Here is a 72,089-nt window from a genome sequence, read left to right as displayed (position 1 = left end):
GAGATAAAAAAAAACAATGCATGAAAAATTGCAAATTAAATTATTTTGGTTCATTAACAAAAACACATATTCTATCTTTTAGGTAAAGGATGGTTAACAAGCTATCTTAAAAATATCAAGATACAACCTGATGATATTGAAAATTGGTACTATTTATTTTTTATACGATTAAGACTAATTAATCATCTGCGGTAACACTACTCGCACAACAGCCTCAAGAGATGACATATTGACCAACCTCTGTAATAATTATTCTCTACAATTCTGTTATTGACTCTATATTCAAAATTTGCGTTAATATTCTATTTTATACAGTATTAGCATCTTTTAAAAAATAGTTTAATACAACTTTTATAGTTATAGGTTTAATAAATATACAGTTTTACTTTATAATTATAATAGTTGTACAAAAAGATAAAATTATTTTATAAATATTACGATAAAAAAGTCCAAGGTTTTTGTAATAATTTATATTTAACACTCAACTATATTATTTCTAACAATCAGTGAAATAAAACTTTACAATGAAACAAAGAATGTAAGTAGATTGAAATGTGTCAAGCATTTCTGTGAGTGATACTTGAAAATTGTTCGGGAGAGAAATATTTCGAATCTTCTGTGACTCTTCTGTCAGTATTTTTGTATTTGTGAAAGACGAGGGCAATACTAAAAATGCAGAGGGACGTATAAATTATACAAGCTTGATGGATTTATATAACCTTAGTGAAATACATAGTCGTGGTTTATTCGAGCTACTTCCAAACATAAAACATACTTAGGTTCTGTAAGTTTCGAGAGTTGTAACTTATAATGAGGAGCTTCTTGAAGGGATTAATTATGAAAGTTGATGATAATTTTGACTTAGACGGCTCCAAAACGAGTAACGGTGACATTAAAGTAACATATTAGCGAATTCCTAGAGAGAAAAAATTACCTTTTTGTGAAAACCCAATAATAACGGAAATGTGTCCCAATTAAGAAACTGGAACACTTTTAAGCAGTTTTTCAAAACTTTATATAACCCGAATGACACAGTTCTTAAGTTCTGAATTATATCGCATCACTAAACAGTGACAGTAAAACATTTTTTAATACGTTAAAAGAAGGATACGTTGTAACAGAAATGTTTATATAAACGTTAAAAATAATTATCATTCTGATTAATAATCATAAAATATTTTTACATAAACGACTTTCCGAATAAATACACAATTAATTTACAGTTAAAAGCTCTGCGTTTAATACCAATTATTATTTAATATAATAAAAAGTAATAAAATCTTAACACAAACGTATATTAATGGAAATGTATTTTGTAACAATCTTAAAATGTATTTTTTTAAATGTATATTTGTATAAATACGCAAGGTTTGACCTATTTTATTCATCGTTTTCAAACAATGCTAAAAAAATTCGGTTAATGCAATTACTTGAAATTTAAGAGGTATATTAAACTAAAGGCAATTTTCTTAAGGATTATATAATTTTAAACGTTTAGTATACGTGACCGAACTGGTATTCATACAAAAACCAAAACCAAATTAGGGTTAAGCCGACGAACTAATTAACGCTGTAAACTCTAAGTTAATAAGGGTTTAGATCTTGTATAATCTTCTCGTCTACAGGTCCTAAGTTCTCTACAGTTCAATACTGTCATCTGACATTTTCCTTCTTTTATAGACTAAAGCTAGTTTAAATTTGGATTATCTTCGTCTTGTACAACCCAGTCAAAGAAAATTGTAATTATTAGAAATAAATTAAACTGAGACTAACATACAAAACGTGTTTTGTTTACTTAAAACCTTTTATATCTTATCCATCATGTCAAAACTACTTTTGAAAGATTATATATATATATTAAATATTTTTTCAGGCTACGGTCACTGAGTAAATCTGTCAATACTAGTTTTTAGCCAAACGTACTATATATGTAATACATAATTTAATTTTTGACATGCAATATATGTAATTTAAAAATAAAATTGTACTAACCAATAACATAGGCAGTGGGCAATCTCAATAGAAGGGTGACAAATTGTTCCGTTAGGCTATTGTGTTTAGAATGTTGCGGCAGTAAGATAATTTGGCCAATTGTCCTCTGATTCGCAGAGGTGGATTATTGTAATTGTAGCAAGATTGTACTGCAACTAAGAAATAAGGTATAAAGAGGGACTTTAAATTTCAAATACACATTGCAGAAACATATTATTAAAATTTTTCACTACATCCAGAGTACCAAACTCAAGTACCAGAATTAAGACAATGTTGGTGACAAATGAAGTTTCTCTGATGCCGTCTTTATCCACTTTAGAGATATAACTCCAACTTCACTCTGTCGCTTGCAATCTGTCTCCAACACTACAAGCCATTTCCTCGTAATTATTTGTCCTAACTTATAATTTGATGAATTTCAGACGCTCTATTCACGTTCTACGACTTTGTCTCATCACGATTAGAACTCCCAAGGTTAGGCAGCGAGTACGGAAATCTTTGCTATACTCGACAGCCAATCATAGAAATATCAAGCACAAAAAGTATAGATTTAAAGTAAATAATTGCTGTAACAGTCTTAGACTCCTAAACTATATTCCCTGGGATTTACTACAGAAAATTCTATTAACAATTATTTGAACGTCTTAATATGCATTTGATATGGTATTGTGACCAAAAACTAGTTAATTTTATATTTATATTTATATTTTTGCAGGATACAAAAACTATAAGCCATAAATACTGGTACAATCAGGTGACAGTGGCAGTAGCCCACTATACAGTCAGGGATCTGTTGTCCAAATTAACCATCTGTACAGTACAGTACGTCCCCAAGAGATGACATGTCAACCTCCCTGTTTAATTACTGTCCACAGTTCTGTTATTATCTGACATATGTATTTCATTTACATTACATTCTCATTTGTTTTACATACTCGATTTTAAGTCATGTACTTTATTAATTTATTATTATTTAATGCAAAAAACTCAGTATTAATTTTCAATTATATCTTCATACAATAATTAAAATTACTTTCATACTACGTATTACTCACACAAGTCCAAGACAACTCAAGAAGGTTACAGATTAATGAAAATAATTATTTATTTTTCCAAATATAAGAAGTACATGTTACTAAGCTATTAACTAGATGAAATTGTTGTTCCGAGATATAAACAGCAACCACAATAAGTTAACTAGAGATATAAAATTTCGAAGAGAAAGCAAAGAAGGTTGAGAAGTGTCAAGTATTTCGCTGAGTGGCACTCGAACATCGTTCGGCAGAGAAATATTTGAAATCTTCTGTAACTCTTCTGTCAGTCTTCTTGTCTTTGAGAGCGACAAGGGAAATAGGTATATTTGTTTTATATTAGATACAGAACTTCATGTATTTACGTCACGAATTTCAACGATTGAAGAAAGTCAAACTTTATTTTTTCAGGAATTTAGATTAATTTAAGCAACGTCCATGAAATTCAGTCGTGGCTAAATTGATGTATATTGAACTATAAAATAGATTTAAAGTCTTTCAAGTTACCGAAACTGGAACTGATACTTAGAAGCTTCCTGAAGTGATTAATTATGAGTGTTGGAGTGAATTTGGAGTTATACAATAACAAATCGAGTATCGGTGATATAAAGTTAACTTATTGTACAGTTCCTCCCGGGTAAATGAGCTGTTGCGGCCGTCTTTTTATCACCAGAGTCTGGGGTGACTATTACTTGTTCTTGTATTTATAAGTTTCATTAAATAAAGTTAAAATGTAAAGGCTCTATTGAGAAATGTATAGATTTAAATTGCAATCATCTACAGAATTGTCTTTAAGTACATCATTGTTATCACCAGTATTTTTTGCTAAATCAAATTCAACATTTGGACTTCTTTAAACATGAATTTTGGGAGAGACTATATTTTAAGCTCTAAACAATGCATTGCAATGGTTAACACGCCTAAATTGTAATAACTATTGTAATACAGTTTTTAGAAAATGTTTGTTTTGTTCGAAATCAACGGTTTGAACTTAAAATATTTTGGAGACCAAAACTTGCAGACTAAATATAGCCTACTTATTATTTAAAAGTTACAACTGTGTCAAACTTCCTAGAACTATAACTATTCGTGTGATAGTCACAAAGGCCCTTTTATAAAACTGTTGGCTTCATTATTTTCTGAGACTTTCAGTATTTTCTACTACACAATGATGCGGGAGAAAGTAAAGAATTCACAGGATAATAGAGAGAAACGTTCTTTCCTTGAGCCATGTTATAAATTATCTAGTTTTGAATGGAAATATATACAAAGATTTAAGAATATTTTGACCTGATCGCTGTTTTACAAGTGACATAAAAATTTTTGCATTCCAAATTGTATTAATGGAAATATCCGGCGTGTATTTTCTTCACTTATCCAGTTATATGGGTAACCGATGGGATTAGGGACCAACATCATCAATTTATCAATACAATCAGTCCAATGCCCAAGTGGTTACTAGCGCATGTTAAATTGTAGTTTCTAAGTTAGTTTGAATTTTGTGCTATGAATTAATCATCGCTCCGAACTTAATCAAAACGGAACTGCAAAAACATCTTGAACTTCTCACTAAGTAAATGCCTAAGTAAATATCTACACTTTTGAATATGAGAATATAGTTATTCTCAAGTAAGTAGTTACGTGGATTTAATGTAATAAAATCAAAACTCAAAATCAGTCCAACATTGAAAAGTTTAGATTGTTTACTAACATTAATAAACAAGTCTTTATCATTAAACATGTAGAAACAGAAATTCAAGGATCATTACTATCAACTATTAATTTTTCTGTGTAAATCAACCAAATATACAGAGTTTCCAGTAACTCTAGACAAAGGTATATCTTACTATGACTCATATCAAGACAGTTCATGTATTTCTTTAGTAAATTTGCTGGTTTTTAAAATGTTCAAAATTAGAAACTTTTAATGTTAAAATCATCAAAAATAAGATCATAATATTGTTAATAACATGACAATGAGGTACAGAGACGGTTCCAATTTAATGATCTTTATAGGTTTAGTTACAGCTTATTCAACATTTATTTTACGTGTCACAATGTGTCAAAGTAAAAATTTTTATGTCTGAAAACAAATTATAATTTCATATTTTTAACCCATTCCATACTCTCACATTTCAACCTCAACCAAAACAGGCGTGACTGAAGATAGATTTTGTTCTTAAGGGAAATTTCTCTATCGAGGTCAAGATAAACTAGGTTGTATGTTTAAACTATGCAAAGTGGCTCTCGGCTCCTGGACAGCTTTAGTTTTCTTATTTTCCTTCATCACTAGTCAAGTGGTAAGCAAATAAAGATCCTGGAGAATAAGTATTAAAAATACAATTACAAAAGTATTAAACTACGCCGACAAATAAATCTATACGCCATGTACATTTCACCCATCATAATAGCCATAAGACTTGTTATTTTCAATTCGCTAACGAATTTATTGAATTAAAAAATACCAGATGATTATTTATTACTATAACTATCAATATGAGACTTCCCTATATAATAACATAATAAACTATTTGTCTCAGATTAATGCATTTAATATATTTAACTCAATGCGATAATATCAACTAATTTTAATTTAATTGAGGGACAAAAACATTATGATTGTTATTATACGTTTTATAATGTTAGAAATTAAACTCTTGATTAACTTGATTTAGATTATTTCAATGATTCTAAGCAATTTATACGCACTTGTAAACATTGATTTTATGGTCTTAACTACCACAGAATAAGGAATCATCTAATCCCGCTGTATTCGCATATTAATTATATACTGCGTGTGTACTGTATATATATATATATATATATATATATATATATATATATATATATATATATATATATTGATCCATAAAAATAGAATCTCAAAAAGTGCATGCTCCGCCTCGACTCGAATCCGGATTTCTCAATTGGTGAGCAAGTATGCTACTACTACACCGTAGAGTCCCTTACTTATTTAAATATTAATTGATTTTATATATTAAGGAATTCTGTCAACGGGATTTAAATTTGTAGGAAATAATTTAGATAATTTATTTAAAAAGTTATAAAAGCCCTGTGTGACAGTTTAAACTACCATCTGAGATTTTTCGTCAGTCTTTAAAGTGTCAGAGGCAATATTCTTTACGTTTTCAGAATTAGATGTCGCCTTTAATACTGAAGCCTTTGAGATGAAAAGCGTGTTCGAAATTTAGAATTATAATTTTCATGGAATTAATTTTGCAGCAATATTGGTCTAAAATCTATTTTAAATATATGTCATATATAAAAAGAAGAATGTTCTGAAGTAGTAAAATGTGGATATTCGCATTCGAGTTAGTAATAAATAGAAACGTAGTCGCAAATAAAGGATTGTGTATATATTTCGATGGTAGTCACTGTAGTGCTGTCAAGAAAACATTAGCAATTCACTGGTTAAAATAGGATGCTAGTTATCTGAATTTCAAAACAAGTCAATATAATTTTATAAAGTAGCTTTCAACAGAAACAGAGACAGTACCTCAGTCCATAAACAGTTACACTCACAGTTGTACCGATTATTTTATTATACTTTATCAAAAAAGTCTTTTTAGAAGCTTTAAGATTTTCTACTATCAGTAAAGTTACAAAAAATCTTTTTCTGCATGTACAAAAAAAGGTAACTTTCAAATTGTATGTGATATTTTCTGGTTTCAATAAATAGCGTCCCTTAGTGTTACCGGTATTTTTGTAGTTAAATTTGTATGAAATCAAATTAGAAAAATAAAAATTAATCTACATCCTAAGTATAGTTGAAAATTATATCCCATATCACGTAATCAATAATGCAGACACTTGGGTAATACAATTAAAAATACTTTAACAAGTGCCACATATCCAACTAATAATAATAAAGTTGCCACACACACACACACACACACACACACACACCACACACACACACACACACACACACACACACACACACACCACACACACACACACACACACACACACACACACACACACACACACACACACACACACACACACACACACACACACACACACACACAATATATATATATATATATTGAAAAAATTATATCTATATATATATATAATTTCAATAAACATTGAATCACAAAAGGTACTTGCTCCGCCGGGAGTGGAACCCCGATCTCTCACTTGCCGGGTGAATGTGCTACCATTTCACCACAGAGCGCTTACTTTTTCCGATTCAATTATTTTGTATTTAGTATTTTGTATTTTTTGTGATTCAATGTTTATTGAAATTAAATAAGGCTATTGCCATTTATACAATTTAATATATATATATATATATATATATATATATATATATATATATATATATATATATATATATATATATTCAATAAATTTCTTATACGATGGGGTGAAAAGTTATGAATTATTTATTGATATACCTCCGAAAGTAGATGAACTAAATCGAATCACTGACACGGAGAATCGCGTAGAAATAATTGAGTCAAAGAAGGCAAACACCGCTGCCGTGAATCAATTTAACCTTACTGGAGAGAGAAAATAATCGTTCCCGCAGAGCATCTATAAATATAAGCTCTGAACACAATTTAAATAAATAAATCCACATTCAGTATTCGGCATTACCAGAAATTCACAATAGATTACAAGAATAATTGCATTTATATGTCGGAATCTGTAGAAGAGTCTGTATTCCTGTTAATTTAATATATATATATATATATATATATATATATATATATATATACATATATATATATATATATGCTTGGAAATGTTGTTGAGTGACATGTAATAAACTTTCAGGCAGTAAATTTAGATATTTTCAGTTTTTATGTATATTTTGCTAAGTGATTACCTACAGAAACTGGGCCACCGATGACGGTGTTTATCTTTAAATCATTTCCTAATGGATTGGTAAGCATTTGACTCGCTTTCTTAAATGCGGAATTATAAAATGCCTCAAGAAGATGATCAATATGACAGGACAGGGAATAATAATTTTTAGGAAAAGGATAAACATAATTTATAGCACCACTCTTATTTAGTATGAGAATTTAAGACACTTATTAACAAAGAAAAAAAGATAACACTTTATACAATTAGTTGTTCTTAAAATATCATTACTTAAAATACTGTGCCTACAACACATAAAACCACTCAGTAAATAATTGTAAACTAAGAGCATTCCACACACAAGTGTTTTATTGTACGGAAATAAATACAATCTTATCGGAATATATTCGTGCCCAATATACTGCTATGTCGGTTAAATGCACCAAATGAAATGGCCCAATTAAAAATGCTCCCAATCGTACAGTTCCATTAACAGCGACTGCGGGACACAAATATAATGAGTTTTCATTTCCCCTGAATTCGCACATTCAATCCCTTACAGCTCGTTTACTGCCAGTGAAATCGTTCTGGTAATATCCGGTGAGAAGCTCCAGTTTTGTGCTTCTGAATCGAGTAAAACTTGTTCACTCTTTAATATGTTTTTATATTTCAAAAATGTAATCTTGTAGAACGATTCAAAATTTTGATTTTCGGTCTGTCTATTCGTTAATTACGATGAGATAATAAAAAGTATTATTTGATTTTTTGTCAAAAAACGTGTATTATAGATATTTATATTGGCACTGTTTTATTGATAGGAAATTTAACAAAAACTTGAGTATTGTGGTTGGCTGGCCTTAAATTACTAAATGTTCCAAATATATATATATAATACATATATTTTCATTAAAATACGTATATTAGATAGTTGGATTGGACGTATGCCATCGTTACATGTTACAAAATGCATAACACTTTTTTGGAGTGTAATAATCATCAAACGAAAAATAAATTTTTCATAATTGTTAAAAATTACTAGATAACTAACAAATTTGTAGGCTGCTAAAGCTATAGTCTAGTCATTTTTAAGATCTACATTGGTCGCAAGAAGGCCAGTCGTTGCCAATGAATAAGCTTGCTATTATCTCTATCAGAATATTACACCTGCTTTGCCGCAAGTTAATAGATGAAGGCCGCCGGCAAGCCATATGGGGCTTTTACAGCTCTAATTGCGTCAGGAATGGCAAAAAATAGTAGTGTGGCAAATTACCCCATCAAAATACAAGAGTAAACGCAGGAAAATAAAAAAATGATAATGACACAAACACTGCGATTTTATTCAATAGACCAACAAAATAACAATACAATGGCACAGTATAGCGGGTACAGTGTGGTTATCGCAAGATAACCGAATCAAGCCAAGTTGAGCGTGGCTGCTGCTTGAATCGGTGACCGCTAAGCGAACCTAATATTGCATGGACCTGGCCTACCCGGGCGTTGGTGGTGTTTCGAAAGTCATCTTAAGCCTTTGGCTTTCAGGTAAAGTGTTATAGAGGGTTTCTGAGGGCTTTACAAACTTAATTCAACTAATAATGGGTACTTTGATATAATTTTTAAAAGAGCATAATTCAGAATAATTTTGCTCCCTGAAATCCATCTCCTGACCTTAACTTTCATTGGTATATTCACATATAAATAAAATAAATCTTAATATAACGAACAAAAATAACTTAATATCCTATTTTTTTTTTTAATTTTACGTGAACTTACACTTTTTATTTGATTTCTTGTATGGTTTACGAAAAACTCTAATAAACAAATTACGAATGTTATTACATTTTTAATACAGTTTTAGGTTTTATTACTTTGTTAAAACAATGTACTTTTCAGTTATTTATAATTTTTGAGTGAAGTTTTTTGCTATTTAAAATTTAAAAAAGTAAAGATATTTTAATTAACTTTAATTAAAGTCAAAATAATTAGTTATTTGGTTCAAAGTTCCAATAAAATTTACATAACCGTAAACTGAGGATTTCCTTCAATGCGGACCAAACTCTCTGCGTCAAAGGCTAAATCTCACTAGAAAATAGCTCTCTATTGTTTTTTTTCTAGCATTACATCACATTTAACCAACTAGGTTTCCTTTTGGTGAACAAGTTTCAAACCTCTGAACTGATCAAAATTTTACCCAGAATATGGGTATTCTAACTAGGAGTGTTTTGAATTTAAACAGACTGCGTATAATACTCCAGTGGATTATATATTGGATTAAGATTATTGGAATCTTAACGGTCCAATATTAACCTTTAGGCTCCTCCTTTCACGGGACCTAAATCTAGTGTTTTTCATTGTATTTTACCGTATTCTTAATTAATTGCGAAACACAATAATTTGAATTTTATTTCAGTAGTTAAGAAATTTATTACTAAAATAAAAGTTATAAACTTACTAAAAATTAGAGAAAATAATCTAAATTTTCCAGATTCTCATTATACCAGGAACAATACACTGAAAAATTAAAATAAGATTATATTTAAAACAAGACAAATTATATTTACAATACACTGAAAATATTAAAATAAGATTATTTGACGACGATTTATAACTGATGACAATTAGACTTATACCCTAAACCAATTGGGCACTTTTTAATAGATATGCAGACACTTGTCATTCGTACACTGAACCATTTCATAAGTTTGGGCCAAGAGCGAGGAGTGGGAGGGGGTAAATAGGAGTAGGTTATATAGGCCTAGTCAGGCCCCACAGACTAACATAACTTAACAAAGAAACAAGCAGGTTTGTTCCTAGATCGGCCGCGGATGCGACCCAGCCGCCGGCCTGCTGACAGATACAAGGCAAAAGTCGGTGCCTGATTCCAACAAAGACGCCTAGTCGCTAAAATGTTTTCTATATTTACTTTTAGAACTAGTCGAACTAGAACAATATCCACTGTAGAGGCGGTTAAAGTCGCATACTATGCACTTTTTGAAAGTCGTGTACGATATGGAATTTTGGTTTGGGGAGGCACATCAGGAGAGAATCTCCAGGGAATTTTAGTTCAACAAAAGCGTGCTGTAAGGATACTAGATGGGATGAAACCCAGAGAGTCATGCAAGGATGCATTCAGGGATTGGGGAATACCCACAGTACCCTCCTACTATATAATTGAAGTAATTATGTGTGCTGTACAAGAGAATCTACAGAGATTTAACCACATCTATAAAATAATACAAGACATTCCTAACAGTTTACCTTACCTACACATCGCCTAGCACTCTTCCAGAGAAAGCCGTTCTGTGCTGGAGTAAAGTTTTTCAATGCCCTCCAAACAAGTTTTAAGAATAGTCTACCAACAACTCTAAAGAAGAAGCTGAAAGACAAATCTTTTTATTTCATTGATGAAGTTTTGTACAGAAATTATAAACCTCTGTTGATATTTAACATTGAATGTTTTTGTTTAAATATTGTTTTAGGTTAATATGACGCACTTTCAAAACTTGATTTTTATGAGATAAAGAGAGTCTCATTCTGAATTATAAGCTCTTTTATATCTCATACACATGTGTTCACAAGACTTAAAAACATCTGAGGCTAATATGTTCTACTGTGGATACTCTGTGAATAGATGTTCCCCACCACCATTCTCAGAATAAGTACAGGCACAAATGTAACGATCGAGAATTACAACTGGGTTATAGGCAAAAAAATAACGAATATTTAAGAATGCTAAATTTTCAAATGAGCTTTCTTTCAATGTTTAAAACTTATTACTGATGGATAGTTTAAAAGAATAACATGGTCTCGCACGTTCTCCATCACTGTATTAAAAAAATAAAAATAAATGTTTCGAGAATAGGAGTTAGTGTTACAACAGTATGAAAAATATTGTTTACATTTACACATGTTAAAGAACCAAAGGCGTATATTTTTACAGTGCGGTCAACAAACACTGGTTCACAAATGACAATCCTGAGTGTTTGCTTCATATAGACAAACATTGGTTCCAAAGAGATTTTTCATAAAGTTCAGAAACTGGATTAATACTCTGGATGCTTTACCATATGTATTGGTAAATAAACCTGGATACCAATCACAGGGTAGATAATTGGAATAGCCCAGGTAAGAACATTTTTTAAAATATAGTAAATTTTATATTTCAAATTAAAACATAGTTACTTGTTGGGTAAAGTATCTGAAATAAAGGAGAATGTCACCACATTTTTATAATTGTCATAATGATCAGGCAACTCTCTCCCTTTGTGTGAGATAATGGATCATATTTAGCCAATGGTTGCTTTGTCTGTGCAGGATGAGGAGGCCCTTTGTTGACACGCTATTGTATAATCTGTTCATAGAATTTGTTCAGTTATGAGTGAAAAAAAATTCCAGTATAACTATCAGAGTAATTATATTATTAATTAGTAGCTACTAAATATCATTCTTTTATGACTTGATTTTAAATTGATATCTATATTCAGCGATACGTGAAAAATATAATCACCCTTTACTGCACAAACTGATTAATGTTATATTGCTGTATTAAGTGATAGGTAATATTACTTATACGAGTATAATATTCGTAAATATTAAATATTAATTTCATCAAATAGCTGTTTAGACGTTCCAAACATTTAACGTTTTGTTGTTGTATTTTTTTCAAAACTGAGCAATTTGTATTTTATACTACTGTTTAAAAACCTTACAAGATACTGTACAATTTTAGGACAATCGTTTGAATAATTACTATGATATAAATATGTTTAAATTTTCCTCACCGATGCTTAAATAATTTAAACACTTATAGCGATTAGAAAATCCTGAGTAATTTTCGACATAAACACTTCCATTAAATGAAAGTTGATGTTGTAAAACGTATTTATATAGAGATCTAGTTTTTCTCTCCATAGAATCATTAGCATGCAGATTTGTAACAGAAACCACAATCCAGGAAATATTAACAAGTCCAAAATGACTGACTTAAAACTCATTAAGCTATGACTAAATATAGCTACAATATCGAGATTTATTAAGTAAGAACAGCAGTTGCAGCTACGCATAATACTTGTTTTATCCTTAAAAAAGTACAGAAAATTTTCAATAGAAAACGTTTGTCAATTTAGTTGTTTCGACTAACTGAACATTTTTTGTTATATTAATGTCTTTAATAATACTATTAGTTCGTTTAGTTTACTCAATTAGGAAAAAAATCTTAAATATAACTCAGCACCTGTAAAGGATCCTGTGATCACTGATTGAAAAATAATATGCCATTTGAACGTAGCGCTAGCATACTTATCTTTTGATTGTAATCTATTAAGATTACAGATAGTTCCTAATTTTCTTTAATTATATACGATATTCTGGAATTTTTATCATCGAAAGACATTATGTGCATTTGGTATCCATCATATTATATGATAAATGCTCTCACTAGAAAAACTAAGAACTTTTTGGTTTCATCATATTGTTCACATATTGCTGAAATTGTTGTAACTATTCAATTAAATACATCGAATGTTAGATGCAGTGAAATGCAGAGGAGTTTCAGGTGAATACGCAGGAAAGTGATAGTCATAGATATAATATAGTCAGGTGCATAATTTATTGATATGAACTTTGTTCTGAAATAAAACTACAGACCATAAAATATCAGAAAACGTTTTCTAGAGCTTCATAAAAGTATACCTTGAACATATGTAATTTTGCATTGTGAAAGACATGATCGGAAAGGATTTGAAAAACGTTTTAAGAAATACCGATATGAAAGTGATTCCAACAAACAGATATCTATGTTTGGAAAGTTCACGAATACATTACGCTTAGAATAAAATGCCACGAGGGTTTTATACAGACATTTCACAGACCTCAAAGACACTGTCAAACTGAGGCGGGCAAAGATCAAAAGGATATTGAATTTCCTTCTTACATCGGCACTGATTCCTCTCTGCGGTTATTTGACAAATTCTAGGGAATGTTTGAGGTTTCACTCATCTGTATCTTCAAACTTCGCTTTGTGTTCAGATACTGTGTTGTCTGTCAAAGGAATATTGAATTTGAATCCCTTATAGCTTCTTCAGTTATGAATCTATAATACTGAACATCTAAACTCGCTTATCTATGTGTATACATATAAGCCAAATAACACTGACTGGTTCATCATGAACTTTCAAAAATTACTGATCAGAATTACATGAAATCGTGTACACAAAATAATCGTCTTGGAAACATTAGATGCTCGTTAGGAAACAGCTGAAATCCACCTGTCACGGAGACTTTGCACGCAAAAAAGTAAGACTTGGTCATCCCGTTACTTGTAGAGCTGTCATATAGGACAAAAATACCTTGAGAAAATGTTTGGTTTGTAATATTTCTGTAAGTGTGTCAGAATGATGTTTTTGAATGGAATTGTATTTGTTCTTTATCTCCAAAAAGAATGTTTATTAGATTTCTCTTTACATTTTTTCAATAGATTTTGATTTAACTGAAACCATTGTTAATTTAATTTTAAACAGAATTTTCACTTAATAAGAGAGAATATCTATTTACTTTGAGCAGAATTTTCATGAGAAGTTTGAGATGTTTTGTTTAAACTTATGGATTATTTATGGTGCTTTGGACAGAGATTATGTATATTTATTTTCTGTGTGTCACAACAGTGGTTAAAGTCCGACATATTACTATCTACTAACAGTTGTTGTACAGTAAGCTTTTAACTAACTATTCCTATCCAGTTTGATATTTCAGTTAAATGTTTCTCATTAAATCGAAAAGGATTTTTTTTCATTCTCGAGATATCCTGCGTACAGAGAAAGACGCAAATGTTTTACGTATATGATAACCCCCGTCGGAAGAAAACAGACATCTTGTCAACATACTAAGAGTTAGTTTTCAATGACGTTCAGCCAACGGCCATGTGCCATCATAGAACTCAATCTTTCTATGGAGAAATGAAGTTTCATGGAAAATATAAAGTCTATATATGATATTCCTTGAAATATCTTGTAACATCATACATTCAAATATTGTCAACGACTTGTAAATTGACTTTTTACACTATTATATATAATTTTAACGTATGGACAAGCTACATGTGTTAATGTTTCACGTGCTTAAACCTCATATGATTATAATCATCTTTTTTACACGTTTATTTAATCTGCTATTTACACGTTACTATTGTACAAATAAGACCAATGTAAAAATATTTTTAACGCTAAACTAAACGCTATGGAGGGGCATGCACCACCTTCGAACTCCGTGTTGCTTACATTGAAATAAAATGTCATGTAAAATTTCAAGTCCGCTTTCACCCCGTCACCTCGTTTTCAACTTGTGCGGACAGATATACAGACACGACATTCCAGCGAGTAACATGCATCGCTAAAGCTCATGCAATTATAATATTATTATAAATATTCTGATACATGTATTAAACTGTTTTGTTAGAAATGTGTCGATGTCTATAACCGATATCTGAATTCATCAATATATAGTAGTTCTCTATAATTCGATACCAATGTTTTCTTAAAATACAATTGAAAATTACGATATATTGATTGATAGATTTCTTTCTGTAATAAATATATTAAAAATTCATGAATATCCCAGAAAGAAGAACAGCTTTGTCAAAAGAAACCCATATTCAAATCAAGTGCTTTATAACTTATCATTCATGACGCAAATGTTTTAAAAACTAGTAACATTCGTTGTGAATAAATATTTATCTAATCACAAATAAAAACAGAAATTCATTTTATCTAGTTAATCTGATGTTAAGAAAGAGCTAGTAACACAGTAGTTGCAGACGATGTTACATGATGTAAATGTCTACTTCACCGAATTGCAGAAATCGACTGTAAGCATACTAAATTACATTTTCTTTTAAACTGAAAAGCATCAACCTGCAAATATTGCATAAAATCAAAATAAAAAATCAAATTATTCCGTTATCAAATTTAAAATTGCGCAGGCAAAGCTGTGACAGGGGATGCATATACTACTGTCTAGTGCATATCCTCATTCCTTTTTTATAATATCTACTGGGGATGCTGTAATTGAGACTGATAACAGGTCTTATCACAGTGGAATATCTCTTCCCTAACTCTCTCAGACAGATGTTCCTTCCCCTGAGATAGATTGGAGGTGCCAAAGTAAAATTAATTAATCTCATTTCAGTCTTGGCAAGACTTCCTGAGAGGCAAGTTTGTGCCAGATAGGACCCTAACTATAACAGTTAATCTTGTAGAAATATTCAATCTGATTGTTTGTCTGAATTATTGGGATGTGCCAAACGCAACTTCTCATATTTGCGATGTTACATTAAATTTTACTGGTTTACTGAAAGTACTGGAAAGGTAATTTGCTGATCATATTCGAGGGATTAAACCTGATTTTAATATTTAATTTTTAAAAAACTTCGAAAAAAATATAATATAAATATTAATTTAACGTAAACGTATGAGTAAATCTATATAGTTGTGTACCGTTTTACTGGCACATGAGGGCTTAGCTTTTAAATTTAAAATAAACTTTTGTGAAGGTGTTTAAATAAAAGTAAATCTTCTGAAATAAATAAAGTTCAAACTAAAATAAAACTTCTTCTTAAAAGTAACTGGAATAAAAATAAAAATAAAAACTTCATGATGACTTTTAAATTCAAACTTGTAATATATTCTTCACTTTCAAAATGTACAAAGTTCTTACAGCTTGCCTTTTATTCAATTTTCAAAATTCAAACATTCACACTCTAATCTGATCTGGCAATTCTTCACTTTAATTTATCTTCAAAATTCAATTATATTTGTTACTAATTTTCTTTCCTTTACTTTAAAAGTATTCTTCAGTGTTAGAGATTTAATAAATCAAATATTCTTCAGTGTTAGAGATTTAATAAATCAAAACATTCTTCAATGTTAGAGATTTAATAAATCAAAAAATTGCTGAAAGCATCTGCAGGTTCGATGACGATGAGCAAAAAAGATTTACTCTAAGCACTATTTACTCTACTCGTTACAATCACTTCCGATGAACTGAGATGGAGGTACGGTACGTCTACCTCACCCCACCTCTCAATTTCATTATCAAACACTGCCATCTGCGATGCGCGCCTCGCCGATAGAAGCCTCTTTTGTACAGTCCAGTCCTTATCATTCTTCTGGGCCTACGCCTTCCACCGGTAATCCAGTTACCCCAGAATTATTATTTAATACAATCGGTACATCACCCACGCTCAAAACTGGCATTACCGTGGAAGAGTCCTATTAAAAGGAAACATTTCTTGTTCGTTACTTTTAACACATTCAACTACAAACACATTCACACATCACTATTTACACACAATCTTTGTCAATCTTAAAACTAAGGAAGCTCCAGATGATCCTGAGTGGAACCATAGTAGGGCGCCCACACCCCCGAGTGCCCCGCTCGGTACGCTCCTGGGTGCGCCGCTTGGTACGCTCCTGGGTCTATCTCTGAACGCAACAGCTGGCCCTTTGTTCGATTTCCTGGTGGCACAGGAATTCTTCTATATCTAAATATATTTCCAATACCTGTCAAGAATAATTAAACTAGTTAGTTCTAACAACCCAATCCACTATTATCTAACTATCTTCTAACTTTTTTATTTAATCTGTAGATTTTCAATTTTGCATAAAACCTAATTTGTACATAGATAAGAATGACTTCTATGATGGTGCATGTCCAACATTGGACTTTGGCTGAGGGTTTCTTAAGAGCGTTTACTAAATGTTTCTTTCTGGTTTTAAACATAAACTTGAATAGCTCAGACTTAGAATATTAACCCTTTGTGCCTCGATTACTTTATAGAGGAAATGAAATCTTGCATTTACTGTACAATAAAATTGTCATTTGGGTTCCGGAGAGTGAAGTACTCAATTTGGAGTATTATGGGAAATTAACTCATTATTAGTATTCTCATAAACGAAGCAATTAAACAAGTTTGATGTATACGATATGATCTCCTAAGATAAATCCAACAGGATTAATAATGTTTATCGGAGAGGTAAATAACATTGTTGTATTGAAAACGAAGGGTTCTAGTTTGAGTCTTCCGTGAACTTACACTCCCCTCAACCCTGCTCCCTATACAATAAACTTGACTGCGAGTTAATAATAAACTTTGTTCCTTAGCCGAAGTATAAGTTCCTAACGTGATCAACACGGGTAGAATTTAGCTTTATTTTAACATACGGTGAAATACACATCAATAGCATTAATTTTTGTTCTGTTGGGAAGATATTACAGTTTCTATATTTAGCATTTTCTTCCTTACGATTTATTATAGTATTTAATTAATATTTCCAATACACAATACAGAAAATCTTTGTTTACAATTTTGCTTTCACCATAAAAAAGAATGAGTTCTATGATAGTGTATGTCCATCTATTGGATGGAAGTAGACTGACACAATTTCTCTTATGGATGATGGTGGATGTAAAAATATACATCTCACTGCAGGACACTTAAAAAATAAAATGTGCCATAGGATTGAAATTTCGCGTGAAACCCCAGCGAACCCTGTAACTCGCTGTACGGTGTACACTTATCTTGTCATATGACATTAATATGACTGAACTTAAAGATTTTTATATGCAAAGATGGCAGAAAAATACAGGTTAGCGGACTGACCGAAGCATACATGCAATCTTATGAACCTTCTCATCTGCTGTCTTTAAGAATAAGGCATTTAAAATAGGGACACCTGCTGTATTTTAATTATTATTGGAAGGATTATTATTGGCAAAAGGAGTAAACATCTGCTAAGTCCGTGTTGAAAGCAACAGAGTTTAAACTTTACTGTTTTATCAAAAGCGGAAACAAAGTGAAAGCATAGATAATCAGAATACATAGCGAGAGTTGTATTCAATGAACGCCCCACAGTAAGGCTTGTATATTGAATGAGCAATCTTCCACCAAACATTGATTGGCCTTCCTTTGTGGCGTAATGTACTCAGTCTGTCTTACTCTTTGGTTCACAGAGAGAAAGTTCTGAGGAAGTAGCGTTTGTATTACGTTATTTGATCAATAATATTGAATGGCTTTCTACACAAAGTGGTATAAATTATATATATTAGAAATGCGAAAGTGCCTTTTTTTGTTTGTTTTGCTTTCTCGCACTTTCATTCAAACAATAGTACTCCCATTTTATATGGACATTTCTAGGGTTCCTAGGATGAACATAGGCCTATTCTTATTTCGTAGATCCTTCCGGGCTAAGCCTCAATGGTCTTTAAAGCTGCAAAAGATCCCATCTTGGTCTCTAAAGCTGTGTAATTTGAATTCAAAGAGTCAGTTACATGTATTCACCTGTTACGTGTAAACATTATACAGTATGGTAAAAAAGTCCCGGAATGGTTTAATATATTTTTTACCAATATAGATAAAGTAATGAGACTTGGTATATCAATAATAGCCATAAATGTCTAGTTTTTTAAGGTATTTTTTTTAAGGTAAATAGCAGCATAGGTCGAGTTTTATATAAAATTAAAGGTCTTAGTTAGTAGAACACATTGCCGCAAACCGGACCTCAAAAGGTTCCCTCTAACTGAAATGGCGGCGTTTTAAAGTTTTTCGTTATTTATCTAAATAAGTCATTCTCTTACATTAAGATAACATTAATTTAATAATTAGAATTGAAAATTTAGTACTTACAGTTATAGAAAGTGTTAAAAATGTTGTCCAAGTTTCTCTTGGTAATAGCCCAATGTTATGAGTTTCCTCTGTTATGCGGTGAATTAGTTCTTCTGTGTTGGCAGGCTTAGTTAAAAAAACCCTTTGTTTTAAATAACCCCATAAAAAGAAATCAAGAGGATTTAGATCAGGTGATCTAGGTGGCCACTCTATTGCTCCCCTACGTCCTATCCAATGATTGCGAAACTCTCTGTCAAGCAGCGCTCGTACTTGTAAAGCATATGACACGGTTCATGATTTCGCGCTCCTGCTTCACCGCCTTCAGGCTGATCTTCCGGCATTCCTCGATTTCACCAAGGAAATCATCGAGTTTCGGAATTCCATCCTTTATCGCCTTGTTCACGTTCCTCTGAGTAAGGAGAGCCCTGGCCATCTCCTTCAAAAGAGCTTTCATTTTGTTTAGTGACAGGTCCTCCTCTTCACTGGCATCGTCATGCTGCTGCCGAAGCATTTGCAGACCGAATGCCGCACGAAGAGGACTCTTGCAGGGAGGAATTCCTTCTTTCTTAGTTTGAGGTGTTTCCAGGTTGGTCACCTCCATCGCCAGATCGACCTCCTCTTTCCTCTTTCCGGATCCGGACGACGATCCGGTGTCACTATCAGCCTTGAACGGCACCGGCGGAGGGGAGGTTTTAAGTTCCCTCGTCGGCGTCCCAGTCGTCAAGGTCAGAGACCTTTGCATAATTGAGCTGCGCTTGAAAGCGGCTTGCTCCTTCTCCTTTCCATTACTCCTGTATGTGGTTTGACAGTCCATGCTTTTTTGTCACCAGCGCATCGTGCGGCAAGGAGCGGCCCGTTCATTGGCCGAGAGCGGGTGTACCCTTGGAGGTCCTCCTCCCGTAGGAGAGAGGACGCCCCTACCCCAGTTCTCCGGGGCCCGAACCTCCGTTTGCCCAGCACCGATACACACAAGGTGCCGTACGTGCTAGGGGTCGCCCGTGGCAATGCAGAGTCCGATCCCTGCATCCATGCCGCACTTCCTGACCAAGAACCGAAGTAGCTGGCTTCTGACAACACACTGGAGAGGGCCATCGGCAGTGCAAGGCACACATCGGTCCCTGCAACTAGACAGGGACACTCCCAGGACTCCCCAGCATGCACCGTTCGAAAGAAGGTGGAAGGACACCCGTAATGCGGGGTCGAAAATAAGAAGAAGGCGAGCAAAGTTAGCTCAGAAAAGAATAAAGACAGTGAGCTAAGATCTAAAAGATGGGAGGAAAGGCCCTAGCTCTGGAAGGACTGTGAGAAGGTTCTCACAGCTTGGCTGAGGTACCCCGGGGTCGCCAAAACACCCGTACAGTGGAAAGCCAACTGACCCCGAGGCCACTTCACTATGAATTAACTATCATATTAACCTCGTTAATAGCAAAAATATAAAATCATCTATATTTCTTTACTGTATACACTATCAAAAAACCAGGTTATTTGATATAATGAAATAAAATTTAATATAAATATTTGAAATTAATCCAGTCTTAAAGTGTAACTCTTAGCAAATGCTACTCTATGTCAGATGATGCCATAGTGAATTTCATAAGGGATTAGATAATATTCGATATACCTCCACTAACGGCTCATAACAAGGGATACTTATGTCTAGCCGCCGTATGTGTATAATCTAGCGTATACTTAAAAATATACATTTTACTTATATATATATATATATATATATATATATATATATATATATATATATATATATATATATATATATATATAATGATTGACATGGGACAAGAACTTAATAATACCAGTTGAAAATACAACAGAACACGTGCTTCTGATTTTATTATACCGGATATTACGTATGTATGTTCAGTCTTAATTCATATGTTCGGCAAATACTTAATTTTCTCTAATTTTTTTATTTCATTTACTCTAAAATAACTTATGTAACTGTTAAATTGTCTTAAATTTGATAAAAGAAATCTATACACGTGTAACACGTCGATCAGTTAAAATTGACCTCACGTGCGCCTCATATCACTCAAGCAATAGTGACCCCAGATGAGATGGATTTCCATTTCCTGCCGTCACAGTCACATCTCTCCCAATATGCCCACATCAGTAAAAGGAAAATAAATTTTTACCCACCAAAAAATTGCTTCGTTTCACCATGAATATTTTGAAAAACATGAAAAATAATTATTATGATTTTCATATTTGGTCCTACTGGGTTTTACATACTTTTTTTGTTTATATAGTAATCTAGTACAACCGAAAAATGATAAGTTGCCAGTTTTTTCAAAGGGAAAGAATTAAGGGGCAAAAACTTTAAAATTAATTGTATATTATTTTACACAAGAAGTTTGCGGTATTTGAATAAACATTTGCATTACATTGAAAGATTATTGGAATAGTATTTATTTATTATTCTGAAAGCTTACTTGGTTAAAATAATACGTTCAGTGCAATTACTTTAAAATTTATAGAATTATAAATTACAGTTAACTTCCTTGAGTGTCTAAAATTTTTAAATGCTTAGGAAATGTGAATGAATTGAAATTCATACAAAGACCAAAGCCAAATTAGTGTTAAGCCGACAAACTAATTAGCGCCGTTAACTCTAAGTTAATAAGTGTTCAGACCTTGTATAATCTTCTCGTCTAGAGCTCCCAAATACTGCTATTTGACGTCTTACTGATTTTCTATATAACGCTATTTTAAGTTCAAACTACCAGTGAATTATATATCACAATTAAAGGACGTATGGCAGCAATTGAGTAAAACAATTATTAACTGCGAAATGTTCATTTATTCTTAATAAATTAAAGTGATGACTATATAAATAAATAATAATCTTTGTTTAACAATCAAAAAGTTGTTTATGCTTAATCGTATAGCCAAAATTACTTTTGAAGGATTACATAAGTTCCAGGCCACGGTCACTGCGTAAAACCACGAACACTGCTTTTTAATTTAGCCTTAATCAAACGAAATCCTTATTAGTCTTAATCCGTAATTAAAATTCATTTACGGTCAAGTAGTGTCGTCTAAATGATTTCACTAACCCGCAAGAACTTCCCTTATTGAAAGTTATTTAATATCCCAGTGAGATTTTTTATTACCTTTAATATTTGATTAAAATAATGAAATAACACATTTTTAAATAACTGTTTTTTAGTGTTTTATTTATATAACTAAAACTAAATAGTTTAGTTCTTCAAATACATAATTTGATTATTATTTCATTTAAAATCATTTATAGGTACATATATATATATGTATATATATATATATAAAATATCACTGCGACAACTTAAGAAAAATTCCCAATCAAAGTTCTTACGGGTTGTGTCGTTTTCAGGATTTTATTGGCTGTCTTCATATTTACTCTTGTAGTATTCGTATCATGTTTCTTGTTGTGTTCTTTACATAGAAATATTTTGCAGCTACAGCAGTGATTTTGCGTATAAAGATTCTTTTTGGCAGGTCAAAAATCGCACTTTGGTTACGGTACTTATGCTAACCCCAGTTGTTTTTTGAATTGATTCTCTCTGCGCAACAGACAGTGTTGGGATTGAGGCTCTTTTCTCAACGAATGGCTATCAAAAGTTTTTGATAAACACTCTTCTCGGTACTTTCTTAGAGATGTTTAAAGTTGGCCATTATTTGGCAATTTACTGGCTAAGTTAAAAAGCCCTCAAAAAAGTGTGAATGGCCACATTACTCACTCTTGAAACTGAATATTCACTCTTCAGCCAGTCTACAACCTCAATTTCACTTTTGGTTTAAAGTTGACTCGTCAATCGCGTCATCTTTGTGCTTTGTAGATAGCATAATAACGTATTTCTTTGCTTTCTTACTAGAAACTTACGAAAATAAAGTGCATTTGTTTGTGTCTTTACCGTATACTAAGATACTGCTACACCCAGGAAGGTCATGGATTTTTTATTTCTGATAGTAAATGGGGTTTGTTTATTCAAAGAATTCCAACTACAGTTTGGTCTATGATTAGTATATAATTCACTTGCCAATGGTATAGATGTATAGCAACTGACCATTATTGCATTCCTTCCACAATTCAGTACTGGTTGTGCAACTCGATTGACTGCGCTAGAAACGTCATTGTCAACCTGATAAGGCCTATTGGACTGTTCCCTGCATATATCGAAATACTCGTCGTGAAACATTTTTAGCATGTGAAACCGTATGAATATAAAACCATACTTTGCCGGTTGTTTTGATACATATTGTCAAATTTTGCATCGGCCTCGGAAGGGTTCCAGCATTTTGTCTATAGTAGCATATGCATTGTAAAAGATTTTCAGTGACTAATAAAAATATCAAAAATGTTCCTTATCGGTACCAAGTTGTATCTTTTTTTCTTTGAGCCGGTATTTGTCTATCATGAAAACGAATTCCTTCAATGGGAGTATGACAATTTCTCTTTGACATATATTTCTGCGGCCATTCCGTCTGTAATACCACAGTTGTCTGTATGGACATGGTTTTATTTTTAACACACATTAAATACAATAACCCAAAAATTCATTATTACCTCATGTTTAGTAAGAGCGCAATATTGTTGTACCCGGTAATAGTTTTGCTGCATGAATTAATTGTAACTGCTGGCTTGTGAAGTTTACAATTTGTCTGTTATATCATCGGATATGAAAGCTTTCAACAGTGGTCATATCGGGTTTAAGCTCTGTAAGCTGTTTGGATCGACGGTAACTTTTGGACAAAATTTTGAGAATCTGTTTTTGTCATTCATGCCTTATGAACTTACCAAGCTGTCCTATTCACACGTCAGTTTTCTCAGAGTTTGTGTCAAATTTACAATGTTCGCTTTCAGCATTGGAATCCAAAACATTTTTTGTGCCAACAGCAAGCTCAATTCGCTCTTCCTCAAGCAAGCAGCCAGAAATTATTGTCTCATTGTTACACTCTAGAAGTTGTTTTGTTATTTGAATTATTTATAAATTTAAAAAAAGACTCCAATAATATGTCTCGTCATTCATTGTCAAAAACTGAATGAAAATAATATCCACATACTAACAAAAAACCAGTATCCAGCACTGTAAAATCACTATAACTACCGTATGAGACTATAAAAGAAAAGCTGCTAGCAAATTTACTAAAAGGCCACTCACGGCATTACGCGCGTAGTGAGAAAAACCTATCTAGAGCAGTGACTCCCCTCCTGACCACACCTCTCCTCACCACCTGATTGGTTCTGAGACACTTAGATATGCCTCTATACATACCTGGTAAGGAATACATGGTGCGAAGTTGTTTGACATTTATTATTAGCCGAAATAACTATGAAAATATATTTTGGTGAAGTGTTTTCTCACCACAGAAGTTATGGCGGGCTAATTGAATAAAACGTTTTTCATTATAAAATGTATATAATTTAAAAACAAAGTTGTACTAATAAATAAGTTAAACAAAGTGGACAATCCAATGGAAGGCCAACAAAATGTCTCGTCAGGCTTTTGTGCAGGAAGATAATTTGCCCAATTGTTGTCTGATTTGACAGTGGTAGGCTATTTATTGTAACTGTAGCAAGACTGTACTAGTATCTACTGCTACTGAGAAATAAGACATATATAAAAAGGGACTTTCAATTACAAATACGCATTTCAGAAACACGTTACGTTATCACTACCTCCAGGGAAACTCAAGTACTAGAATTAACGGTACGTTAACGTTACTCCGTGTCACAGTGTTGGTGAAAAATGAGTTTCTCTGATGCCGCCTTTATCCACTTTAGAGATGTAACTCCAACTTCACTCTGTCGCTAGTAATCTGTCTTCGACACCACAAGGCATTTACTCGTATTATTTCCAACTTTTATAATTTGGTGAATTTTAGACCCTAGCTCTATGACTGTCTCATCAAGTTTATAAGTGTCCAACTTAGACAGAGAGTGAGGAAATCTGCAATAATCCGCAGTCAACTGCAGTAATTTTCAGACACAAATTGCATTTGAGTATAGTAAGTCTTTTCAGTGATTTACAAATTCTAGATATGTCTCAGATGACAGTTTAAAGGTTTTTAAATAGTATGTAGGTCGCCTTATAAACGCAAATCCATTTATTGAAGTCATATCGAATAAAGATAATTAACATTTCCTATTTTTTATTTATATTGCGACATTATTCTCGGCACTTGCTTTGGTTTAATTAATAAAAGAGCGCTAGTCCGCACCACTAACATTCAACTTTAAGTTGGTTTAATTGCTCTCCTCGATGTGTGCAATTAAAATTTATATTACAATGTATGTTGTTAAATTTGTGCAATACCATTGCATTTTTTAAAGGATATATGACAATACAAAAACAGGACAGGAAAATTCAAGTAAATAAAAATAGTTTTGATTTGTTATCGGTAAAACTTCCAATAAATAAATAAGTATTAAATACTCTTGTTCAAGCAGCTTTGACTGTCGTTCATCACTTGTCTTTGTCATTCAGGTAGTCAGGAAAATTTATCAGGTATATAAATACCTTCATATTATCTTCTCGTAACAACATTAAGTATCTGAAAGCAAGGCTCCTAAAGTGTCAATACCGATACTTCTTAGTTTTCTACGTCAAATTATTGTGAAAATATACATTTAAAATGCATTGGTTAAAATTATTACACTAATTGTTATATTACAGTCTAGTTTTTAAACAACCGATTATAGACAAACTCACCAATCATGGATCTCTTATATAAATAACTAGATAACACTACGTTGTATATGTCAAAAAATAGGAAACAACATAAACAACCACCTCGAGGATTAATAACAATACCGATACAGAAAATTTTATGATAAATATGTTGTACTTTAACTTCTTTCATTACGGGCTTTATGTTTGTTTTAACAAATATTTGAACCCTGAACCTGTTGTTAGTTTCATTACATTTTGTAGAATTAAAAATTACTAAGCTCAAAAATGAATTCGTATAAAAGTTCTATAAGTGAATATTAGTGTTTAGTAATATTGGCGTTTGCATTGTTTGCATTTATGAAAAAATCTGTTACAAGTTTGACATCGGATATCATAAACCAAGTTAGGTGTGAGCGGAAACTGTATGTATTATAATTTGACGTGTAAATCTGATTCCAGATGGGTGGACGAGCGTTGTTTTGCTGAAGAAATGTTTAAGACTTCTACAATCAAGCAAGATAGGTAAAACCTCGGAATAATTATGTACTTTTAGGTTTGTACTTATGGTTATGTACTTGCTGGTTTGAAGGTGCAATTTGTAATAAAAACCTATGTATTGACAGGTTATAGTTTTAAACATCCTAAACATTTCTGAACATTTAGTACAGAACAATTCAATGAAAATAATTTCAATGCGTGTAAGTTAATCAAATAGGATGTTTACAGCCTTTACTATAGATTTCAAATAAACATAATTAAAGCATCGTTTGTATGACCAGTCTAAAATATAAATGTAAGGCTTGGTAAAGTAAGAGTCTGTTTTTATTGAAAGTGGGTGTTTGGCGCAAATATCTTTCCCCAGTCGAATACAACGGACATGAATATACTGAAAGTGAATCATACTGATATGCGAATACATCAAAATTAAAAGGTTTAAAGATTGTCTACACATAGTATATTACTAAGCTTATCAAGGACCCTGATGGATCTAGGAATCAATATTTGTAACTACTAGGAACCATATTCTAATACTTCACAGTCGGGACCTTCCAGGGACCAACTGTTTCTGGTGACTGCCATGACAATTTCTAGAGTGAGAAAGTGATGAAGTACACTAAATCGTACACGCAAGTTATGGAATTTTTATCCACTGTATGACTACTTCTTATTTAAGTTTTATAACTAAAATTCTAACCAAAATAGGAGCTTGTTAATAGAACTTCAACGAATAAAACCACCACATTCCAAAACGATATTAGGGACACTAAACGGTCTGAGGAAGGCTGAATATGCAAGACGAGGGGGGATGAAACTCATTATGTGTTCACCGTTCCGTTCATTGCTGTTAGTTTAACTGAACAATTTGGAAACATTTTAATTGCCTTATTTTGTGTATTTATCTGTGTATATTACGCTGTAAAATTTATATTTTTGTGAGAAAATATTGCTTAGTTTGTATTTCTTATAATAAAGTTTGTCTATTTCTGCAGTGTGGGGACCAAAATATATTTAAAAAGGTAATATAACTCCATAACATGCAAAAAATGAATAACAATCAAACTAGTTGAAAACCTCTAAGCGTGATTTACATAACGCTTCAGGTTCATGGCTCTTTCTGTTTCATTTTTCATTTTAAGCAGAAAACCACTCCTCAAAGGCTTAAAGCTCTTCTTTACTTATAATTGACGTTTACACTTACCCAAACTATACAAACTCTATAGTTAAAATATAAATATAAATTTCCATCAAAAGAATTTTGAAACCTCCAAGATACGACACAGTTGTTACCTGAAACAGGTGTTAGCTCGAAGAACACGATTGTGGAATATTATGATCTGGTTATTAGTCCAAAATATTTACATAGTTAGGCTTACTTAATAACATTAAAAGTTTATCACTTATTGACTATTGTATTTTACTCAGTAAAATCAGTAAGTAAAAGCAGTGAGTAAATACGAGTATATTTTAGAATGGCTATACAACTCTAATTGCAATCAATACTTTCATATTATATATATATATATATATATATATATATATATATATATATATATATATATATATATATATATATATATATAAAACATTTACACGGGATTTCACGCCGTTTACCATTACTATTGATATTAATTACTTTCCCGATTTAAAATAATTAAAATCTGAATTACTAACCAATTTGTACTGGCATGAGATAGCTACCTCACTGTTAATTTTCATGAAAAAAACTTCAAAATGCTTTTAAACTGTTTTGACGAAGATTTACATTTGAAAAAGTTATATTTGGCCAAATATTTGTTGGTATTTTGGGGTCAGGAACAGTTTTGTGATACTAACCAAAAACTGCACTTTTGTACTGTACACATGTATACTGAGTTCGTTTTTTATGGGTGTGTGGTTTTCAAAAAATTATATGCATTCCTTTTATAGATTATGCATATTAAAAATTTTACACATCATATTTTATTCAAAGTAGTTCATTAACATTCCTGTATTCAGATTATTTTTATAGAATTGCTAACTCAATTTCGATTAAAACCCATGAAAACAAGAGCACAATAAACTGTACGGAAAAAGGATACAGACTTACTTTTATGGGTACTTTTAAGGTGACTAAATCTATAACTGGTTAATATTTTTATAATATAATAAAATTATTCATTTTTCGTAAGACATAAAACCCGAACTAAATTTTCTCAGCATTTGGCGCAATATTTACTACAGGAAAGTTTATGAATAAAAGGACTTATAGAGAGCAATGTGAGGAGTGATTTTAAATATATTTGAAAGATTTAATATGCTTTACTTTAGTATTATCATTTTTTATTTATGTATTCATATTTATGGATGTCATATAAACTATAAAGCGTAAATAACGGTACAGTCAAATGCCAGACGTCAGGGAACTGTTGTCCAAATTAACCACCAGTAAAATGTCAACATGTCAACTACCCTAAATAATTATTGTTTACAGTCCTGATATTCTCTTGTATATATTTAATTTGCTTTAAAATTGTACTGCTTTTATAAAGCGGTACACTCAATTACAAATTTCAAATGTATTATTGTTAAATAATGAGAAAAACTATATCGGTGTACCGTAATAATAAAAAATGTTTGCATTTTCCAAACGCAAGTAGCAAAATGTTACTTCATTATATGAAAACATTATCAAGGTTTAAATTTGGTAAATATAAAATTGGAAATATATAAATAGAATTCCAATTGCATTACTTTATTTACTTCAAACCTCATATAAGCCTAACTCTTTACTACGCATTAACAATATAGACCATTAGCTAGATAATATTATTCTTTCCAAATATAAAAAGAGGCCACAACGAGTTAACAGTGTAATGACATTTCGAAGAGAAAGCAAAAATAGTTGAAGTGTGTCAAGCATCTCAGTGAGTAGCACTTGAACATTGTTTGGGGGAGAAATATTTGTAATCTTCTGTAACTCTTATGTCAGTCTTTTTGTCTTTGTGAGCAACGAGGGCAATCTTTATTGTTGTTAAATATTATCTGCAACACTTTATGTATGTAATGTACGTGATTGAAGAAAGTAAAGCTTTGTTTTTTACAGAATGTCAATTAATTTATGCAACGTCAATTAAACGTAGCTAAATTGATTTACTTTCAAACTCTAAAATAGCCTTAGAATCTGACAAGTTGCAGAATCCGCAACTGATATTTAGGAGTGTCCTGAAGAGATTAATTATGAGCGTTACAACGAAGTTGGGCTTAGACAGCTCCAAACTGTGTAACGGTGATATTAAAGGAACTTGTTAAGGAATTCCTTCTACGTAAATTAAATGTTGCAACCGACTTCTTAACAATATCAAAGACTGGGGTGATTATTTTTGGTTTTCTATAAATTTCACCTAATAACGTAAAAATTATAGGCTCAATTGAGAAATTTATACATTTAAATAGTGATAATCTAAAGATTTAAGTTTACCATCCTTGTATAACTAGAATTTGCTTTTAAACGAAATACCAAAGTCTTATCGTCTTTCAACAAGAATTCTGAGGAAGGCTCAATTTTTTTACAATAAATAATGAAACGTTTAAAATGTTATAACCATTTTTAAATCAGTTTGACATAAACACTAAAAACAATTTTTTTTCGCTTAAAGTGTTTCAGACGACAAATAATTAAAGTATAAAAGTTGTCTGAGTATTATTTAAAGTTAAAACTTTTGTAAATTTTCTGAAACTAGATCTAGTTGTGTCTTACACCAGAAAACCTTTTTTAAAAAACGATTCCCTTCATTGTATTTGGACCTCGCAATATTTTCTACTACACAAGAAACATTTTGTCTCTGATGCATTTTATGAGTGATTTATTTTAGAATGCAAATATATACAAAGACTTTCGAGTGGAAACCTGAACACTGTTTTCCAAGTGACATAAAAACTTTTGCAATACAAATTGCATTAATGGAAATATCCGGTGTGTATCAGTTATGGGTAACCGAGGGGATTAAGGGTCAACATCGTCAATTTATCAATCAGTCCAATGCCCAAGTGGTTACTAGCGCATGTTAAATTGTACTTGCTCAGTTAGTTTGGTTTCTGTGCTATGAATAATGATAATTCCGACCTTCATCAAAACTGTACTGTAAAAACAATTACACTTCTTACTTCACTTAATTAAATATGTTTAGTTTTAAATATGTATATTATTATTGAAGCATTTATGTATATTTGAACTCAAATAATTAAAATTAAAAATAAATCCAGCTTTTATATTTTTGGCAAACCTGTATAAACCGTCTCTGTATCTAATTGAATAACGTTGATATGAATATATGTATATATATATATATATATATATATATATATATATATATATATATATATGTCAGAAGGTCAGTTTTAAGTTTTGTTTTTTAAATAAGAAAAATATAATAAGGCAAAATGTAATTTTTTTGATCTTTCGAAACCCTCCTATTTCGACTTTTGAAAAATTTGCGGGTTTGACGATCGAGGTTATTGATTATAGAGTGCAAATTGGAGCACCAATTTGTATAAAAGCCCTATGTGACAGTTTAAACTACCACCATCAGATAAGTCTTATGAAACAGTCTGCAGAGTTTCCGCTAGTCTTCAAAGTGTCAGAGGCAATCTTCTTTGTGTTTTCAGCATTAGATGTAGCTTTTAATGCATAAGACTTACAGATGAGAAGCGTGTTTGGAAATTTAGAATTATAATTTTGATTGAATAAATTTTTTGGCCATATTAGACTAAGCTCTAATCTAAATACGAGTATATATCATAATATAATAAAAGTCGATCTAAACTCTTAAAATGTGTATATTACAATCGACTTAGTTCATAAAAGTCGTAAAAACAATCGGAGTAGTAAATTAAGGGTTGTGTTAAACATTTCGATGTTTTTTACTGTACATGATGTCAAAAAGTACATCGTAAGTCACAGTTAAAAATATAATTAATTATAGTAGTCTGAATTTCAGATGCAGTCCTATATGATTTTATAAAGTAGTTTTAAAAAAAGACAGTGACAGTACATACACAGTCACACTCATAGTTGTACCTTTAATTTTTTTCCAAAAGTCTTTTTAGAGGCTCTAAGATCTTCTACTATCAGTAAGTTTGCAAACATGTTTCCTCTGCATATACAAATACAGGTAATTTGCAAACTGATTCTGACATTTTCTTTATCAGCTTCCCATAGTCGTACCCATATATTGTTGTAACTCAATATGTATGAAATTAAATTCGAAACATATTAATATATTATATCCTAAGTATACATTGGAAACCATAACGCTTATCACTTAATGAATAATGTAGACACATATATAATACAATTACAAATACGTTTAGGAGTGCTACATTTCCTATTAATAATATTAATAAATTGCCGTAAATATCAGTACGTTTCTTATATGTTGAGGTGAAAAGTTAGGAATCAAGTTTAATATGGCATTGATTATGTACTTTAAGAATGAAAAATAATTTATTGCAAATCTAAGGGACTGAGATCCTTCGGGATTTACTTCCAGGAACAACTTAGAACAGCATTATCTCTTCTGTTTTGTTTTACTATTGTTAATTGTTTATTGGAGTGAGGACCCCTAATTGTTTCTTTATTAGCAGAATTAGCTTCCAACTTCAGGGAAAACAAAATATTGAGCCTAATTTGTTTATGATCAAAGTCTATTATGGAATATACATTAACATTTCTTTTGACATTATGTAACTGCAAATTAAAATCAATTCAATAATTGTAGATTTTCATTTCAAACCCCAAAGGTTTTCTTAGGATATTCCAATATACTAATTTTGAAATTCAATATTATGTATAGGTCCTTATTAATTTCTCTAACAACTTCAAAAAATATATTCTTTTCATATTATAGTATAACTGCAAATATTATTATTATCGAATTAAATTCGATTCAATAATTGTGGATTTTATTTCAAATCCCAAAGGTTTTCTTAGGATATTCCAATATGATAATTTTGAAATTCAATATTATGTATAGGTCCGTATTAATTTTTTTAACAACTTCGAAAATACCTATGCCTAAACCTAATATAAGCCCTTAAATCAATTTGAACAAATAAACGAATTCTGTAGTTGTTTAATCTCACTTGTAAGTCGAACTTTGTATGATTGTCTTTATTCTCTGCTAATGTTATGTAAAATTGTTTTTAAATGTTTATGAGTGATATTTTATAGGTATCATTCAATAAATCATGTATTTTCTGCTATTATGTATACCTTCCATTTGATAAGCGTAAGTAAATGTTATACTTAATTATCACACGTATAAATATAAACTACTAAAACAAATAGATTTTTTTATTTATAACTTATTAAAACTCTGTAAATAATATTGAGAATAATTGTATTTATTCATACGATACTCACGTATACATTAAACAATTGTAGCCCTGTCTAATTACTATAGATTATAAAGATTGAAAATCGTGTATAATGTGCTCTAAGTTTCCAACTTATCAACCTAAGGTTATTGTGCACTCAAGGCTCCATTAGTACCTACTGCTGTATATTCAACGATCTCTAAGTTTCTGACTATTACTCACGTTAGAATGATTACCTAGCTGTGAAATTCAACATAGGGTTCTTCTAACCTCAAGCGCCTTACAAACCAAAATAGTGTGTTTAGCAGTCTCTTCAGGATGATTAAATAGTCTTCAGTAGTGAGTCCTGAGGTGTGCAAGTGTTTCATGAACTAAACCTGCCCACTAATAAGGAAAATTGTATGTGTGAAAAGGCCCCTGTTTACTTCTTCAGCCAGTTAGTGAACAGGAGGTTAGTGCCACTAATAAGTTTCCAAGTGATTGCCACCAATGACAGTCCTTATCTCTGAACCATTTCGTAATGGCTTGGTAAGCATTTGACTCACTTACAGCACAAACCAAGTCTTACCTAAGTAAGTGCTTAGTAAATTAAATATAAATGTCAAAAGTTTTCTTTATTGCAAAAAAATTCCCTTTATCAAATATGTGATTAGTTAAATGCTCCAAGGTGTTCAATATGAGAGAAAAGGAAATGTTAATTTGTAAGAGAAAGTTAAACAATATTTATAACCCTCTATAACACAACACTCGTGTAGTGTAGGGTGAGTATATTTACTAAGCATTGATCAACACATGGTATTAGCTAGGTATATACGATGCAACCTAAACCGTTGTTTAATAAATAGAGAAAAATACTTTTCACAATAAATCATCCTGAAGATGTCCTTAATTCTCTCTCTGTCAATGGGAGTCCAGTGAGGACACCTCTTTTTTCCATTACAATCTCAGATCAGGTGGGTCTACGAGGGGAATTAAAGCGTATTACTAAGCGGTGAAAAATAAACTAACAAGTATTCCCTCAGTAGCTGCGAACGAACTGGGAACAGCTCAGCACCGAATTCCGTGCCTACAATACATAAAACCACTCACTAAATAAAGTATAATAAGAGCATACCACACAAGGGTTTTACTGTCCGGAAATAAATAAAATTTTATCGGAATATATTCGTGCCCGATAGCTTGCTACGTCGGTTAAATGCACCAAATTAAATGGCCCAATTAAAAATGCTCCCAATCGCACAGTTCCATTAACAGCGACTGCGGGGCGCAAATATAATGAGTTTTCATTTCCCCTGAACTCGCACATTCAATCCCTTACAGCTCGTTTACCGCCAGTGAAATCGTTCTGGTAATATCCGGTGAGAAGCTCCAGTTTTGTGCTTCTGAATCGAGTAAAACTTCATTTTATTTGTTCACTATTCGTCGGATTATTTTTTTATTTCAAAACTTTCATCTTGGAGTATGATTCAAAATTTGTATTTACTGTCTGTCCGTATGAAATTTATGATCAGATAATGAAACGTACGACTTGTTATGACTTTTATGTAAAAAATTAGGTATTACAAATATTTCTGGACGCCACTTTTTTATTAAAAAAATATTTAACAAAAACTTGAGTATTGTGGTTGATTGGCCTTGAAAACCTTAACTATTCATTTCTCAAATATATAGTACATATATTTTTATTGACATACATATATAGCATAGTAGTATTCCGCTCATTCCCCATCGTTATATATTACAAAAAGTATAACACCACATTTTGAGTGTAATAAACTGTAAACAAAACATATTTTAAAATCGCTGATAAAATGAATAGATTACTAAAATACTCGTAGGGTCATGAAACTACAATTCAGTAATTTTGAAGGTCTATATTTTTCGCAAAAAGGCCAGTGGTTGACATTGAGCATGCTTATTATTATCTCTATCAGAATATCAGTCACATCTGCTTTGCCACAAATTGGCAGATGAAGCCCGCCGGCAGGCCATTTGGGGCTTTGACAGCTCTAATTGCTTTAGGAATGGCCGGATATAGTAATTTGGCAAATCATCCCCCAACAATACAAGACTGGATACAACAGAATTTAAAAATATATAACATTGCAAACTCTTTTTTTTCATTGCATGTACTTTTTTTTCAATGTACCAATAAAATCACAATACTAATGGTGTATTATATGGATAATAATCCACAATACTATGGATAACCGAATCAAGCAACGTTGAGCGAGGCTGCTGCTTGGATGGGTGACCGCTGAGTGATCCAGTCCTTGCAAACAACTTGCCTGCCCGGCCTTTGGTGGTGGTTTAGAAGTCACCTTTAAGCCATTAGACTCCTGTTTAAATGTTAGATACAGCTCCAGAGCCCTAAGGTCAACTGGAATAATAAAATATCCTTTACTTTTTTTACTTTTACCAAAATACAGGTTCTTTTATATTCTGTCCAAACCTTTTATTCAGCGATGGCTTATTTCTATTGAAATCTGAACCCACTCATATAATGTTAATATTTTATGAATTACTATAACTAACAAGTGTTATTACCGTCCTTCAATTTCAAATGTACTTCAAGCTGCTTGGGTAGCAACTTTGGCTATGAGATTTTAGATAGCGATACCCCTTTGCAATCAGGATAAAGGATAAAAAGGTGGTGTACGTTGACACCTGCCCATCCAATGATTCAGATATTACATTTTGTTAGGTTCTTGTAGTTTTACACGAAGTGCATATAACACTATTATTTGTCCACATTAAAACGTTTGTACAGGTTCTCAAAAGTTTAAAAGTGCTGCTTAATCTGTTTGAATTTAATATTGATTTTGTACATATATATTTTGGACATAAGTATAAGTAAAGAAGGTTCATTTGAAATTCTAGTAGTATGTCAAAATAGTGTGCTCCATTGCCTAGCCTATGGTTTTAAGTCCTCGCCCTCAGTCATTACAATGGTGTTCCATTCAGAGTGTGGTATTAAAGTAGAGTACTTACGCTGAGAAATAATAAAAATCCTAACTAAATTTGTTGTCCACAACTAGAGAAGAATTTATCTATGCCCTTAAATAATGCAGTTGTGATTCTTATTATTGCTAAAATAAATCATAATAATATTTCAGCTATTACAAAATGTACATACTTCTGAAAGAGACGGAAGGACTATTTAAAAGCACAATAACCCTTTCCTAATTTTATGTATGATGCTGCACATGTATGTAATAAATAAGTCTGGTACCTGTAATAAGAGCAAATTAAATGAGGAACATAACATACTACAAACGGGTTTAACATTTGTGAAAATAAAATAAGTTGTTTGTTTATAATTTTATTCAATTTCCATAATTACGGAGTACATTACTTCATATAAAATACAATTTATTGGTAGCTTTTGCAGAAAACATTTAGTTTAGTTATTACTAGTTTCTTTTTATGAATATTGCTTAATTAATATGATAATGAGATTTTGTGGGGTTATATCCAAAGAGCGTTTCTGAAACCTTAAGAGATTGAAATATGAATCTTCATTTGCCTCACGGTAGTAAACAATAATAATAATAATAATAATAATAATAAAAACCGAAACTTAGCAAATTTTCAAAAGAGAACTTTTTATTCTAATATGTGCTTGTTAGTCGATGAAGGCAATTCCGTTCTTAACAGATGACAAGATCAAAAAGTTTTAGCTCGATGTGATAAAGTATGGTTAAACGTGTCACTCCTAAACTCAAAATAGTGTTACTGTCTCGGAATCTGTCAAATTACCAAAGTTGGAACTGATACTTAGGAGTCTCATGGTGAGACAAATTACAAGCATCAGAGTGAACTTGGAGTTAGACAGCTCCACATTGAGTGAGAGCAACATTGCAGTAACTTTTTGTCAGAGAATATGGAGTGATAATAAATGTTAATGTGCATCAAAATGTGTACTGATTTTTCATAAATATATCCAAATAATTAATGAATAAACTCGGATTATTCAAAATGAAGAACACATTTTAACTAAATTATGTTTTAATTTATATCAAGGATGTGTTAAACAGGACTACTCTCATTGCTGAAGCTGCTGCAGAATAAATAACTGAGCGAAAAGTGTGTTCTTGAATTGTCTCTTCCTTTCTCAACTATTACATTCTTAATTAGGTTGCCTTTTACAGTTCGTGTTTATGCCCGCTTGGCCTTCTCCTGCAATATATAAAAACTGGCTCTAAACTAGATATCTAAATGTAACCTTCCTCTTTTCATAATTATCTTTTGTTAGGGGTCAGATTTTAATTTAAATAAACTGAAAATAATCCTCCAAGGGATTTCAATCTTAATATTGCAATATTAACATTTATGCTCCTCCCCAGGGATCAAACTCTAATGGTTTTCATTCTAATTACTTAATTATAAGTTCTTGTACATTCTGTAGATATAATTCCACAAAACTTAAGAACATCGTAAGCTCACTCACTACTTCTCTTGCAGAAAATACTCTGTGAATAGCTGTTCCCCAGGTCATTCTCTGCTCCACGTCATTCTAAGCGTAAGTAATCTCACAGAGCGGAACATATTTTAGCGATCCAGGATGACGAATGGGTTAAGCAAAAGAGGCCAATATATGAGACTGTTACATTTTCAAATGAGCTTTAATTCTTTGTTTAAAATTTATTACTCATTATGTATAATTTGAAAGGTTAACAGGGTTTCATACATGTTCCATTTTTGTCTAAAATAAAAAAAAAGAAAAATACGTGTCGAGGATTGGAATGTATTCTATTGTCCAGGGTCAAAACACACATAAAACTTAAAGTTAAACAGTTACAACAAAATTTGTAGTGATGAACTCTCCAAAATCAAAAACCTTTACATACCAGAACAAGATTAATGTAAAAACATCAAATATACAAACCTCAATAGTGGACATTCGAAATCCTTTTCGAAACAAACTGTTCAAAAATAAACCGCGGGAGGTGACGATCCTATTTTCGTAGCTGCTACCACGTACTATACAGAGATTTTTCGTACTTTATGTTCTGTAGACTACAAATTAATGAATAGGCTACTCTTGATAACTGAAATGTATTACAACATTCAATAACCAACAAAAGTATAAACTATTTATTTTAGGAACAGATACCAGCAATTTAAATAAACAACAACAAAAACTTGTGAAATAAACAAAAAGTAGAAATACGTCTACGAAGAGGCATAGCGATACAAGTCTACGTCTCTCTGAAGTAAACATATTAAATTCCTTCTGTGTATGTAACTAATATGGCCCAACTTAAGCGAGTGTATTAAATTGCAAAACGAGTTAGGGAAGGTGGATGGAGGGAAGTTTGAGAAGAAGATTGCTCATTTAAAATACATGTCGCATCCACCCGCACAGGATGTTTCCTCGGATGCATTAAACATGTTAAACTGTCCCACTTGTAATAGTAACTACCTCGATGTTGAATTTTTTATTAAAACTTTCCCACTATGTCGACTCATTTTGAAAGGTTTCCTTCAATGTTTATTTCTTCGGTTATTTAATAAATATATATTTTAAATATATGATTAAATTAGGAGTATGTAAACTCGCCTCATAAAATATAATTCACATGATATTTTTATAAACAAACGAAACATATACACAAATATCTGTGTGTGATTTTGCAGACAGATGTGTTATTTTACGTACTGTACAGTACTTCAAGTACTGACTAAAACATGCTGACTAAACACTTCGCTTACTCTCGTTAGAAATAATTTTATAATTAATTATTGGAGTTTATATAACTGAGGAACCAAAGATAATGATACTCCACAAATTTTATGATATCTCACATTCATTAACGATTCTTGTAATACATTTTTCTCATAAATAATAGCCTTCAGATGATCATTTTCAATGTAAACTGTAATTACGGAGGAGTTATGGGTCGTCTTATTCCATTTTTCCAATATTATGCTGAGCCATATTTGTGAGAAACAGGGTCTTATTTTAGAATTTTAGAAATATTGAACATTTGTTTGAAGATGGAGTACAAACTCTATTTGTTATCAAATACTAATTGTAATCATAAATAAATAGTAATATTTATAATAAATACAAAAGCGGACAGTCCAGTTTACAATCTTTCGTTATTGTTGCTGTTGGGATATGAGTTTTTGTAGAATTATTGGAACTAAAACAACTCGATAAATATCAATTTGGCCATAAAAATATATGACGAGATTATGAAAAATGTTCTGATCTGATTTTATAAGATATGCATTAGGGCGTTTTCAAAAGCTACAAACTTTTATCAGTTTCTTCTAATGGAATTGCTCTTTACAGTCATTTTGTGGTCTAATTAACAGACATTTAAAGTAAAGACTTAAAGCTCCTATCTTAAACTTAAATTAAACAAAGGTGCAGACTGCAGATAAATAAACAAATAGAGCTTAATTACGTTTAAATGCACTATTTTAACAAATCCAGTGTACAACCATAATGATGTCGATTTTATATCCTTTCAGTTATTGTGGGCATGTTAAGGTTAACCAGCTGCTAAATAAAGTTATTAATACAACATTGGGCTTGTTTAAAATCATTAAACAATGTATATACTCGTACATTGGTAAATATAGAAGTGGTCAGGGGGGAAATAAATAAAACTAAATCCAATTTTTAAATAAGTTTATTTAACATCCTACAAAACATTGATAAATTACAGCAAGGAGAGGAAAAATGTACACGTAATCCTGACATTGACTGGGCGAAACAGTTAGACAGTCTGGAGAGTTCACAGCCATAGCGATAGTAGCTGCAGTGCCTGATGTTACCTGATGTTTATTACAGCTGCCATCAGGGCCATCTGTAGTAGGCAAGTGAAGCTTGGGGCTCCACCAACTACAAATAACAAATATCACAAGTATCGTTAGTATAAATTACATTGAATAGTCCAAAATCATAAGGTATGTTAGAGGAATTGAAATATTAAAATAGGATTTCCTTCTATGCTTTGAATTTAGTATTCAGTTATAGATATTCGTCCAGGTTTACATTCTGAACACTATGGTATTGAGTATCATAACACATTACTTTTAATAAGTACTGTAGTATAACAGTATGTCATATAGTACCACCTTTACTTTAAAATTTACTTAAACAACTTTTATATTTTTTAATTTTAGATAAATATTTAATTTTTGTGGGATACAAAATGTTATCTTAATTGGTTAATTGACGGAGTGTAAACACCATAGAAGATTTATAAGGAAATTTTACGTCATTAATATCTATTGCATTGAAAAATTCCATTTATGTTTAATGGAACTACTCAGTTATAATAAAGTTATGTTGAATTTTTTTCGTCTGATACTTTGGTTTCAACAGCTTTCTCCAACGTATTATTCATTCTTAGTATTTTCTCATGGTATTGAAAGGCCTGAAGCTTAGATAAACTACAACAGTCCACACGAGAATAAAAGTAAACTAATGTCAGTTCCAAGCAGACGAGGCGGTCTACTGATTGCTCAGCAGTCCATCAACTCCAAGACTTCACTGTCTGCGTTATATTTCCTTCTTGTAATTGCCCTTAGTCTTAACTGTAGCCTACAGATCATTATACCAGGTCCTTTCAAAACCAGTACGGCAAGTCTACAATATTTTTTTTAATTGGTAGACGATTCGTAAGAACAAACAAGAACGTCACTCACCAAATCTCGTTGACTGTAATGTTTTGTCTTTTGTGATTAATATTGACCAGATTTATCTCATTTTTACTGGTATTGAAAAACATTCCCTTTTAAATATATATAATACAGAGTTCATAAATATTTTCTTCGAAAATCCAAGTCATTTACGATTTTCGTAGTAAAATAAATTCTGATAATTTTTAATGAGTGTGAAAAATGTTTTTTGCATCCAGAGTAACGGCCAGAATTATTGTTTTAAAAAAAACTTATTTTCTACTTTCATGGTTTATTACTTGGATGTTAATACCAAAACGACAGTAAAAATACCCAAATACTGACCGGCAGAGTTTTTGTTTCCAAGCACAGAGGCAAGGCGAGGCCGGTCCTCATCCAGCCATAGTTCCCGGACTGTCCGGGAGATGGAGAACAGATCGGCAACACAGCGCAGGCGCAGCTTGCCGCCCGGAAATCTAACCGCAGACAGTTCCACTGTGAGACTTGCCGTCGTCACCGTGTCACTGGTGTTCCCGTGGTGCTGCAGGGAACTGGCCTCCTCCTAAGAAATTTATTTAAGTAAATTAGTTACCAATTTCTTGAGCAATTTCTCATACATATTTGTATTTATTTATGAGTGTATGGTCGAAATCTGGGAACATTAAATAGAAGTACACTTTTAAAAGTTCATTATTAATTTTACATAAATATTTACAGAGCATTGAAAACTCTTTCTGCCTTTAAATAAGACACACTGTATTATTTTCAATTTCAAAGGTCACAGAAATGGACTTTGTTTTGATATTATCATAGAGACTGAAAATTGTCTCTAGCAAAGTAAAATTTTAAAATTTACTATAGATCCTATGAATACGTTTTTGTACAATAGGTGTCGCTTACAATATAAAAAACGCATTATACGTTTGATTTTACGGGTGCCTCAATCAAATCAATATCCATCACACACAGAATTCATTGTTTTTTTTTACAGTTTTTTTTACAGTTCAATTCAAAGAGGGAACTATAAAAGACTTCATTGTTTTCCGGCACATACTTACGTAGACAGAAACTCGTTTAGCCTGCAAGACTTTCTTTTAAAACGTCAATATGTACAGATGTTGTCGAAATAAAAAAACAATTGTTTTCGTTCTTTATTGTTGTAAAATGCCAAAAATGAATTATATGATACAAAACTTAAACAATTGTTTTTATTTTTTTGTCCTGTATATAGTTTTATTTCAATTATTATATTTAAAAAAATGGACATATAGTTAGTGGCCTACTCAAAAGGTAATATACAAACAGCTACAAATAAAAATAATAATATTTTAATATGAAAAAACTGTCCAAAATTTTTAATATTAACAATGATCTCTACTCAGATATTTTTTACTGAATGCTCTAAAATTATCCACCTATGAGTGATATAGTATTAGCCTGTTTGGACATTTTTTTATAATATAAACATAGCACATTCTAGAGAAGTTTTATGTTATTGACGTGTACTACTATTAATCATAAACAAAGATAGCAGACGTTAAGTCATTAAAAAATTTACTTTATAACTTTAATTGTTTTGTTATATTATTGGATATAAATGATTGCAGTAAATAATTTACATCATGTAGAGTACGAAATATATTTAAAATATTTATTAATTATTGAATTAAAAATTAGAAATGCTGTCTTATTATTATACGGATTTTGATTTAGTTATTAGTAAGGGAAACATTTTCAGATAGTATACAAGCGCACTTTTAAGAATAATAGATTATTTGAAAAACATAAGACAGATGTTGAAGTAGTTTCCTGACAATGTTATAAACATATTGAATCTGTACAGTAGACTACAAACTTGTAACATTACTTTCATGAGTTTTTTACTAAAGAACGAATAGCTTCTTTAACCATTGTCTTTGTTGCTATTCTCTCTAATAATTGAAACTTCGCTAGCGGAAACAAGACTGTATGCCTCTCAAGTCGTATACTACAATGGGTGCGCCACCGCTAGCCTTGTGCCTGACTCATAAGTCTTTCGCTTACATATAAGCGAACGTTGTATGAGCATCATCCACCCCACGTATCTGTTTATACACTTTTCATCATTTAACATCAGCTATTTAGTTTTTTGAGTTTCTATAGCTCAGTGGGTTTCAAAAACTTAAAAATAACATTTATTCAAGGTTGAAGTACGCTGCCACTACGCGTCGCGTAATAGGTTTCACTGAGGTTGCATACGAAACGTCAAATCTACTTTTGAGATGACAAATGAAAGACATTTTTACATACTCCCGGCAGAAAAGAGAGAATATCTACCAGCCTACTGAGTGATAGGTTTCAATTATGCTATTCAAATCCTATGAATTGACATGCTTCATCGTACAACTCATACTTGTCTATTTAGAAATGAAGTTTCATACAAAATGTAAAGTCTATAAACAAAATCTTTTTCAAGATAATAATAATACGAATTGTTATGTGTTACAATGTTACGTGATTTACAAATATATTACACTGTAATTTGTTTGTCATTGTTTAGACTACTTATAACACCAGTGTAAATTTTTCGCTAACGTTCATCTAAATCTTAAAAATTGATATGCATTATAAAACTCGATGTTGGTTATATAGAAATGCAGCTTAATGTAGATGATTAAGTTTACAGGTCAGTTCTCCAGATAACGTGTAGACAGACAAGCTGAAGGTTGGGAATGGAAATGTCAATCCCCTTAAGTAATATACTGCACTAACGATCTGCAAATAAAACAAACCTACTTTAAATATGTCATACATTTGTTGGCTTGTAACTTAGCATTCTTATTCTATATTCAAAATGAGAATAAGCAAAGTATTTATGGAACAGGAACGTTAAAAAAACAAATTGAAAAATACTGTAAATATGTTTCCATTTTATTTCTAATATACAATACCTTATAAAAGACAATACCTTGCAAGTAATTTAGTCCAAGTATCTATCTAGGTAGTTGAATCTGCGCATTCCTATAGGTTGAGTTATACGTTAATTTTCACTTTTTTATTAATTCGAAAAACCTTAAAGCAGTTACAGTGAGGCTATATTTTGAAAAATATATGAAAAATATTGGAAACGTACTAAACAAATTATAATCGTATTAAAAATATTTATGGTTTGTAGTATGACTTACATCAGTGCGATGTGTATTAGAGGGATGGATACAAGTAGAAGTAACATCAATACTCAAAGACAGATGTTACGAACGCTGACTCGCCTTGTGTTAAATCGATCAAACATAATCGTCTTTCCAATTGTCTTGGTTGCATTTTCTCTCTACTACAAGGATATATCAAAACCGAAACAGGATCATAATCTTGTTTCCACTTTGAGATAAGAATTGTGAATATAGAGCTCCTCATAGTGTGAATTATACACCATGAGGGGCTTATAAGCTTATTAAATCGTTTACTACAAAGACCTCCGATACCGTTTACGTTGGGCCTGACTTATGTGAGCAAACGTTGTGCGAGCCCCTGCTTTATCAACTGCTTGGAATGGTTTTTTTGTTTTACTCTTCATTAACCCCATCGATTTGAAACTAAAAGTTTGAATTTAATGAAAAACCACACCTAAAAATTTAAAAATTATGAATTATTGGCTTTTTGAGTAAACTTAAGTGTATATGGAATATGTAAGATTTGTTAATTTTCACTTCATGCTTCGGTTACTAATGTTTTTACAGAGAAATGTGTTTAATTGTATCATAAAATAAGTATTTTTACTTTTTAGTAGCCTACATTTTAAAATATTTTCCATTTAATGTCGATTTTGAACTAAACTCTTTTATAATCATTTAAGTAAATATAATTAAAGGTAAGAATATAAAAATATACCTATAATATAATTTATATATATATATATTAAAATTGTATATTATATATATGTATATATATATAATCTAAATTCAAGAATTCTTAAATTTATTTTTCCTTTACTTCAATCTCAGTTCTTCTGAGATTAAGGATGCATATAATTCTTTGAAATGTTTAATAGTAATTAAAAGTTCTTGTATATTATGTAGTATTTAATATAAATGTTGCAAGTTATTTTAATTAATATGAACCAAATGTTTTCGAAACAGGGAGAGTATTTTTGTGTATATTCTTAAAAAAAGGTAATAACAAACATTATTTTGTGCTACTCTAAAGATAAGAAGATCCTATTCAAACTATATATTTCACAATTTTAAAGACATTAAACCAATATTTTTATATTATTGTACACTTAATGCCCTAATCAAGATCGTTAATTGGCAAAGTAGGCCGTAGCGAAGAAGGGTCGTTACTGGAGTGTTATAAAAATGCATATTTCCGCTTGTGTAGAATATTGTTGACGTCTTTGGTTGGATAAATTAAGTATTTCTTACCTAATGTATCTCAATCTGTGGACCATAATGAATATTCTTTAGACCAATATAATGGGATCTTTAGAAGAATATAATATTTTATATAAAATTGAACTTTGAAGTTAGTTCTAACATTAGGGGTAACTATGATGTAAACTCACAGAATAAACAAACTAATTACAGTCATTACGACATTTTATCACATGATACAGTTATACATTTAATGAAATTACATTGTTTGAATAGTAGGTAAAACTTTCGTTGCGTTATTTTGAGTCATTTGATACTCTATTTTATTGGTTTATTTTTCTAATTACCTATTCTTGATTTTGTTCCATCGTTCCTTTAAATAAAAGCAAATTTTAACCTACTTTTACTTACATCAAGGTATAGATACTGTCGATTTATAAGTGGAAAAATAACCATCAAATGCCATTTTTATTATCTATTTTGGTATACTAGGTATCACTTATAGATATTGAACGATATACGTGCATACAAATATTTCCACATTGATACATCCATATTTCCAGTTCCCTGTATAACATACACACATAATAGAAGTCCCACAGTGCCAGACGAGCAGTCCTGTTACTTTGGCAACACTCACAAGAATCTATACCCACCAGTGCCAGATAAACTACCAGACAAAGGCGGCAAGCTGAACCAGAGCTCTCACACACTTGAAGAACGCCGAGTCGCCCATAACACGTATCGATCGAGACATTTGCTACATTCTGTGCCGAGTTATGCCTCTCCGCTGTCAGATATGTGCGTCACTTCTGTCGTTCTGGCTATCTGGAAATGCCTGTTAGCGTTTTTCCCATGCTATACATCGAACCTTTAAGCCTTCACAGGAGGTTTACAAATTTCATCCTTCAATGAATAGTTATATTTTACACTCTTGAAAAATTATTGTTGGTATTAAAGATCTTTCAGCGTATACCTTGAATTCAAGAAAATTAGTTTATAAAGTATTAATATTTTATGTTATAAATTTTATTATAACAGCTACACACAGAATTAATTGTTTTATAATAAAATGTTTACTTTCAGTCTACGTTACAGATATAAGACTATATTGTACCCAAATTAGTGTTACTATCTGCTAAAAAGCGACAGGATGTAGCTTCAAGGGAAAGGAATATATAAATCATCTCATACTACGTAAAAACACCACCGTTGTTATTACTCTAGTTATACCTTAATTATCTATCACTAATTAAATAAGTATTTTCCAACAATGTTCGATTTCAATAGCTGTTAAATATAATAGTTAGCTGATTACTAATCAGCAGCTAAACAACATTCGAATCAAAACATTTATTGGCACGGTTTTAAAAATACAGTATTTTTTGCACATCACAACACAATTAATCATCATTCTTAAAATAATTATTTCAAATTTTCTAGCCTAACCTAAATGATGCTTGACAGATATTTCAAATAAAGTGGTGTTATTTACTCTTCAAGACTGTAGTAAGCCTTGCCGATCAGATGACTCGCCTTGAAAACTTTAATATTAGGAGATTTCCTAGCATCTGCGGCATTGAGTTAAATATTTTGGGACCGTATAGATATAGTAACTGTTTAAACAAAACCAATCTGTATGTTCTATACTGAGGTCGGATTTGTGCATTTATTCAAAATTGTGTAAATATATTGATAACTTGATTAGTGTATTTTAAGTGAAGATTCACATTTAGTAAAACCGTTAGTATTCCGTTATTCCGTCACAGCAAAATACAATTGGTATTAAAATTTTCATGTAAAAGTAACCCATATTATACTATTCTTATGAATTTTTCATAAAATTCTTTTGGGTATTTATAATAGATTCAATGTGAGTCTCCTATACCTACATTGAAATAAACGTGAAATTTATTCTAAGTATAACATTATAAGATTAACTGCTGTTGTGTCCCCGAATAGTGCGATGTTGAACTATTGAACTAATCTAGTTCCTACACTACAATGAGAGACCTATAATGCTAGCTATAGTTCTGTGTACATTATCACCAGGTACAATGCCTTTGATTAACCAAAGAGATCTGCCACTCCGAAATATATATATATATATATATATATCTGTTCTAATATCAAAACAATTAAAGACGCTGATTTAAAAAATACAGAATGGCCATAAATTACTCTATCATTTATTTGTCAGGTGTCAAATTGAGACTCAATAATTGAGTTATTATTGTTGCTTAACTGCTGATTAATAATCAGCTTATTGTTGTATTTAACAGTTTAAAAAATTAATTTTATGTTTTAAAGTGACATATAGTCGCAATACATTAACATTATATATACGAGTGTAAAATAATTTCGACAATTGTATTAATCTTATACAATCAGTAGTTAAACAGCATGAAGAACTTGATTAGTGCATTCTAAAAACCTTAACTATTCGGTTGTTATTTGCCATAGAAAAATAAGTTTGTTATAAAAATATTCATAGAAAGGTTACCTATATTATGACATTTAATTCTTTTTAAATTATTAGATTTTAATCATTTTCATGGCTGCCATTTTTAAAAATGACATGGTAGTTCTCTGCATTATTTTTAAAAATAGGTCTTAATTGGACTAAACATTTTTTTAAATTTGAATTTTGTACCTTTATTCAAATTTTACCTAAATAACAAACAGACAGCTATGTTGTAAACTAAGCAATTGTTTATATGACATTTCTTACTATTATGAACTTATAAATGAAATGGTGAAGTTCGATAGAGTAATTTATCGACCCCCTGTGTATTGTATTACATTAATGAGTAATAAATAACATTTTAAGTATTTTTTTATTACAGACCTCTTCACCATTGAGATACCATGTGACATTGGCTGGTGGGGAGGAGGGGGGTGAGCTGCAGTTGGCTCTTAGTGTGTCTCCTGCAGAGTAGCTGTTTTTCTCCAACCTAATCACAGGTTCTTCTAGAAGTTCATCTGGAAAATCGAGACATACCTCTGAATACCTCTTTTATAACAGTTTCTTAAGATCCCAGGAAGATGGGTCGTTCACCATACCAATCGCATCCTCTTTCTTTATACAACCAACAAAGAAAGATTATATAAATTACAAACATTATAAATAAACATTGACGTCTTCCATTAAATTTACGAAATATTGAACATTTTTTTAATTTCGTCATGACAATTTTGGAATTTAAAACGTACTAAAGTTAAATGTTATGTTTTAAATCTTTCAACTATTTCCAATAATATGCTTATTTACTAAATGTATCATTAGCTGTAAATAAAACAAATAAAAAGAGAAGATTTCTGAGTAGGAATAGAGCCTAGCTTGGCACTTGCTCAGCTCTTAAGTAGTGTGTGTACTTCATCACGTGGAGCTGCAGTTTACAGCATTTCTGGATTTTCCTGGTATTCTTGGTAAACTCGAGTTTATCGTTGTGGGCACTTCTCTCAACAGTTCAGGTGGTGTTTACTTGTGCAAACCTTTTTTCGTTTACTTTATATGGTATTATTATTCCTCCTATACCTTCTTTATCTCGCACTCGCCGATGACTTGTTCGTATGTTGTTGTATGTTGTAGGTGACTAGAGCAGGCACCAACCATGTCACTGCATATAACATCGTGTCGGCACCCACCATGTTCAATAAAATTTAGTTTATATACAGGGTGTATATTATGTTTGGAAACACCCAAATATATCCTTTAATAATTTAAATATAAATTTGAAACCTCTTACAATCGTGATATAAGATTGGGCATCTACTTTTTGGAACAATGTTTTGTTATGTCACACCAACGGGGGACGTCCTGCCGAGGGTATCGTGAATATTCTTAATGGAAGCCTATACCTTGTGATACATAATTTTAAAGGTAATAGCTTACTGAATTGAATGCCCACAAACCGCATCTCAAAGGAATTTATTCTATCAGAAAATAGAGCATTTTTTAGTATTGAAAATTTACTGATGTTCAACAATGTAATTTTAACATGGTTCTTGCCACAAAATGTGTTACACTAATTTTGTTAGCATTTTTTAAATGTTCAATTAAAATAAAATAAACAATTTATTTTTAAGCTGGTTTCATTAGTACAAATTTGCCAGTTTTTATTACAATGAATAATAAAACTTATGAGTCACTTTCTCTGATTACTTATGAATCTGTAATTGGTGTTTTCCAGTCAGCAGGAAGGTTTAAAGAGACAAAGGTCACTAGCCTATGAGAAACATTATTGTGTTATTAATCATCTGGTCTACAGGTTTCAGTTTGTTGAGCATGGAGCTGTTCACTAGACAGGTCTAAGCTTGGGAATTACAAATGGACAAAGGTCATATCATTCCTGTCGAGTTAATCAGTGTCTCTGAAGCATTGCTGTCAACAAGTTATCTTAATTACAGTAGTTAGTTCAGTTTTTATTTGGCATTTTAATGGAATTGTCTGAAAGAGAACGAATTACTCTGTTGATGATGCGAGGATATGGCGATCGTCAAAGATCTTATCGGGAAGTTTGTAATTTGTTTTAATGACACATTCCCAGAAAGGAATCCCATAAGTGTTTCAACAATATCAAAAACTATTGAGCGTTTTGAAAATGACAGGGAGTTTACGTAATCGGCCAAAGTCGGGTAGGATACAATCTGCAACAGATGAAGAACATGCACTAGATGTTTTGCAAACATTTATTGAAGACCCACATACATCGCTCAGAAAAGCTGCACAGCAACATGATATGCACCCTATGTCTGTGAGTAAGATTTTGAAAATTTAATAAATACAAACCATTTAAAGTTCATTTAGTCCAACAGTTAAGTGAGGATGATTACGACAGAAGAGTTGAGTTTTGTGAACTTGTGATGCGCAAATGTGATGACAATAGAGATTTTCTGACCAACATACTATTTTCTGATGAGGCAAACTTTTTTCCTAAATGGCCAATGTTAACAGGCACAATTGCCGTTACTGGGCTAGTGAAAACTCACATTGAATTACTGAGTCCCATTCACAGCAACCACAAAAACTGAACGTATGGTGTGGAATTTTAGGTAACAAAAGTGTTGGACCCTTTTTCATCAATGGAAATTTAAATGCCGAACTTTACTATAATATGCTCCAAAATGAAATAATCCCCAGCTATTCAAATTGCATCAGGAGAATACTTTGATAATGTATGGTTTCAGCAGGATGGTGCTCCACCCCATTATGGGAGACAGGTAAGAGAGTATTGGATTTAAGGTTTCCTCATAAATGGATTGGCCGAAGAGGAGAAATCGAATGGCCTCCAAGATCTCCGGATTTGTCACCAATCGATTATTTCCTATGGGGGTCATTTAAAATCCAATGTTTATAGAAGAAAGCCTCATAATTTGGAAGACCTAAGAAACAGGATTATAGAGGAGATTGCTTTGATTACTGAAGAAATGTTAGGCAACTCTGTCGAATCATTTTTACACAAGATTGGCTCATTGTCAAACCGTAGAAGGAACACAGTTCGAACAATTGCTTTGACACCAAATGCAGGTAAAAACGTTTGTTGTAAGACTTTTCTAACAGCATACATTATTTTTTATTTGTAATAAGAAAATCAATAACATAAGTATTTCCATAATTGTACTGTAATAAAAACTGGCAAATTTGTGCTAATAGAACCAGCTTAAAATGAAATTTTTGTTTTATTTAATTGAACATTTAAAAAAATGCTTAAAAAATTAGTGTAAACACATTTTGTGGCAAGAACCATGTTAAAATTACATTGTTGAAACATCAGTAAATTTTCAATACTAAAAAATGCTCTATTTTCTGATAGAATAATTCCTTTGAGATGCGGTTTGTGGCATTCAATTCAGTAAGCTATTACCTTTAAAATTATGTATCACAAGGTATAGGCTTCCATTAAGAATATTCACGATACCCTCGGCAGGACGTCCCCGTTTGGGTGTGACATAACAAAACATTGTTCCAAAAAGTAGATGCCCAATCTCTATCACGATTGTAAGAGGTTTCAAATTTATATTTAAATTATTAAAGGATATATTTGGGTGTTTCCAGACATAATATACACCCTGTATATAAACTCAATTTTATTGGTGCCTGGTGGGTGCAGGCACGATGTTATATGCAGTGCCATGGTTGGTGCCTGCTCTAGTCACCTACAACCTTCATGCTTCAGTTTCTGACTTTACTCTGTTCTGTTATTTACCATTATTTTTATTTTGTTATTATTATTTATTCTGTTATATGTAAATTAACTTGTTCTGTTATGTACCATTCATTTTTAATTCTAAGTTTTTTGACACCTGAAGAAAAGAATACCTTCCAATTTTCGAAGGGTAAATGTTTGAATCATTAACGATTGCAGAACAAAACCTGTTATCCTGTCAGTTTTGTTTTCAATCTATGTGACTTTCTTTTTATGTATCCATTTGGTCTGCATTCACGATGCTGTTTATAACTTGGATATTCTACATTTATACGTGTTTAAATTTAATTTGTATAATTTAAATGTCCCTACATTTTAGTATGTTGGGATTAAAACCCGTAACAAACTTAGACATTGAGAACACTGAGTGCTTTGACACGTTAATATCTTTACACGATGGAGAGGTAATAATCTTAATATTAACCTTGAGATAGTATATTCAGTCAATCTTTGTAACTATTTTCTTTTGGCCGTGACATCACCAAGAGTAGATTATTGCATAAAATATATTTTCAGCCTTAATAGATTTTCAGTGTTCATTAAAGGCAAAACTTTTTGACACTTTTGTATTATTCCAGGATCCAATTTCCATATTATAAGCACACAATCTTATTTTTGTAATGGATACAAGAATGTATCTTAAGTAAGAAATCGACCACCAACCACACTTGTATTGGTCGGTATTCAAATGAGAGTACAAAATATGAAATGATATAATCATCAATTTTCTCATATCATATTTTCTTCTTTTAGAATACTTAAAAACTCTCTTTAGACACGTAAATAAACGTGAATTAGTGTCAGCTAATGATAAACAGAATCTTAGAGAGTTGTATTTCAGTTTCCGTATCAAGTTGTCTGACAGTTCTGTTACTCTTATTTATGTTTGTATCAAGCTAGAAAAAAAATGTAGTTTGAGAGAAAATTGTCGTTTCATGTTTATTACCCCTTTTATACCCTTCTATTTTAACTTCCAACAAAGCAATCGTGTCTGACGATAGATTTTTTTATTTGGGCAAAATTTCTTTGTTGATTTTACACTTTGTGTGCTTATACACTGATAACTGGCTCTCCGCTTCTAGACAATAATGCTCTCAGTTTGCTGTCCATCTAGTTTCAGAAGGCGGCTTTTAAAACGTTAACCTATATACATTTACACATGGTTAAGATAAGAAAAACTCATCTTAAAAGCAAAAGCAAACTCATCTTAAAATTTATATTTTTAAAAACATCAACAGAGTAGAATAACAACGCATTATTACTTTTCATGTTACAGAGAAAACAATGAAGCTGAGTCCATTGTTTCAACTTCTTTATAAATATATCGGCAAACCACTACCAGGAGGGGGTCTTTCAAATGATGGAGAGAGAAAGAGCAGAGGTAAGGTAATCTCCAGTTAACTGGCCCACAAATCACACTTAAACTAAGGGCGATGCTACTGCATTAACAGGGTCAATGTATCATCTAAAATGCGTTGCCATAAACGTATAGTTATTTATACTTGTAGCTTGTATTTATACCCCTTCAAGTGCGATTATAATTTTGTAGTATTTGTGCCTACCATCTTTAAAGCAATAAAAACCTAACTTGGCTATGAGTGGAAAAAGTAATTTGTTTTTATGTTGTTTTATGTTAAAACTGTTTCGTTACTAAATATGTTTTTTTTTTTTCAAAACGTTCTTATTGTGTACCTGTAGCCGTTATGTCGTGAACGCCACTGTGATTACCTCACACACTTTTAACTTCAACAATCGTCACTCGATTTAATCTATAATCCCAACTTAGTTTTGTCCAATATATATTTTTTTATCCTTTGCGGTTATACCAAACCGTCTAATGTATCTAATTTTAAATAAGAGCTACATTGCTGTGGCATTTACTGTGGTACATTACATAATATGTAGGAGTAAATTGTTTTTTTCTTGGTAAAAACTTTTAAATGCCCTCTCCAGCATTTGTACTTTAGTAAAAATTTACTGAAAATTTTACTAAATTCGAATAAACTTATATATATGATATAGCCATCAAAAACTGTGGTACTGATTTCGCACTTCAATAATTATAAAATTCGTAAAAACTCTTAGCTAGAAAATCTGTAAAATCTTCTTAGTTAATTGACAACAAAAAAATATCACCTAACACACACCATTATGATCTATGTAGCAAAAAATATATAAATCAATTATTTACTCACTCTTTTTTGATGAATGTTTTTATCCACTTTATTATGTTGTATTCATTCATAAACCAATCTCCGAGCTAATTTCAGTATTTTGTAGCTAGATCCTCAATGTGAAAATTTAATTTCCATGTACTGTGTATTGGATAGCTGTTCAAAAGCTATCAACTATTCTGTTGCATATAGCAGCAACATAAACATTCATTGTTTTGTTTTATTTTCAAGATGTCATTATGTCTGAGTTGGACGAAATATTATTATTGTACTTTAACTGGATATTAGATGTTGATTGCCGTTTTTCTTTTGTTCACTTTTAAATATCTATTATATCTTTTTGGCATATTGGTTGCATATATTGGACCTAATAGTTGGAACATACAATTAACTAGCTCAGTTCACTTAGACTCACATTACACTTTGTGGGCTTACTTTACCTATTAACTGCGGATTTTCAATACTAACATGTGTAATCAATATGCACATTATTTATTTCACACAACGTAATAAACCGTTCAAAACTGATGAAAAATCATTATTTTTTTGTTATTCATATCTATAACGAACAAAAGGTGTATCTTAGTTGGATAGTTAAAACATATGGTCAAACTAGTAGGCTAGTTACACATGATGTGCAAAGTAGTATGCTAAATAAAACTACTGAGCAAAGTAGGAAAAGTCTAGATACTCACTGACCACGTGCATGTAGCCTGAGACCACCTCGGTGTGGAAGTGTGGGGCGTCGCTGGATACCTCACAGCGGTACTTGCCGGACAAGAACTTCTGCACATCCCGTAACACCACCATCTCCGCTCCGGAGGCCACCACCTGTCAATATGCAAACTTCAGTCTCCTTTACTCGCTTTAGATGTATTCTTAATCTGTATATTTATTCATATCTATAATAAACAAAATCGGAAAGGAAGAAAGATGCTACTTTTGCGTAATTTCTAAGGATGTCAATGATTCTTTGTCTATAACTGTCTATGTTAACTTTGATTGATATGCAAAGTATGTGGATGAACGCTCGAAAGATAATTGTTTTTGTATTCATTAAACCTTGGAATTGAACCCTCCCAACGTTCGGTAGTATAAGCGTGCCATAAGAAACTGCAGACACTCAACTTCTAAACGTTGACAATAAAATGGCTAAACCGATCAATGTGGACATCCACGTAAAAGTTTGTTATCACTGAGACAAGAATGTTAGCAAACATATACTTCACTTGACCTGTAAGGTTTTCTGCGGCAATTGAAACTATATTCCTGATGTATTAAAATGTGGACTTGAGGCCACCTCATGTAGAGATGTGCATCCAACTTGAGAAGAGATACAGGCCACTATCTCAGTCGTGTCATTTTGAAGAGAGCTCTGTTCCAGCCTCTACCAGCCGAAAAAAAGCATAGAAACGTTATCTGGCTTATCAAAACCTACCTTACCTCTGGGGTTTTAACACTAATGTGAAGTGATAGTCAGCAATAGAGAAGGAAGATGAAGAGCTTTATACTTACATACTTTATTGCTTATTTACCACTTCATATCGTGCACATTCGTGAGGTAAATGCATAAAGTGCTGTACCTAATATTAAACAGTAATCACATATTTTTCTTTAAAAAACAAGAAAACTGACAGAAGAGTTACAGAATATTTCAAATATTTCTTTGCCGAACAATGTTCGAGAGCCACTCAACGAAATCCTTGACACTCTTCAAACTTCTTTGCTTTCTCTTAGAAATATTATATCACTAGTTAACTCATTGTGGTTGCTGTTTATATTTTAGAACAATTTCATCTAACTCTTTGTTTGAAGGTTATTTTTGACGATGGAAGGATTTTGAAGGAACCAGGATTTTTTCCGGACATTTGCCATCGTTCAGTGAAACAATAAATCAGTAACACTACGTTTCGAGATCTGCAATCTGATCTCTTCTTCAGGTAAAGAACTAACCTAATACATAATATTACAAACTAGGTTAAAATAAACAAATCTTACCAAAGCGTTGTGGCACGCCTAAGTCAGGAATCACAACCTACATGTTGTTGTCAACTTCACTAACACTAAAGACATGCACTTAATACAAAAACTATACAAAACACTAATCATTAAAAGTAAACTACGGAAACAGGTCACAATGCGTCTTCACTCGTCTACTGACCACCTACGACTGACCAGAGGGACTAGCCAATGGCAATCGTGACGGCTGGCTAGAACAAGATGGCGGAAATACAAGGGAAGGGGAACAGGAATGGGCCCTTTCGTTATTATTGGTTTATGCGAGATGAACTTCTTAAAACCATATTGTGACTCCGCGTTGGTTTATGACAAATATCTGATCCGTTTGATACTTTTGGTTTTCTCTTAGTTCATTCTTTAGAATTGGCAACCAAAGCGGCCTAATCTCGACTGATGGTTGACTGATTGGTTGGTCTGCCAATTTAATGCATGTTGCCTCAATTAATTTCCTTTTGAAGAAATGTGGTTCCCGATGAATTATGTTCATCCCAATTCATATGATGGTCTTCGGACCAACAATGGTGTGCAATTTTTGACTTCTCTGCTAGACCCTTTCTCGTGTTTTCTTTGTGCTCTTTTATCCTTACGTTTAGTGGTCTTTTTTGTCTCGCCTATGTATTCCCTATTGCAACTACATTTTATACTGTAAACACAGTTTTTGGAATCCTGTGTGCCATTTTTTGGTTTTGTTTTTACGAGACTTTGTCTAAGAGTGTTGTGTGTTTTAAACGCGGTTCTAATGTTGTACTTTCTACCTACTCTTCTAATTTTCTCCGATAATCCCGGCACATAAGGGATTGACATAAACGCAAATTTATCACAATTCTGTTTTTCTGACTCACGAATGATTCTTCTGGTTCTTTTGCACTTATTTATTACTAATTGAGGGTATCCATTGCTTCTGAGATCCGATTCAACTTTCTTAAATTCTTCTTTTAATCCATCTTTATCTGAGCACAAGCTCTTTGCTCTATCAAACAACGAGTAGGCTATTCCTTCTTTGACAGATTTTTGATGGTTGGATTGATAATTTAAATATTTTCCTGTGTGTGTTATCTTTCGAAAAACAGTTGTCTTAAGGACATCCCTATCTCTTAATAAACACACATCCAAAAAGGGAAGCTTGTTTTGGACTTACACTTCCATTGTGAGGCGGATGGAAGGAGAAATAATATTAATGTGATTCAAAAAATTATTTAATTCAATGTCTCCATGAGAAAAAATAACAAAGGTATCATCCAGATACCTCCACCAAATCTTCGGGTTCAACTGAGCCACAGCTTTTCGCTCAAATTCCTCCATAAAGATATTGGCGAAAATAGAAGACAGTGGAGAACCCATTGCCATTCCCTCATCTTGACGGTAAATTTTACCCTCTAACTCAAAATAATTGCATTGAGTGCATAGTTCTAACAGTTCCATAATTACTGGCACGGGAAGTTTAGTTCTATCCTTTAATGTTTGGTCTTCTTTGAGACGTGATTTAATAATTCCGAGAGTTTCTGGAACTGGTACATTTGTAAATAGACTTTCGACATCAAAACTTACCAGTTTGTCAGTTTCAGTCAACTTTAGGGATTTTGACTTCTCTACAAAATCCCTGGAATTTTTTATGAAAGAGTCAGTTTTACCTACCAATGGCGTTAAGATGCCCAAGAGGACTTTAGACAATTCCCTGCAAGGTGAATCACGAGAACTAATGATGGGCCGGAGAGGGATGGTAGGTTTGTGGATTTTGGGAAGGCCATACATTTGGGGGATTTTGGAGTGGTGAGGAGTTAATTTAGATCTAAATTTATCTGAAAAAAATTCTTTGTTTTCTTAAGGTGTTTGCTACTTTGCGTTCAAATGAATCAGTCGGGTCTTTATTTAAAACTGTATATTTGCCAGTATTTAAAGTTTCCGCAATCTTTTCTTTATACGCTACTGAGTCAAGTACAACAGTAGCGTTGCCTTTGTCGGCTGGTAAGATTTTGACCGTGTCGTCTTTCCCAAGGACCGACATGGCCTTTTTCTCCTCTATTGTCAAATTGGGTTTTGTGGGAGGAATTTTTCTGAGTAAAAGACTGGCCTCACAACGAAACCGGTCACCCTGTTCCTCAGATAACTGTGAAACAGCCGACTCGATTCCAGTTACGAACTCCAGTGCCTTTACCGATTTTTGTACGACAGAAAAGTTTAAACCCTTGGATAGAACTGATATTTCCGCTTCATTGAGGATTTTTGAAGAGAGGTTGATTACATTTTTATTATTTGCATCCGTATTCACCTTGCCATCTTTAGGCAAATCACATTTCTTGGGCCTAATTTTTTTCAAGTTTGGAGATTTTCTTTTTCTTATCTGTTTCAGAAACTTTTTTACATCTATTTTGGATGCTTTCGAGAATGTTGTTGAATTCTGTACCGATCAGTGTTTTTAATTCAGTTTTTTTACACTCAATACTATTTTGGAGGAGGCATCTTTCACGATGATGATATGCAATTATTTCTTTAAGTAAAGATTTAGAAGCAAAAGACAAAATTTTGTCGGCTTGCAGATATCGAAACGTAGTGTTTCTGATTTATTGTTTCACTGAACGATGGCAAATGTCCGGAAAAAATCCTGTTTCCTTCATCTAACTAATAGCTTAGTAATATTTACTACTTACATTTGGAAAATTAAATAATTGTTTTCATTTATCTGTAACCTAGTTTTATGCATTAAGTAATAATAATACATTTATAAAGTACATGACTTTAAATTGATTATGTAAAACAAATGAGAATTTAATGCAAATGAAGTATATATTTCAGATAATTACAGAACTGTAGATAGTAATTAAACAGGGAGGTTGACAGGTTATCTCTTGGTGACGTACTGTACTGGTGGTTAATTTGGACAATAGTTCCTGTTGTTAGACTGTATAGTGGGCTACTGCAACTGTCACCTAACTGTACCACTATTTACAGCAGCTGTTGATGTGTCCTCTAAAACTATAAATATAAACTTCACCAGTTTTTGGTCACAATATCATATGAAATGCATATGAAGACGATCAAATACGAGTAGTTTTTTAATAGAAATTTCTGTAGTCAATCCTGGTGAATTTAGTTTAGGAGTAAAATTCTCGGAAAAATGAATATTTGTATTTGGAACATGTTAAAAATGGAGGATATTTTTCAGAACACATATCTCTCTCTCTCTCTCTCTCTCTCTCCCTCTCTCTTTCTATTTTTTTAATTAGATTTGATCAAAAAATTTTTTATTCTCAGTTGCTTGGTTAGCATTTAAATCAATATTGAATTCATAGACGGAAACAAATTATATCCATAACTTAATTATAGTAGGATTTTTTGTAATGACAGCGGGAATATTCATAAAGGCTTACTCAAAACAATATTCAAACTCACTTTTATTTGAGTCTCAGGAAAATTTCTTGTTATACATAAAAGACGAACAATGCTCTGATGAACAACAGTAACCTTTTACCTCTATCTACTCACTATTTAATAAGCTAACTGTTGAATATATATACCTAATTTATTTATTTATATACTCACAGAGCTTTTCTCATATTAATTGTATTTAATGTTAAGGCTTGACAGAATATGAACATTTGTACATCAAAATATATGTAGTAAGAAGAGTAAAATGTAGAATGTGTTTCGAGTTAGTATTCAGGCGATACTTTCGCCACTTTAAAAAAAAGTGAATAACATTGTTTTAAAAGACAAGCACAAATTTGAATAAATATTCAGTACATTTCCACATTTCCATCCATCAGTGAATCGGACATTTTTGACAATGGAGAGTAAATATTTGTCCGGATATCTAACATAACCACCACGCCAAAGCCCAGTGGGGCCACATAGGGGCAGATGACATGTTTGGCTGTCGCCCTCCAGTTGTGGTATCGACCCTGTGACGTCAGAGCTTGCCTGTCAATCTGTCACACGATCACTTTATTGTGTCGGGCTCATCGGCTTGCCAAACCTACACTTCACATCGCCACACACGCTAAGAGTTTTGAGACATTAAAATAAAACAGTTTTAAGCCGTATTTTTAAAGCTAAATTTGTTAATGTTTGAACATATCTAATAGCAATATATCTATCTACTAGTTTTTGAAGTACTAAAAGTACCAACCGTACATGATTAATTGCACTTGCCTGCAACAAAAAACAAGAAGCCTCTCTTGTTAACATTAGAGTAGAGTTAAAATTAGAAACTAGAAAATAGTGTGCTGTTCCAATTAAATAATTGAAATATTAAAAATAATAAAAATTTAAAAAAATATTATATTTTACTTTTTGAAATTTAAAATATTTTAATATATTCCTTTTCGAGCTTTTTACGGGTTTCCATGCATTTACATGCAACATAGAAGCATATACAGACCATTTTTCTTATCTGTCAGTCCGGTATGCGTTAGATATAGTGAACCTGGAAATGACACAATTACAACCAATGACTCTTTTCCAACAAAGTCACTACAGAAAATGAACTTACATCGACATTGATTCCAGGCAGTGCGAAAACTCTGGTGTGCGGGAGTTCCTTGAGGACGTACCTGAAGAACCCTTGTCGACCTTTGTACCACTTGACCGTGTAGAGTTGGTCTCCTTCCAAGTCGTAGAGGCAGAGTAGGGAGGCGGTAGAGCCCGTGGGGACGGCCACAGGCATGCGGAGGGTGACGTCTCTCAGACCTCCAGCACCTGGTAGATACAGATAGTTATAAGATTGTAATAGAAAATTGTAAACTTAAAAGTTGAATCTAAAATGACCATATGATGGATTTTAAATAGTTTTAGGTTATCTAGTACACAATAACAACACACAATTAACACAATAATGCTCAAGCAGATTTACCTACTAAATGGGTTCTCATAGAGAGGAAACAAAGACTTCAAATTTAGATAGAAAACTTATACTAATTCAATTTGTCCAATACTCAATAATTTTATACTTTCGTTGCATCATCTCCCAATATTGATAGTGAAATGTTAAAAATAGTCTCCCAACGTTGGTTATTTTTATTATACTCCAGTTTCTCCTCATCCAAGATAATGTAGAGTACGAAATAGGTCTATACGTTTAATTTTAGATTGAGGAGATGAGAAAGCTGCAGGATGATATTTTGTAACTCGTAGGTTAGGGTTGAGGTTAGGATTATATTACATTTTTATTCATATTTTCTATTTTTATTATTACATTTAAATATCTATCAGACTGCTTTACTTCTTTTAATAGCTTTAATACAAAGAAAATAGATAAAGAAAATGGTCAAGTATATCGCAGCAGTTTGTTTAATAAGTTTCTTCCATATATGTCCTAGTGTATTTCAACACCTTTCACGAAAGTATAATAAATAGTGACTAAATACCAATTTTAAAGTTCTTTTGGTAGAATCTTTTACTCCTTTTCAATTTTTCAATTCCTCACCTTAAACGTGAGAAGCAAATAAGTTATATTTATCTGTTTGGAATCTGTTACATTATCGATGTAAACGCTTTTATATTAAGTATTTTTAACTGCTTTTTTACATTTAAATTATAAACTTGTTAAGTAACTTTGATCTAAGTACATGTTGTCAATTAACAATAAAGATTTTTATTTTAAACTTCTTATTCTTCAGCGTTTCACAATGAACGATGTGGTATATTCCTATTTTCCTACAGATAAAAATGTCGTAATACCTAAACATTTACAAATTTAATTAGTTTTAAATCAACCACCAGGTGCAAATTTAATTTCTAAATAACCAACAATTATGAACTACTGTGTCCTGGAACCGGTATACGAGTAACGCTTAACGTAGCAATTTTTTATAAATATAAAGCTTACATTTAAGTACTACGTTCTCACCAGATCTCGTAAGATTTAAGAATACAAAATGCACTGATATTCTTTAAAATAGTATATTACGTTCTCTTCGACAAAGTTCGAATGTACCTCACCACGTGTCACGTGACAGGCTTCGCTGAGGTTTGATGCAAAATGCCATGACTATAGCTCATTTCATTATTGACAGATAGAACTATAGACAATCATACGTTTACCCTGGCAAACCAGAGAAACTGTCTCGGCCTGCTGATTGATAGGCTCCAACGACGCCTCCCTTGGCGTCCAATACCATGGTTGGACATGCAACATCATAGCATAGAACTATAATAGAAATGTAGCCTCGAAAAGTATTTCACATAAATATACAATAATAAACCTTTTAATACTTTTTATATATTTCATTTGCACAATATGCATTTCGAATTCAACGCATGTATCACCAGGTACTAGTAGGTTAAGGTAAATGAAGTAAATAAATAATTGAAACAAAATTGTCATATGCTTTTAAGTACCTTGGGGACTATATTTTAGTAATTAATTTTATATAGGATTATTGTTTATTATTATAGTTTATTATTACTTAATACAATAAATCTATTCTGTAACAAATAAATAAAAATTATAATTATTAAATCTTAAAACCAAACTCACAGTCTAGACGCTGCATTTATTGTGGGAATAACAGTTTAGAGTCAAAAGTCAAAGAAACACATGTCTGCCACAAGCGCTAAGTTAAATAGCATAGCGCAAAACATTTAATTTTTGCTTTCCTTCTAATTTATTGCAGTTATTGAAAAATATATAACACATTTAAATCGATTAGAAACTTTTATACAGTATGATTTCATTAAACCAAAGATTTCATAGCATGTTCATTTACTAAATAATTAATATATCTACTATTCATTACAGGTATATTTTTTCAAAACAACCTAAGTACAGAGTAAGTACCATGAATAAACGAGGTAAAGATTTAAATTATAAAATTGTCCTCTGAGATATTTAAAAATCTCTGATAAATTTTGTAAAACATAACTTTCCCTAGTACTTGAATTTCTCTTGAGCTGTGATAACGTGAAGTAATAAGTTTTTGCAATGCATATTAAATACCGAAAGTCATTCATTTATTCTTCTTCTTTGAGTTATGGCTATGGATGATAATGTAATATTCCGAGGCAACAGTACAGCCTAATGACAATTATAATAGTCCAAAGTCTACCAGAGAACAATGGACCAAATTATATTTCTGCGGCACCATTCTGTGCACAAAAGCCATAAGAGACAAGATGTCGGTCTTTCTTTGTAATGGTCCACTGTCTCTATTCTATTGTTCTTTATAATGAATGTTCTTTTAACATTATACTCCAAGTTAAATGCACATTTGAGAGTTCTTTAGCCATTGTAATATTAGTAGCAGGAAATAATAAATAATAATTACAATAATATATTTATTTCCTCAAACAAGTATTACAAGAGTTACATAAAAATTACAGCAGTACAAACTTAACCAAATCTAAATACCAGGTCAGACCAGGGTAATGCTGGTATATTGATAAAATTATATAACATATTAAATATTACATGATAAAAACATATAAAAAAGCTTGTAAGAGAAGATAAAGGTAACCTTCGAAGTCAGCCTGTGTGGAGGGAAAAATAAAATAAATAAAATAGGCTTATACAGTAACACAATTATAAAACAATGTAATGAAAAAAAATAACACTCCCAAACTTTAAACAAGTATATTGAAATTTATATTGTGTTAATTATTATTTCGATTGTTATTAACAAAAAGCTACTAAGCCTCCATAGTAATTATCATGAAACATTGAATACACTCAACATTTAAGAACAAAATACACGTAAGAATACATTGCAAGGCTTAAACATTTCATAGCATGTTTATTTTATAACTAATCATTCAATAAATATTCTACACTGTCCTTAGAAAGTTAATTTAATACATAAAAGTAAACACTAACAACAATGTTTCATTAAAATAAAAAACAGAATTGGTTATGTTTAACACTTGTTTTTGTATTTATAAAAAACTTGCTAATTAAAAAAATGTTAAAAATATTTTTGGAAAAAATGATATTTTACAATACACTTTTTTAAGTGGATTTTAAAAGTAGCTTCAGTTTACCTTCCTCTTAGTGCATCGAGTAGAACTTGACGCTGTCACAGATACGACTCCTGGAATTGGAGTTAAAAGTCCAATAAAGTCGATGACGAGGAAGCTCTAAATAAACTGTTTACATAGTTTCGACGTGTAAAGTGTCTAAATGTAAACACCTCGATGCATTATGTAGTGTAATCTAGGTGAAGATATATTTCCAATTTTTTCATCAGGTTTACAACTTAGTGCACTACAATGTTTTAGACACGATCCTCCGCTGGTGTGCTACCAAGTATTTTATAAAAAAGGTAGCGTGGGTGGGAAGGGTTGATTCAATGTGAATTATAAGTTTAGCTCCAGTTAACCTCTGAGTGCACCGTCTGTAGTCTGAGCGAACATGACTCTAGACTTCAGGAGTCAAGCCTGTGAGAGCGTATTGTATAAAGAAAATATTGAATATTGAAAATAATGACTTGTGACTAATGTTAGAAAACTAAAAATGGTATTTACTCGTGAGTGGTTCAAATTTTAAATTTCAAATTATTTTACTAACTTAATATGTTTAACACATTACTGCAATATTAAAAAAGCCACTAAAATGCAGGAAAATTATAGCCCACTAAAGTGTAAGCATTCAAAAGCAGAAAACGAAATGGATTTCACTGCCTTTACGAAAGCATAAAACAAAACAAAAAAATTCAATAATAAAACCGGATATTATACCTGGTGATTTCAATGGCGCTAAACCTTCAGTAAGGATTTGAATGTGTGAATTCGTTTAAAATGAAAATCTCATTATTTCTTTGCTACAGTTTCTGTAATGAATGTGTGCAACTGGAAACATTTTTAATAAATTGAAACGTTTCAATGAGTGCATTATAACAATGGTAAGAAAGAAGCAATTCAGGCTTTGTGTCTGCATTATGCCCAACAATGCAATTAATTACATTTATACGATTAATAAAGCAGTACAGGGTATTTTAATAGCAAAATTGTATTTTATTTGGTACTTTTTACTCAAACAGTATGATTACGGATAATATTAATTTTTATTGCATTCCCTTTTTCAACAAAACATTTATAAATTTATATTTTCTTGATAACAAAAACTGTTTTAATACCTTACTTTTATATTATACCTTAATTTTTATTGATATTTAGATTGTTAAATTATCATTTTACAGTATATAATAAAACAATTTAAATATGCCAATCTAATAAGCATTATTTAATGCTCATATATAGGTTTATAATGACAAAATAGTTGTCGTGTTATGTAGCATAAGCTGTAAGTATTTGTGATAAAATAAAATGCCAAACAATGCGAAATATAAAAATAAAGCATATTTTAGAGATATAAACACAGCACTTTAAGGCGTTAGACGTATGTCAAGCTTCACGTTAAGATGAGAATTTAAACGATTGCTGTCGGAGAAAAATTTACATTAAATATAAATAGCTGTCTGCCTAGTTGTCAATTCATCTCTAATAGTTGTTCATTACATATCTTATTATAAATACGCGTTGTACATCGTGCTTATTATAATGTACGCAGTAACAACGATCAAGTCTTAGCTTTATGTTTTCAGATTAATACGTATATTTAAATGTAAATTTATATAGACTAGTTTAAATTGGCAATTTGGATTCTACATTAAAAAGAAGCGGCTATGGTTTGAAGGGGCATACTAAGTCTTTACCGAACCACGAATAGAGTAGGAAATTCAGAACTAATCTGAGAAACCTGTAGTTTGTTATTTTGGCAACTCTGTTAAGTTATCCAAATATCAATGTTGCAGATGAACTATTTTAAATATACATTAACTGTAAGCATAAAACTATACATTAAACATTTGTCTCTATTTCTATCTTTTTTGAATTGGTTACATTACTTGTTATTCTACTATAGCAATAATAATCATTTCATAAAGAAATATTATTCTGATAGGAATATTTAATCAATTTGAGTGTCTTTCTAAACTAAATAGTACGTATATCACCTTTTAACCTTGTTCAAACCACTTTTATGAAAGTTATAATGTAGAGCGAATAAGAATGGTATAAATGCCAAGATTTGTAAAAAAAAAAACAATGCAATATTTGACAAACACCGAGTATTACCATGTGATTCAAATGCCAATACAGTCAAGTCCATCAGTAGAGATGAGGTACATTGGTCAAAGGATGATTGGTCTAATGACCGGGATGCGGTATCATTGGGAGTCCATAATCCCCAAACAGGAACTGTCGGTCTTCCTTTACCATTAGTGTAGAGAGGTGTGTGAGTAATGATGGTGTAACTTCTCTGTTCATCCTGTTAGTGGCTGTATTGCAAGTGAAGTACCAATAGTTGTAATAAGATGACTGGAAATACAAGTTATTTATACCGGGTTAATGTTTTTGTTGTAGCTTCGATTAGAGATACCTATCTATGATAAGATATTTCATCCAATGATTGCTGCCACTTAAAGACGATGTGATTTCGCCTTCCGATGGCAAATAAACGCAAAAAGAGGTTATACATATATTATAGGAATGTATTAAAAATAGATTTATCAGGTAAATTTTAAAAATAATAAAAATACTAAAATTTGTAAACTTAATACATTGTAATGCGTTCATTACAAAAGGTTAAGATAAATTAAAATTCTAAACAAAGGTGGTCCTCGAGTCATCAAACAAAGCTAGGATATCCGCGCACAAGACCTGCCTCATAATCTTTATACAGATCTACTCACTTTTATAGTTAGAGGTTGCAGATACAGAATTTAAAATATCATGTTTCATATGCTGTGCACTATTTTCTCATATATAAAGATAATTTGTATTAATTTTGTCTAAAATACAATCTTACTTTTTACAGGACCTATCCATTTAGTCCAATTTTAGTTGATTTTATGTTTTTCTAATAAGACCTAGTGTAAAACATAATTAATCCAAATTAATTAGGGTTAACTATAATGCAGTAAACATATTTAAAATAAATCGATAGGTTAAAATTATAACTTAAATGTAAACATATCAGTGAGTATAGGCGCCGGAAATCAATTTTCACTGCATAAGCACACAAACTGGTTTTTATTAAGCGAGAAAATAATTTTTCGAAGCATAAAATCAATCGTCAGCTGCACTGGTTTCACTTTTTTATTTTCACTTGGAACTGATCGTTTAACACATAAATATTAGTTGTACCACCATCATCAGGCAATTAGATAAAAAGACAAGGATAAAAATTAAGCATCCCTTACAGTCTTTAAATTGCTTTAAGAGTGAAGAGATAATTAAAATACTCTCTAAAGAACAAATGACTCGCATATGTCAGATGGATTCAAATCACTGCCTTTAAAATTTTCAGATATACTCGACTATTTAAATGTTCTCACATAGTAGGAATCCTCAAGGATCTAGAATTTTATACAAGCTATTAACCTTTTGAAGGTTGATTGCACATCAAGAAATACTGTGAAGAAAATGTAAATTTAAACTTATGATATTAACCATGTAAGTGTAAAAGAACTTAGACAACCTCATGTACAACTAATGTTTACTGCAATATGTCATAATTCTTAGCTTTGGTATTTATTTGATGTGCATTAATGTCACACATACTTACTATCATAAAACTACATCATGACATGTTTAAGAATAAAAATACCTTAATATGTATTTGAATTATACAACTTGTTACAGACTTTGGACGAGTGGTTAATGAAGGATTATTATTAATTCCTAAGGTTGCATTATTTACAGATTCGTTAATATGATTTTGAGGGAACCAAAAGACAATTATTTTGGTTTAAACAATAAAATAATAATAATCAGTTGAGGATTGCTTAAGATTTCTCGTCAAAATATGGATGGTGACATGAAAATGTGATCTAGCAAAATATTGTATTATCACCACTTTAAATTATTAATGGACCAAAATTTATTATAAAACCTTAGCATTTCAAAAAGTACTTCATGATTGGATGTCAGATTGATTTCAATAAATCTAGTATTTAAACGTATATTAATTATATAAATATTATATACAATTATTCATGTAGCAAAACTCTTTATAAACCTCAGTATATATGTGAATACCTTATTTACACCACCTTAATTAATTACATACATACATAATTAATTACAAAACCTTATTTACACGAATACTTCATGATTGGATATCATATTGTCTAAGTAAATCTAGTATAATTAAACGTTTATTAAATATATAAGAAATATATTTCAGGTCTTTGGCATATTGCAGTAAACGTTGGTTGGAATTGGGATCCCTCCAAATCCTTTTACACTTAAAATATTAATATCATAAAGTTCAATTTACGTTTACATTTTTTTTCCTATAGAATTCTTAATATGTCAGAACATTTAACATGTCGAGAACATCCGAACATTTAAAAGGTAGTGGTTTGAATCCATCAGGCATATGCGAGTCATTTGTTCTTTGGACAGTGTTTTAATTACCTCCCGGCACTTGAAGTAAATTAAAGACTGTAATAATAGATGTATACTTTTGCTCAGTGATATGTACCAGTTGAACATAAGGTAATATGGAATTACACTAATTGTAGTACTAAATGCCTCACCTAGTTCTAAGGATTAATATTTTCTGCAAGAATGTACATTTCACAAAAAAACTTATCAATAGTATGTTTGAATCAATAAAAAACGTAAAAAAAACTATAATTAGTTACATTAAAAATCTACTTCATTTCATAATATCTAATATCCAACACTTAAACATATTTTGAGGGAAATTCTGATTAGGAAAATAAAACTACTCGATATCTTGTCTTCTGATACACATAGAAACATTAAAATCTTGTTTTAAAGTTTAGTCACACACCATATAGTTTAACTCACATCTTCACGTAGAGTATTGTCACCAATATAAGTGAAGATATTTCATTTATTTAGTGTTCTATATAGGTACTATAATACTATAATGACAATATGAATTAAAGGCAACTAATCCTTGAGTCCTATTGTTACTATAAAGACATTAAATTTGATTGACATATGTAAAGAATGCGATTTTTGAACTAAACTTTTTCCTAACTTTCATTTCCAGAGTCGTAAGCAGCATCTGTTATACAACTATATTTTGTCAGAGTTTTTCGCTCTACAAGTCTGAAATGGAAAACATTTAGAATAATACATTTTTAATAGCAGGCCAGAAACGGGTTTAATAGTAGCTAGAAAAGAAAAACCTCTTTTCTAGGCGCGCCTTATTTGAATATTGCAAGTACGTGTAATGGTCTTAAAAATATTTTAGTTTTTTGTATTTTGAATGAGAGCTCAACTATGAAAAGAGAAATGTGCTCGTCAAAGTTGTGAACTTTCTTAGTTTTGGGGTTGGATCCTAGAGAAGGCTTCGTAAACTGTAACTTCTATTTGTTTAGGAAATCCAAGTCTTGCAGTAAGAAGTTTATCTTGAGGTTGGCAGTTAGATAAGGTTTCTTAAACTCTAAATTCTATTTGTTTAGGAACTCCATGACTTCCAGTAAAGTCGAAATTTTGTGTGTTGGAAATTACAGCATATAGTTTAATTATAACTTTCTGTTTGTTTAGGAAATAGCATTTTTGGTTATTAGTATTGTTTATCTTGTCCCTATAGGGTTACTAATATAAATAGCGTAATATTACAAGTAGTTTAGCTCGCTTTAGCAAAAATTATGAAGTATATTTAGTTAAAGATTATAGTAATAAAAATAGAAATTTGTCATACATAACACAGAAAATTTTAAATTAACACTGAAAGAGTTAAGAGTAAATACCTAGAACTGCAACTCATTGAAGAAATGAATGAATAAAAGAAACTAATTACTAATCTTTCTCTAATTTAATGAGTTTAAAAAATTGCCACAAAGTGTAAAGTAGCCTAAACTATTATAGAAACCACTACGTAGAAATGAAGGAGGAGGAGCTCTTATTGGAAATGTCAATTTCCTATTATTTTACAAAAGAAAACTCACAGTTCTCCAACAATGTTTATATGTTTTAACATGAGGTCTTTCCACATCGAAGATGCCATCGTCAGGTGTGAACCAAAAATTTAAAACAAATATCAGCTGAGTAAAACTTAATACAAAATTTATATGGTTAAAAGTAAAATAAAATAAATATTAGTATATGTATAAATGTATTTAATTATATTTTAAAGAAATGGTGAATTTTTAATCGGTCAAAATTCATTGTTTAATATTTTATCTTTATGTTTTGTTATGTATAATGTTTCATATGCGTCAGTTCCTCTTGTTTATGGACTTGCTTTAATAATGTAATGTTTTTAAAGATGTGGGTTTCAAATGCATATTTCACTGTCTCTTTTTCTGTTTATTTAGGCAAAATATTTGTTGATTATTAATAATTTTTCTTGGTCCTCTAGGCTTACTAATACCATTATTTTATTATTGAAACATTATATTGATTTAGTTAATGCTTATATTAGTAAGACTAGAAGTTTGTCATTTCTAATACCGAACATTTTAAATTACACTGAGAAAGTTAAAAATAAATAATGATAAAATACAACTCATTGGAGAAATAAATAAATAGAAGGAACTGATAAAGGTCATTCTCTACTTTAATGAGTTTAAATAATTGCCACAAAGTGTATAGTAACTATTATAGAAACCAATACGTAGAAAGTTTCAGAAACAACATCTAACTCGTCACCGAGTTAAGCCTGGTAAGGCTAAATTACGGAACTTTGGACAAACAAATAGACAGACGGACAGAAGCGTGATCACGAGACTACAAGTACCAGAGTACAAGTTAACACATGTAAGCCATTAGGAAGTAGCTCCATTTCTAATTTAAGATAGTTTAATGACTAATGGTCTTTTGTACCACACTACTTAATTAATAGAGGAAAAGGGAATTACATTTTATGCTTAAATAGGTTACATTTGCGGCATTGTTTTACCACAAAAAAATATTATCGGCTCAGTACTGCTACCGTTGTTTATTTGAATAATCAGGAAACTAATAGCCAATTATTTAGCTATCGAATATTTGAAGTTTGTAAATAAGAAAATTTAAGCATTACATTAATCATTAGGAAATGTAATAAAGTCCAATCGAATAAATATCCTTTGGAAGTTTGTTGATACTATCGATTCATAATTTTATCAACTCCCTAAACATTTTTAGGTAATAGCTTTCTCTATCTGTGTACAGCTTTTATTTTGTAACATGAGGGAACCATGCTGCAGCCGTGCTGTGGGATGTGCACTAACCGACTGGTTTACAACACATTGCTTTCTATATTGATTGCATTTAAATTGAATGTCTCACTTGGGTGATAGGTGGCTTTAATTGGTAAGTTTGTATTTATTTAATAGCACTTTTTAATCTTTCAAAATTCAAATATTGAAAGTTGTTTCATTTCCTGAAGGAATGAAATCTTAAATCCTATTTAAATATAAAAAGGGGAAAGTTTCTAAGTGACCTATTGACTGATCAAAACTAAGAAAATTCCATAAAAATAACTTAAAATTTGGTACATAAGTTTGTTTTTATCCCTAAAGGGCACTAACAATGATTTGTTTCTCTCAGCTTAGGGCTCCACCTGGTGATGGGAGAATCGAATACTTAAAAGAATCGAATACAGTGTATTTAAATGCACCCTTGTATTCGAATATCGATTCGAACACAAGTATTCGAATAATTTTTCTAACAGCCATGTCTAGACTTGTCTCGTTTCCTTCCCGTAATTCATTGTTTCTTGGGTATTTGGAATTGCCCTGCCAAAAAGGTGGAAAATCCTGTGCCTTTTTGTGCCTCTTTTGCAAAAATGTCATACCCATGATTTAAGGAAACTGTTTAAGAAGCCCGAATTCTAGTCGAGTACGTTATAACAAATAATTTAAGACCTAGTGGTTTCAAGACTTAGTAACATTCGTAGCAAATCTATATTTCTCGTATCACAAAAGCAAAGAAACATTTACTGTATGAAATTAATCTAATGTCACCAGATTTAATAAATCAATAAATGCAGAAGATCTTATATGATGTAGGAGTACACTGTAACAATTTAGCTCACCAGTATATTCCATTTTATATTTAAACGGGAAAAACATAAATATGCAAAATATTGTAAAACAAGTAAAATAAAATATGAAATTAACATATTTTCATATCTAAAATTACGCGAGTGAAGTAAAGGAACGCCAATACTACTGCTAAGAATATATTTTAATATATATTTATAGTACTTATTAGTGTTGATGTAATTCAAACTGCTAACAACTCATATTGAGGTGGAATATCTCCTCCCTAACTCGGAGACAGACGTTCCTTCTCCTGAGATAGATTGGAGGTGTCAAAGTAAAATTAATTAATCTCATTTCAGTCTTGGCAAGACTTCCTTGAGAGGCAAGTTTGTGCCAGATAGGACCCTAACTATAACAGTTAATCTCGTAGACATATTCAATCTGATTGTTTTGTCCCTATTCATGGGATGTGCCAAATCCAACTTCACATCTTAGCAATGTTACATAAAATTTTACTGGTTCTCTTCTTAGGAACGTGTTTGTTAAAAATAAAAATTAATCAGTGATGCTGCTTCAAGACAGCTGTGGAGAGCCTAGTAGTTAATTTGAGTAGCTAGATAAAATCTATCCAAACAACTGCAAACATTACCTAGCTTAACTACAGACAGAATTGGCTTCATTGACATTTATTACTTTACTGAATTAACCACTGATATAGAAG

At 31.5% G+C, this 72,089-nt stretch overlaps 1 protein-coding gene across 1 annotated transcript; it reads right to left on the bottom strand.

Moving 5' to 3' along the window:
• Window positions 1-20,767: 20,767 nt before the first annotated feature.
• LOC124363676 lies at window positions 20,768-61,540 on the bottom strand. Its single transcript, XM_046818935.1, has 7 exons — window positions 61,474-61,540; window positions 59,914-60,119; window positions 54,101-54,236; window positions 47,871-48,004; window positions 41,019-41,235; window positions 39,825-39,891; window positions 20,768-20,903 (listed from the first exon to the last, which is right to left on the bottom strand). The coding sequence occupies exons 1-7, from the start codon at window positions 61,538-61,540 to the stop codon at window positions 20,768-20,770; spliced, it is 963 nt and encodes a 320-aa protein (XP_046674891.1).
• Window positions 61,541-72,089: the final 10,549 nt, after the last annotated feature.

The sequence above is a fragment of the Homalodisca vitripennis genome, chromosome 5 (genome assembly GCF_021130785.1).
Source record: "Homalodisca vitripennis isolate AUS2020 chromosome 5, UT_GWSS_2.1, whole genome shotgun sequence".
Classification (NCBI taxonomy): Eukaryota; Metazoa; Arthropoda; class Insecta; order Hemiptera; family Cicadellidae; genus Homalodisca; species Homalodisca vitripennis.
This window is presented reverse-complemented; position numbering and strand designations above follow the sequence as displayed.

Coding starts and splice junctions, on each gene's coding strand:
- LOC124363676 (XM_046818935.1), bottom strand. CDS start 61,540: ATGGTATTGGACGCCAAGGGAGGCGTCGTTGGAGCCTATCAATCAGCA. Junction 48,005..54,100: donor AGGCTACATGCACGTGGTCA/GTGAGTATCTAG, acceptor TCGATTTTCCAG/ATGAACTTCTAGAAGAACCT. Junction 39,892..41,018: donor TGGAAACAAAAACTCTGCCG/GTCAGTATTTGG, acceptor TGTTATTTGTAG/TTGGTGGAGCCCCAAGCTTC.